This window comes from Apodemus sylvaticus, chromosome 1 (assembly GCF_947179515.1).
Source record: "Apodemus sylvaticus chromosome 1, mApoSyl1.1, whole genome shotgun sequence".
NCBI lineage: Eukaryota > Metazoa > Chordata > Mammalia > Rodentia > Muridae > Apodemus > Apodemus sylvaticus.
Window position 1 is genome coordinate 86,714,787 of NC_067472.1, and position 60,948 is coordinate 86,775,734.

General features: G+C 43.8%; 1 protein-coding gene across 1 annotated transcript; it reads left to right on the forward strand.

Annotated features, from left to right (window-relative positions):
* The first annotated feature begins 17,541 nt into the window (after window positions 1-17,541).
* On the forward strand, window positions 17,542-60,501 carry Gpr139 (G protein-coupled receptor 139). The gene is made up of 2 exons (XM_052175142.1): window positions 17,542-17,644; window positions 59,567-60,501. The coding sequence occupies exons 1-2, from the start codon at window positions 17,542-17,544 to the stop codon at window positions 60,499-60,501; spliced, it is 1,038 nt and encodes a 345-aa protein (XP_052031102.1).
* The last annotated feature ends 447 nt before the right edge of the window (window positions 60,502-60,948 follow it).

Sequence of the window (60,948 nt, forward strand, 5' to 3'; positions counted from 1 at the left end):
CTGTTCTTCCTCCAATCCCTCCCCATGCCCTCCCCATTCTCTCTCAAAAAATTCACAGATAAATAGATACATATATACGTACATACATACATACATACATACATACATACATTCTTACATACATATATACATACATACATACATACATACATACATACATACATACATAGAGATGAATGCTAATAAAATTCATATCATTGAGTCCATTTAGTGTTACTTGTCTTATGCTTTTAGGGATGACCATTTTTTATTCGGTAACCAATTAGGGAACTCATCCCTGGGGAAGACTTATTAGTCTTTAATTTCCTGTAGATCTTTTCCTAGGATGGGGCTGGGAATGATATTCATGTAGACATGTCAACTGATGTAATTGTTCAGGTCTTGTTTAAGCAGCCATATTGTTGAGGGTTCTGGATGTACCTTCCCTGTCATATCTAGATGGCACAATCTTGCAGCAGACTTCCTGGTCCTCTTGTGTAAGGGAGCCCACAGAGATGACTACTCAGACACAGTTTATGGACAATCAAAAGTCTTTATTCTAGTTACTGGGGACTACACTCATGTATTCAAAACTCAAGTGCAATGCCCTGTATTTAGAGTAAAGAGTTCTTAAAGGCAAAAACTACATTCTGGTATCTCACTTGGCAGCTGCAAGGGGAGATTTTGCGCAAGCAAGCAGTTTGACAGAAGTTAAGGTAAATTAACTGAGGGCATCTTGTATTTAGATTCCTAGAATAGAGTTGGGTAATTTTCAATGGAGCCTTCCATCCAGAGGATCAAATTGTAGTTAAACCTTAAAAAAAAATCTCAGCAAGAATATGAGACGGAGAAACCTCTGTACTGTCTTGCCAAATCACACCCTGGTCCTTATAATCTTTCTACTTCATTGTCCAGGATGTTCCCTGAGCCTTAGTTAAAGGGATCATGTTAGTAAATAAGGATAGTATTGTAGATATCAGTTAGGCTGAGCATACCAAAGTCAGTTGTTCTCTACATTTTAAATCATTGTGGTTTCTGCTATGTTCTCTGACTGCTGAAGGAAAACAAAGAAGTTTTATTGATGAGAGGTGAGCTACACTTTTCTGTGGGTATGAAAATAAACATTTACAACAAAATTGAAAATTACACTGGCTTAGGAAAGTGGCCATAATATGTTTACTTCTCATATGCATACCCACACTAGTCACAGGTAATTGGTTAGGTTTACAGTACTATGTATGATTTCTCTTTCATTAAACAAGCCTTAAGTCTAATTAGTCACCCATTAGTTACTGCCAATATTTCAGTACCACTACTGCACCTTTACAGCTATCTTGCCATGCTGGTGCATAGGCATTACATATGGTTCATAGGCATTACAGCTAGATAAGATTAGTGATTGCTTTCTTCCCTTGGAAACCTGCATAGTGCTTTGGTACTACTAAAGTTAATCCCCCAGGGAGGCTTTCAAATTAGATCCATCTCAAATCCCCTGAGCCATGTGTCCAAAGTGGATGATGTCTTCTGCAATGGGATTTATCATCGACTTCTGGGAAGCAACCTAGGACAACAGTAAGAGCCTCAATTGTTTTGGGAGACTAACAACTCAAGAAGAAACTTCCCATTTCTGGTACTGGAGTTTTTATTAGATAGTCTATGTCTTTGGGGACAAGCATTATTATCCTAAAGATCATAATTCATTTAAAATACATATATATGCACATACATTTATGTGCATTATATGTAAATTTAGAATAATGGTTCCCAGTGGTTACATCAAACATCCTTATTATCCTTCTTCCAACCCTGTCTTTAGGTACTATTCTCCCTCCACCATCCCAAATGAAATTCCATGTCCCATTTTCCCCATTTCCCCCTTCATATTATGTATAATTTTTTGTTTAATATTGTTTGGAAATTTCATACAAGATCACAAAGTGTTTCCAATACATTTTCCCTCCCACCTTCATGTGTCTTTTTTTAAAGCCCACTGAGACAACTGTGTATTGCATACATATGCATGGGTATGGATCATCTATTGGAGAATGGGCAGCTGCTCAGGGGAAGCATCCCAGAAGAGAAACAACTCTCCCCTCCCCCAGCAGCCAACAGTTGCCAAGAACCCCTCGGTTAAGGGTGCAACTTCAGTAATTCCTCCCGTGTCCATGTTTGGTCTTGTGGAAGTCCCATACATACAGACATAGCTTTGTGAGTTCATGTATTTAATAACACTGCTATTATCCAGCAAATACTGTTCTTGTTGCAGGCATCAGCTCCCTCCATCCCTTAGAGTCTTTTTGCCTCTTTTCTAATGATGGTCCCTGAGCCTTGGGCGTAGGGGTGTGATATACATGTCTCATTTAGAGTTGAACACTTTTTATTTGCTTCATGTTGACCAAATGTAAGTCTCTGTAGTAATCATCATTCACTTCAAGAAACTTCCCTTATAGATTGGTGCTCTCTTTGAAGCTCCTTATATCTGTAAATTCGAACTGGAATATCCACAGAGGGCAGGAAATTAATAAGGGGGCATGCACATAGAAGGTAATGACAAATGCAGGTGAAGTGCAGGAGAAAGCAGGAAAAATGGAACAGTGTTAAACGGGGTTAGGATAGGAGGGCAGGATAAAGGAGTGAGAATGGGGAGGGATCACTAAAACCTTTGAAAATGCTGCACAGAAACCTACTTCCATAAAAGCATCCTAAAATATATATGGTGTATTAGTTTGGGTTCTCTAGAGTCACAGAACATATGGGCAGTCTCTATATGGTTAGGGAATTTGTCGATGACTTACAGTCTATAGTCCAACTCACCAATAATGGTCAGCAGCAGCTATGGATGGAAGTCCAAGGATCTAGCAGCTGCTCAGTCCCACGAGGCAAGCAGGCAAGGAAGAGTGAGTAAATCTTCCTTCTTCCAATGTCCTTATATAGATCTCCAGCAGAGGATGTAGCTCAGATTAAAGGTGTGCGCCTCCATGCCTTTAATCCCAGATGATCTTGAACTCTATGGATATCTCCTTGTCTTAATCTTCTAGAATTCATAGCAACTATGCTTCAAGATCTCCATGACAAGATCCAGGTCAGAAACTTATATCTCTGAGCCTCCAGATTAGGATCATAGTTGAGCCTTCCAATTCTAGATTGTAGTTCATTCCAGATATAGTCAAGTTGACAACCAGGAATAGCCACTACATATGTATACATAAAGAAAAAGGCATTCAATAGACACCTGCAATGGGACGACAATGCCTTCCCCAGGTACCATATACTATGAAATAAAAGCCCAGTACTGGATGATGCTGGTCATCTCTTTTGGATGTGTTGGTCAGTAAGCTCCAGGAGACCTCCAATCATAGCAGATTATTTCCATGGCTCTTGGTTACCCTCCCAAATTTGATGATAAGACAATATTATCACTGAAGACAACACACTTGAGTCACAGAATATGGAGAAACTAGACTGATACTAGCATGAAGCTTCATCTCTGCTGGCTAACTTTTGTAGTGCTGGAAGGAGCTAAGCATGAGACTGAAGGAGAATACTTACCATCAGTCGTACTCAGATGTGGACCCTCAAGATACAATAACAACCATATTGGCAAGAGGTGTCTACTGGAGCAACAGGAGCACAAACATGAGAGTAGCAAACCACATTCTGACTGACTTAAAGCAAACTAGGACCATGTGTGATAAGAGGACAACGAGTCCCATTTTGGAAAGCCATGAAAATGAATTATAAGCAGAGAACTCAAAAATGTTACTTTATCATTTCTGTTCCAATACCTGTCTACCTTTCACATTGCATTGAAACATAGCATCCTGTTACAGGTGGACCCTAATCTGCACTTCAAAGTGAGGACAAGTGTCTCATCTGCCATTTACAAACTAAACCAGCCTGGGCAGCTGATTTTGAAAGAGTTGCACAACTGTTCTCCCTTATCCTTTAGGCATACATTCCAATACTTTCCCACAGAGGAAGCCTAGAGCTGCAGACATCTGTGCATATGCAATACATATGCAGTACTACGCTCTTTTTTGTGTTCCCTGCAGTATGGCCAAGGTACCAGAGTCAACCATGTGACTCAAGTGTGTTGTCTTCAGTGATAATTTTGCACTGCCTAGCATCCCATAGCATCCCTACTCTTGAACTTTGGGGCACCACAATACTGTAACATTCATTCTGATAACTCAGATGAGTACTGATGATGAACAGTATATACTGCCTGGATACACTGAACAATGATGAACAAAGATGACTCATATCCCAGACGGGATAGAGTGAGTTACCACCTGATCTCACCATGCTGCTCAAAATAGCATGAAATGTATAGCTTGAGGATTGTACCCTCTGAAACGTTCCATTTAGTCCTATGAGGCAGTGACTGACCATAGACAATTAAAACTAAAACGGCAGAATTATACAAAAGTAGGACTTCTATCATCACCAAGTTTGGTCCTCCAACATTCCCTCTTAAGGCAACAACAAAAGGAGAAGGGAAAGAGAATCAATTCATAACGATACCATTGAATGGGTCAAGCCCCAGGCCAAGGTGCAGACACTATCTCAGTGTTGCTCCTAATGCTGTCAGGGGATGCCAAGGAGGATATCACTTTAGGGCTCCTCAGACCCAGTGTGGAATAATATTGACTCACAGTGAGAGAACTCATCCCATTCACATCTCGGGGAAGTCTCAGGAGGGTGCTAATGTGCCTCCAAATGCCCCTCTAACATTCACCAACTCCTGCTTTCAACAAAGAATGAAAAGCTGACACTGAGAGACCTGGCAAGCTAAGGCACTTGCTGGAATTTTAATGCCTCATTTTCCCTCCTATGAGTTTTTAAATGGTTCCCTTCTTTATAGACCAAGAGAGGCCAGTTTGCATATATATGGTAAAATTTAATTTTTAGATAAAATTTTAACAGTTATTTTTCTTAATAGAGGTACTTTGCGTGAGTCTATTTAAACAGAAAGTCATCTAAGTGATATTGCAAATGACAAAACTCATGTACATGGTCCCTGGGCTTGCTGGGTTATCTTTTACCCTGATAGCACCCATTTTTTACCAAGGTCATACAGGTCTCTTAAACCCAGGTCTGTAGGACTTAGGCAGCTGAACCTACCCCACTCCACAAGGGAGACCATAATACCCTCCTTTTCAATACTCAGACCCCAGCAACATGCTGCCTTCAGATTCTTCATCTGCTGAGGCTTGGCCAGAAGTCCCCATTATCCTGCTGCTTCTTCTGCCCCACCCCACCCCCAACAGACTGGCTACAGAGAGAGGCAGAGTGACCCCATAACCCACCTTGCATTATTAACTACCCTCAGATCCCTGCTGCAGCATCCTGGAGTGTTGTTAAAGAGAAACGTCCTGTGTGCTTTCTGAGCAGGGCAGCTCATTGCTCAGCCCCTACCCAGGGCTGACTGCCTACCTGCTGGCCTCTCCCCGTATGCTGCCTTCATCTTTCTCCCGCTTGGCTGACCTGGCTCTATCTGAGCACTGATGAGTCACACCTTTTGTACATCCCAATGTTTTATCCCTGCAGGGTGGATTCTGGTAAGCCCCTCCACTCTTGGGCTTCCTAATGGTCCATGCCTCCCTCTTAGGACTATTTCTGGAGCTCTTAAAGAAAATTGAACTTTTTTTTGGCAGTTGGAGTGGTACAGTGATAGAGGAAGAGGAGAAAAAGTGGAAGAAAAAGAAAAAATGGGGATTAGGGAATATTCTTGTGATTAGCTGATGTGATTAGCACATACCCAGACTTTCTTTGAGCTTGACTAGTTGAGTAACTAGTATCAAGGTGTAAGACGTCCGATGCCATATGCACCAAGAAGAAATGATGCAATGAAATGTATTAACATTCTGTTCCCACTGCCTACAAACAGGATGCCAATAGTAAATTCCTCTCATTGCTCTTTTAAGAGTTCATTCTCAGTTATACAGTGGGTGGCCAGGACATTACACTCGGGTTTAATGTAAAAGTTAGATTTCCAAGGCCCGAGGAGAAGGCTCTGTCAGTAAAGTGCTGCCCAGTACCCATGTGAAGATGTTTGGGCATAATAACAGGTACTTGTAATCCCAGTGCTTGGGAGGCAGAGCCTGGCGGAGTCCTGGGGCTTAGTTGTCAGCCAGCTGGAATCATCAAGGTTCTGACAATCAGAGATGCTGTCTCAACAAAGAAGGTGATCCCTCCTGAGGAACAATAGCCAGAGGTTGTCATCTGGCTTCCATATGCATGCACGTGCACATGCACACGCACACGCATACACACAAACAAAAACACACAATCATTAGATTAGATAGATAGATAGATAGATAGATAGATAGATAGATAGATAGATAGATAGATAGATAGATAGGTAGGTAGGTAGGTAGGTAGGTAGCTAGGTAGGTAGGCAGGCAGACAGACAGACAGACAGACAGACAGACAGACAGATATAAGATTGACCTAAGGTGCCACTCTGATATTTTGGGTCAACTTTGACATCCTCACAGATCTTCTCTGGTCTCAGTTCCTTTCCCTTGTCTCCTGCATAAGGATAGGACTGGGTGGAATCACTTCTGGGAGTCTCACATTTCAAACACTGGGTAATCCTTGATGGTCGCTTGCTTTTTCTCCAGGCTACAGATTTTCCCATCTGTGAAATGAGCTGATGATATCAGCCCAGGCCAGTGCATGTGAGTAATAATAAGATTTAAATGTAGGGCTGAAGAGATGGCGCAGAGATGGAGAGCACTGACTGCTCTTCCGGAGGTCCTGAGTTCAATTCCCAACAACCATAGAGTAACTCACAACCATCTGTCATGGGGTCTAGTGTGTCTGAAGACAGCTCCAGTGTACTCGCATACATAAAATAAATGAATTTTAAAAGAGATTAAAGTGTAAGACTACACATGGCCATCGTTTCTTTGGAGTGAAGTTCTTTCAGCAAGAGTAACAATCCAAGGCACACCCTAATCAGGGCATACCCTCGGGTTACTGGAGCTATAAATCTGCTTTAGGGGACACATACAAAAAGGATTTTGTAATTTATTTGCATTGGAGAAATACCCTATTTATCTCTTCAAAGTCTCCTTTGGACAATGGTGTGTGTGTGTGTATGTGTGTGTGTGTATGTGTGTGTGTGTGTGTTATTTGATTGTATTTGTAACAAGAACATTTAGCACATTACCCACCCTTCTGTTTTCTAGTGCACAGTACAATGTTTTGTGTGCTCACTGCTATTGGCAGGTCTCTAGAGGCATCCCTCTTGCTTAACTGAAACTTAGTCCTCCACTATACCGTAGCTTTCTGTTACCCACTGCCTGCTTTGCTAACTACGTTAACCGTCTGCTCCCACGACTTTGCTTCAGAAAGCTTCTTCCACAGGAATCCTATAGGAAGACATTCTGGCCTTCTGTGCCCGGCTTCAGCTGCCATATTCCCCACGTTCATCACAGCCCCTGCAGATGGCAAGACTTTTTTCTTTGTCCACATTGAACTTATACATTGCACACTGTGCCACATTTTCTTTGTGCATTTATGCCATGGCACACACTAAGCTTATGTCTCCACCTTGACTATCATGAGAATGACACACTAAACTCAATGATGAGGAGACATTGGGGACTCACAGAGGACAAGGAAGCCACATCTCATGGAAAAACAGCAAGAGCCAAGACAATGAGTCCTATTGGGTGATCCCCACTCAGGTGAACCAAACAGTACAAATTCTGCCTTTCTTGTTTCACCCATTCAAGATGTTAAGCCCCAGAAGACAGTGTCTACTTGGCCAGATCTAGGACACCTACCTGTTGCCCCTGACAGTTTGAACTCTGGGATCTAGTGGCTTCAGGATGGCAGAGGCCTGCACTCGCTGTCCACTTAAGACCACACAAGGAAAGAGGTCACCTTCCCAAAGAAATTTGAACTTAAGAAAGAGAGTAAAATATTGAGCAGCCTTGAAATGCAAACTAATATTGTGCACAGACCTGTAAATGGCCTCGGTGTCCCACCCTCTGTGGGAGGTGTCCTTGTTTGCTATTCAGAGCCTTACCTGCAGACCCAGTCCCTTGGTGATGCATGCTGTTGTGGCTTGTCAAGGGCTTTCCTGTCTTTCTCCTGTTCTCTCCTATTCTCCCTTTTCTTCTTCTTCTCTTCCCTAGTTTCCATGTTTTTCTTCCATTCCCCCTTCTCATACCCTTTTCTCCCCTTCTCTCTCTCTCCCCAGAGCGAAGTAAGATTTGGTATGAAATGACTGTCTATAGAAACACCAACATCCAAGTGAGTTATACCCTCCCACGTGGCATCACACATGCATACAAAGATCCACATCTGCCTGTGCCTGTATGCACTCACTTTTATACATGTGTGCATTCATATAATACACATGCATAGAAGAACATACATATGTCTGCTCAAATACACATGAACAGTACTAAGACATGCAGATACATATGTGAATACTTATGCACGCTCATGCAATATGCACATGCACACATATATTCACACATATAAACACCAAGTGTTAATATATGCACACACACATAGATTCATACAAATTTCTCTTCCTTCTGTACTTCTTTTCCCATTCTCCACACATGCTCATACACACTCATGCATAAATACACATTGTGTATTATATATACACATCATACATGCACATATGTGTATTGTGTATACTTCATGTATGCATACACATGAAAATATATGAATATATATGAATATAATTCTGCATTGTTTGCTCATATACATTTGCAGCTATATACATGACTACATATGCAGATTCATAAATATACACATGCATATTCATGCACATTCATAAAACCTTGTACATCTACTAGACACATACATGTGCACATATATGTATATACATATATACACACATGTATTAACTTGCACCCATCCATATGCACAGATATATATACAGATATATGTACAAAGATATGCACATATATGTACCAAGATACACATGTGCACTTACATATCCATATGCACTTATACACATAGGCATCTATGTGTGCACACTTACCCAAGCATCTTTATATAGAGACACATGTGTACACACACCTATCCATTCATATATATGCACACAGACTATGTGTGTGTGCAATCTATCCATGCATATTTAATATAATATATATACATGCCCATACACACCTATCCATGCATATCTATATACATAGGTGCAGAACCGTATACACATGCACACACCCTTAGCCTTTGATTTCCCCTTCCTCTCAGGCAAAGATTTCATTTTCTTCATTTTCATTTTCATTGCAGTTGTGCTTCTTGTTCTGATGAAATGTACCCAGGTGCAGCACAGATTCATTGCCTTCCCCTGCACTGGAGTATTGGAGGCCGAGAGACATGCAATTGTGGAAGAATTCCCATCATATTCAGCGGCTGCTCCTGACCATTCTGACGGGTCAGTGACAGACAACAAAAGGCTCACTCTAAAGTCTCTGGGCATTGACAGGCCTTGGTGAGTGACTGTTACAAGGGCTGCAGAATAAATCCTCAGCAGCTCCCGAAAAGCCTTCAACAGCAAGCTTTGCTTGAGTGAAAGAAGCAGAGGCAGGAGGCACACTGTTGTCATTCTTGCTGGGAAGCAAACAGGAGCCTGCGGACAAAGTCAAACTGGAAAACACTCCGACAGAGCTAGCCAAGGTCGGCGGCGGAGGACCGAAGCATCCAGGGAAATACCAGTAGCGTTTTGACAGCCTAATAGCAGCATCGGAATTGTCTTTGCAACAACTCCAAAGGTTAAATTTCTAAAGAATTGCAAAACCAGGAGGAGATGCTGGTTTCAATTGCTTGTAATAACATCCTTGACCAAGACCTATTACGCAGCACAGTCTCCCTATATCATACGATGAGAATTGTAGAGCACACATAAAAACTGAGGGTCTTTACATGGAAAGCATGTGTACATGGGACCTGGGATCTCTCCAGTGTCTCTCCTGCGATGCACATTCGACTCCATCCGCTGCTCAGTTTTCCCGACAATACTTTTGAGATTTTCGGTCCATTCCACTCTTCACCCCTATACTGGCTGGCTTTGTGCCAACTTGACACAGGCTGGAGTTATCACAGAGAAAGGAACTTCAGATGAGGAAGTGTCTCCATGAGACAGCTGTAAGGCATTTTCTCAATTAGGAATCAAAGGGGGAGGGCTCCTTGTGGGTGGTGCCATCTCTGGGCTCCTAGTCTTAGATTATATAAGAAAGCAAGCTGACCAAGCCAGGGGAAGCAAGCCAGTAAGTAACATCCCTCCATGGCCTCTGCATCAGCTCCTGCGTTCTGACCTGCTTGAGTTCCAGTCCTGACTTCCTTTGGTGATCAACAGCCATGTGGAAGTGGAAGCTGAATAAACCCTTTCCTCCCCAACTTGCTTCCTGGTCCTGATGATTGTGCAGGAATAGAAACCCTGACTAATACAATGCCTGAGATTCAGTATGAACTAGAGATGGAGATTAATGTTTGTCTATCCTGAATACAGATGATATCTCTGTGTATATGTATACATGTATGTGTTTGTGAGGAGGCTACACATGTGTGCATGCATCTGTATATGTAGGGGTCAGAAGAAAACCTCTGGTGTCAATCCCCTACAGGTGCAGACAGTTTTGTTCTTTTGAGACCCTGAGCTCCCTGGTGTGGCTGGTCTGGCTGGTCACTAAGCCTCAGAATTCCTGCTGTTTCTACCTCCCCAGCACAACTAGATTTTTTTATGTGGGTCTGGGAGGTGTTACTCACATCTCATGCTTGCCCAATACCCTCTTTCCCTAAAGTGAGATATCCCTACAGCCCCTGGAAGTTATTTTTATGTGAAGTGAATAAAGCATGAGGGGATTGAAGAAGGGCTTAATAGGTGGAGCACGGAGAACGCCCAGAGCCAGGCTGGATGGTCTTGGGCGGTGGGTTCGTCTTACTGGTGCATTTGTCCAGAGTTAGAGAATGTATGACAGCAAGATGAACCCCAATGTCATTGTAGGTCATCAGCTGTACGAATTAATATGATTCCATGTGTTAAAGGTCTGGTCCCAGGGTGGTGCTATGGGGAGATACTTGTGGATGTTTAGGAGATGGGGACCTGTGAAAGATACTTAGGCCATTGAAGGTATCTCCTTAAAGGAAGTTATGAATTCTTCTTCCCCTCCCCCTCCTCCTCCACTTCCTCTTTCCCTCTCCTTCCCCATGCCCCTCTCCCCCCCCCCCCACTCCTCTTTCTTCCACTCTTCTTCTTCCTTGCACACTGGAGGAGTGGTTTGGCTCTACATACTCCCACCACGACTACAGTTATCACAGAAACCTAAAGTCACTTGAACCAGAATCTCCAAACTCAACCCTGTCTGTTCACAAGTTAGTTGCCCTGGGTATTTTTGTTATACTAATACAAAGCTTAGTAATACACAAGTTTATCACTAGGTAGCAGGAGGTTGATAATAAGGGAGGCCATGGTGTGTGTGAGCAGAGGATGTATGGAGATTCCGTACACTTTACTCAGTTTTGCTATGAACTTAACCCTTAGCTAGAAAACAAATTTTATTCAAGACAGTTTAACATAAAGCATGCAAAAGAGATCTAAGAGAGCACTGGCTGACTGGCATCCTACTGGCCAAATTCAGCTTGCAGCCATGAGTCCCATCCCCCTCCAGAATCTATGTCATTTCTCCTTATTTTCTTTTGGATAAATCATCTATCGTCTCTCACAGTTCTCATAGCTTGAAAAGAACCGATCCCTTGTTTTGATTCCATTGCTGGACACAGGAGCCATGCTTGAGATCCATTTTCTTGATTCCATTGAGGAACACGGGATCTGTGCTTAGCCCACTTTTGTTAACAACAGAATTTCATCTGAAGGTGGAGATTTGGGCTGAGATGAACTCCCAACCAGGCTAGAACACAGAGAGCTTTCCCTGGGAGTTTTCCTGAAATCCTCTTTGAGTTCAGTTGTTAAGCCAGCAGGGCAGACCCAGGGGTGCAAGCATCTGCCCCTTCATTCTGATGTAAGCACCTAATTCTGGGAAAGCAGAGTCTCCTGATGGAAAGAGACAAGGACCTACCAGGCTCCAGTCTGGCAGATTTCTGCCCTTCCAGTGGTGAGAATCCATGCATCTCTTACACTATTGGACTAGCTGGAGCTGTTAGAGCTCTGCTCTAGCAATCCCATCAAGAGGGTCCTGAAGAATGTGCAGTTATTTGGGAGTTGAGCAGGACTCCAAAGCTTTGTTTTATAGTAACACGGGACACACATCAATTAGACCCTGCATTAAAGAGTCATAAACAAAGCAATATGCCCTGGCCAAGTGGTGATCTGAACCTAGAAGGACAGGTAACAGACAACCTGATGGAGGCAGTGTCTGGTAAGAGATGCCATAGAGGAGAGAGTGTCTTGGTTAGGGGAAAGGTCAGAAAAGGCTTCCAGATTGAGTGAGCCTTATAGCTTTGAAAGTAAGGAGAAGCCAGAGGGTGAGTTACACTGTGGTGAGAGATGAGAGTGGAAGGGTGGGCTCCAAGTGGGCTTAGAGAGCCTCCCACCCAGGCTGATCCCACTCATCATAATCCCTCCTCTCTCTAGCCATCCATCTATCCCTCCCTCCATCTGTCAATGCATCCCCATCCATCCATCCATCCATCACCTCCTTTACTTCCTTGATAGAATGAATGTCTAAAAATACAAACCTAATAATACAATCCATTGCCCTCCTTAAAAACAGGGTAAAAATTCAACCACTCACGTGGTCAATAACACACTGCCCACTTGCCATTTGCAATAAGTTCCTTGTATCCCCCACAGCCTGGGCCTCTGCTTCCCCAGAGTCCTGGTTCCTCTCACACCAGAAACTTTGCTCCTTTCTCTACCTCTCACCCTAACCTCACATCCATTTACCACAGTAGCTCTTCTTTACCCTTCACATAGCCACTCAAATGTCACTTCAGAGAAGCCTTCCCTGAATGCCAGAACATAGAATACCTTCCACTACACTTTCTCATTTAACTTGTTCTTCATAATATTTACCCAAGGTTAACTTTCTCTCTCTCTCTCTCTCTCTCTCTCTCTCTCTCTCTCTCTCTCTCTCTCTCTCTCTCTCTGTGTGTGTGTGTGTGTGTGTGTGTGTGTGTGTGTATGTATGTATGTATGTAATGTGTATATAAGTGTGTTTTGTGTGTACATGTGTGTGGTATGTATGTGTGTATACATCTTTTATGCTCAAGTTTAAGACCCTGCAAATCAGAGATCTTTCTCACTTTCTTAAACAATTGAATGTTCAAAACCCACTACAGTGGCCAGCATACTGTAAGAACAACTGCTAAGTTGCTACAGTCCCAACCTCTCCCAGCTGTGTTCCCAACTCTAAAGTGTCAGCTGTAACTTGTGTTTGTGCTGCTGTTTCTGCTAAAGGGTTGTTCTTTAGATTTATCTCCACCTTCCAAAGGATAGAGAAATGGAGTTCGGATGGAGTTGGCCAAGGACTCTCAGAAACATGAGGGGCGGCACACTTCCTCATGAGCATGGAGGAAGGAGCAGCATCCCGGCCTCCCACTAGGCTCACCTACACTTGGGTGCTCAGATCCTGCTCTGACATCATGCCTGTATTTCTAGCTCAGTCACTTATGGATTCACCCAGGTTGTTTCTAGAATCTTCTCTGATACTGGACTGAGACTTCGAATAAAGACAAAACAGAGACTCAGGAAGGCACAGGAGGGCACAGGAGGGCTGCACTCCACAGGGACCGTTCTGCCATGTGCCTGTCCTTGTACCTGCCCAAGCTCCTCAATGCCATCAGCATAGACTCAGGTGTCAGAGTACCTTGGACTGACTCTCAGTCAGGAGGTCCTTACCAAGTTGCTGAATGTCTCTGTACCTCGGTTTTCTCGTCTGTGGAATGGAACTTAGCATTACCCTCTTCCACTGTGACCATAGGCTAACTTATCAAGCAGAAGCCTTTTAATAAACTCTCAGCATGCAGGAAGTCTGACTATGAGGCTCACATCTGCCCATCCTCAGCAAGACCAGTTACACAGGTGTATCACCTGTGTGGTCATCTGGGGCCCTGCACCAAGAAGAGTGCCACACTCCGTGTACAGCTCTGCTGTGGCCTCGTTAAACACATGATCTTTTCTGCACATGGGATGTCGCATTTTTAGCAGCGGGAAGCGACAACATACATGAAAAGTTGTGCAAAGTCTGCTGGAAGCAAGAATAGGCGGATGGATGTCCCCAGTCGTTCACATCAGCTCTTCCACGCCATTGTTCTTCACAGCCAGCCAAAGAGATCAGTTCTGGAGCAAAATTCAACCTTCGGGGGTTTGGCTTTTCCTGAGAGCACAGGGTCTCACTACATAGCCCAGGCTGACCCCCAACCCATAATTCTGCCTCAGCCTCCTCTCCAGTGCTAGGATCATAGGATCATACCACGCCCAACTCAAGCAGACTCTGCGAATTCACCATGCACTCTTCCCCCAAGACTAACGGCTCAGCTTGTTAAGAGCACTAACTGCTCTTCTGAAGGTCCTGAGTTCAAATTTCAGCAACCACATGGTGGCTCACAACCAGCCACAATGAGATCTGATGCCCTCTTCTTTTATTAAAAAATAAAATCCCAAGCCAGTCTCAACACCTTAGGCACACTCGCATGCAAACATACATTTTTGAACAGTCTGTAACTGATTAGTATCCCAAGGGGACCAGGAAGTGATGGGGAGTTCCCCCCTACTCTCTTGGGGCTACTGTCTGCCCTTCTCCCATCATTCCCCTGCTCTTTCTGCGTGGCATCTCGGGAATGATAACACTCCTGCTTTGCTTCATCCCATTTTGCAGATGGAGAAGTAAACGCGTGGGTACAGGAGGTCCTCCAGCCTCAGTTCTGACCCACCTATGCCGCAAAGATAGAGTCATGCTCTGCAGCCTCAACCACCGGGCGTTGCAGCTCTCACTCTTTCCACGTGCTTTGACTCTGCAATCTACAGGTGTTGTGTGAAGTTGCGGATGCATCCAGAACCCCCAGACCAAAGGTCTTGACCTTCCAAGGAGGGAATGGACAAGAAAAAGACAAACCAGACCCTGTATTGTAGGGTGGATGCTACTAAGCCTACAGGGAGGAAGCCAGAGGAATGCAAGATTCGGGGTGAAGAATAATTGAGATGCCGATCTTAAATAGGATTATCGATGAGAAGACAAATGAGCAAAGACAAGAGGGTGAGGAGGCAGGCCATGCAGTTTGCCAAAGCAAAAGCTCAGGGCATTAACCACTCTTCACCGCGGAGGAAGATCTCTAAAGAGGCTAGAGGCTTTGCCAAGCCGCTTATCCGCCAGCTTCTCGTCTTAATGCAGCGCCACCTGCAGGCTAATTCCGTCTATAGGTTTACAGCAATTACCCGTTGAGCTTTTACAGTGATTAGAGGTTACTTGATTTAGCTCACGGGATTTTGTTTTGTATTTTACATTTTTCCAAGAAGTGTGGTCACATTCAAAATAACCATAAGAAAGGTTTTTATGTGGCCAAGGATGTCTCTGTGTTTCCAATCCTCCTATCCTCACTTCCCAAGTACTAGGACTAAAGACTTGAACCATTAGGTCAGGTCTTGTATGCCACTGGTCCAAGGCCTCAAAAGCTTCATCTGGCCTCAAGAGAGAATTGTGAGTGCACTCCCCCAAAAGAAACGACACATGCTTAAGGTGACAAGTGTGCTCGTTACATAGATTTGGTCATTACACATTAAATACAGAGATTGATATATCACATTATACTCCAAGAACTATGCGTGGGGGGCTGTCAAACGAAAATAAAATTAAAGCAAAAGGTTAAGACAGTAAGAGAGGTCACAATAAAATTTTAATATCTAACAGAGCTTGAAATATCAGTCTGGGCTACTGGGTACTCATGGGACTCTGCAATAACCTGTCCCTTTAGAGGACTGGGTGCCTGTCTGTTCACCACAGACCCAGCTGAGGCTAAAAGATCCCTCTATAACTTTGGCTCCCCAGCCTTCCCCTCCTCCATTCACCTCCCGGGGGACGGGGGCAGGGGGCGCCTAACAGAGATGGAGACAAGACATTGGGCCCTTGCTGGAGACCCGAAGAGGCTCAGCTTCTTTAAGGGACAGATGTTAGGGGAGGAGTTTGAGAGGGTGGGCTTTTCAACATCTTCGAGCCAGTTGTATGCCCCTCGCTCGCTCGCTCGCTCGCGTTTGCTTGCTGCTGGAAAGGCTTGTCTCTGTGCTCCTGCAGTGCCTTTAAGACACAATCTTGACTTGAGCCCGGGACAGACGTCTCTCCCTGGCGGATTCTTGGGTACCCTTGAAAAATGAAGCTCTTGCCACGCTCTGCCTACCTCTCCTACAATGGGAGAGCCCCTCCACTGCCGGGATGCCACCTTCTCTGCCCATCCTCTCCTTCACACAACCTTCAAACTACTCCAGACCACCCAGCCCCCTATGTGCGTTTGTGTTCTTGTTCGAGGCTCCGCCTGAGCCTGCTGCGCCCTCGTGCATATTGATGAGGGTGTCTGCATGTTTTCACCCGCCTAGCTAGGTGTGGAAGATGAGAGCATCCGCGTGCATGAGTGTGTGAGTGCATCCGCATGGCTGGGCATTGTGTGCCTTTGTGTGCATGCGGGTGCGGGTATGTCTCAGTGGCTGCAAGACTGAATCCCAGACTGAAGGCTGTGTGTGGTGGGCTTCTCTTAGCCAGCCTACATCCCATCCAAGTTCAGGGACAGACCATCGACCTGGTGGCACTCACAAAGATATTCGCACCCTTCCTTCAGACCCACAGGCTCAGCTCCCTGATCCAGGAAAGCAAAAAACCTTTTAACATTCTCTGGGCTCCAACAGTCGCGGCGACCCCATCCCCCATACCGGGATGTAGAATCCTCTACATGAAGATGGACTCGAGGCATTGGTGGGGAGCGAGATCAAGTAGCTAGGAGAAGAGTCAGAAGAAAAACTGAGGACATGCTGGAGGGGAAAGAAGATGCTGAGGAAGAAGCAGGTCATATTCACACCACGCCCCTCCCACAGGGATTGGAAACCCAGGATAACCTGTTCTCCATCCCGGTCTTCCTCCGGGGTTCCCAAGTTAACCCGGTCCTTTCCTCCAGATACTGAAGCCAGAAAACGCAACTGGGACCAGGTTAGGCTAGTATCCCACCCAATGCCCCCCGCCCAAACCTGCAGCCCGCGGGCGCGAGTATATGTGTGTGTGCGCGCGCGCGCGTGCGAGTGAACACACACACACACACACACACACACACACACACACACACACACACACACACACACCATCCAGGAAGCTGCTGATTGGCTGAGGGGAGCGGCGTCCCAGCCAGGGTTCTGAGGCGGGAGCTGAGCGGTTCTAGGAGGGAGGTGCACACTCTGCCTCCAAGAGCCCCTCCCTCGTTCCCTGCGCCCTGCCAGAGCTGCCTATCTAGGAGGGCAGGTGCGGAGCCACCAGAGGACACCAGCCAGGAGTGGAAGCGGGTCCCGCGGTGCGGCGATCCTCCCCAGGGCTGCCTGGTCCCCAGCCGCTTGGCAGCTGCGCTGAGCCCAGCCCGGTGAGGGGCGCGCTCATGGAGCACACGCACGCCCACCTCGCTGCGAATAGCTCGGCTTGCGGCTTGGGCTTCGTGCCGGTGGTCTACTACAGCTTCTTGCTGTGCCTCGGCTTACCAGGTGAGGGGGTGTGGGGGAGAGGGAGGGAAGCCAGGAGTCCCAAGTTGCAGAACAAAGCTGTCCAGAACCTCAGGGGCCCCAGACACCTTCTTGAGAAGAGTCCTGGAGCCCCCCCCCCCTTTGAAAAAGTGCAAAGTTTAAACCTTGGTGGCCACTAAGGATGTTTCCAGATCAGGATGAAGGGACATCTTTGCGTGGCTTGTGGCTTGGCGGGGACAGTGCTTGTGTGGCTCTGGGGCATTGTGACTTGTAGGTGTGCATCCTCTCCAAAGCTCACCTCTCTCTCGGTGTGTGTGTGTGTGTGTGTGTGTGTGTGTGTGTGTGTGTGTGTGTGTGTGTGTAGGGGGTCGAATCCCTGAGGGTCCCAGAAGGACTGTGTGGGACTTGACCGCAGCTTCTGGACAGAAAGCCTAGGGAAGGCTTCTCTCCAGCTTTTACCCCACTCTGTCACCTAGGCTGAGAACACTTCTGCCTCACTCTATACTTCCCCGCCCAAGGTAATGCTACATAACACCGAGACCTTGGTCATAGCTTCTCAGGTTCAAGAGACAATGAGGTGAGCCCTTGCTCTCAGTCCTAGGGAGTGAGGTGTCTCCCCGTTGCTAAGAGTCAAGGGCTGCTCTGGGTCTGGGATGTATGGGGCAAATGTGCAGGGATGCGCACTGGCACCTCAGAGGATGGCAGTCTCCTTGCGTTTATGTCTGGTTCCTCTGGCTTTGCCTCCAGGTCAACCCCAGTCCTTCCTACCCCGACAGCTCCCAGCGCTGCAGATGAGTGGCTGGCTGGCCCCACATCTTAATGTCCTTTGGAAAGTGAAGTTGAGACTTGTAGTGAATTCCTGAAGAGAGATGAGCTACTGAGGGAGGGGGGTTGTGTGCCAGGACTATGAGGGAGAGCAGCTGGGATCAGGAAGAACAGCCCCCATGCCCCCTGGGGTGGGGCGTTGGCTTCAGTTTGGGGGTCTTTGGTTAATTCTGTCAGTCACACAATGTCATGGACATTCCTGGAGTCACCTGCAGACAGAGGGAGAGCTAGAGACAGAAAGACTCAGAAAGAGAAAAATCCCTGCTCAAGCTAGACTCTAAGCCTTATCACCTCTGCCCCCAAGAACTTGAGTGTCCTGGGATCCCAAGAAGCTGGGCTTCAGTCTTCTGGAGATCTGAGAGCCCTCTCCTCCTCAAACATTTAGGGAAACCAGAGCCCATGGAAAGATAGTCTCCAGCAGTCTCCACTCCCAGCACAGGCAAGCACAAGTTTCTTAACATGGGCTCCTGACCCCCCAAGCAGAGCTCTCTCCCTAACCTCTGCCTCCCTAGAAGAGGGACTTCACCTCTGTGCACCCTGACAGGTAGGGTGCTCCTGTAATTACCTGGAACTGAAACTGATTTCCATCCAGGTTGCACCTCCCCCTCCTGCCCTCCAAAGTCTGTCCCCAGAGCTTTCTATGGGGAAATCAGTTTTTGAGAGGCTGGTTATGTGTGATGCTTGCTGAAGTGAGGAAGAGTCAGATCCCCTCTCTTCCTCAGCACCCTCTCCTCAGATTGTAACCCCCATCCTGACCGTTCCATCTCCCCTAATGCTGTACTAGCCAATCACTCTAAGCTGAAGAGACAAGGAGGAGGGTGACCTCTAAGAGTCCAAAACAGGACATGAAGTTAGGAGAGTGGAGAATACTGTCAATGACCTCAAGTCAAAGTGTCATGGACAGTCACAGTCTAACTCCCATGGTCTTTCCCACCCATAGCTTTGGCACAGTACACCAGGCACTGTGTTTAGCACAGGGTTGGCCCAGGGCTAAGGAATTTAAGAGAGAGAAGGGTTGAGATTTGAACTTAGATGATGTGGATGTATTTCTAGACTTAGCTAAGGGTTTGGACCAACTATACTGTGTGTGCTAATACTAAGGATGTGCCAAAGGGCTCCAAAGGGTCTTCAGGGTCCTGGATTCAGAGAATTCATGAATGGATTTTCGAACAGCAGCTGAATGTAGAAAGATCAAGCTTCCTAGGAAGGGTGAGTCTTAGTCCAAGAGTATGGGCTGAAAACAGTTTTGTTAGCAATTTACAAGTCTGGTTCAAAGGCAGAGTCCTTGCCAGTCTTTTAAAGCAATGGTCCTCAACCTGTGGGAGTCGAATGTCCCTGTCACAGGAGTCATGTGTGACCATCAGAAAATGCAACCACTTGCATTATGATTCATAAAAGTAACAAAATTACAGTTATGAAACAGCAACAAAAATACTTCTGTGGTGGGGAGCATCACCACAACATGAGGAGCAGTAGTATTAAAGGGTCACGGCATTAGGAAGGTTGAGAATCACTGTCTTGAATCCACACAGGGAAGCGAGCATATCCCAGCAAATGAGAGAGCAGCTGGAGGATTAATCCAGCCTCCACCAGTCAGGTGGTGTGGTGCCTCTGAGCCTCAGTTTCCATCCATAAAGTAGACAGTATTAGAGCAGCAAAAGTGATAGCTTGGTGAAGTTGAGGAAGGGATTAAGCATGTGCCTCAGTGACTCTCACATGTACCCATTGACTCTGTGTGGCTGCAGTTAAAATTGTCATCCCATGGGTTGTCAGGAAAGGGGTCTGTTCAGCACAATCAGGGAACCAGAGAGAGTTCAGGAGGTGCCCAGGGGAGAGCACTTAGCCTGGCATGTGAGTCCTGAAAGTTCACCATGATAATCTCCTCCTTAACCCAGTGTGACCATCAGTTAGCAAGTCCTCGTCACCACCGCTGATGGAGAAAGACACGGCCATGCGGCGTGAGATGTAACAGCGGATATGGGTCTTGCTATTCTTGCTGAAAACTGAGATTCTAACTGAGTCACTATTCCCAGCAGTGAACTCACTCCCAAGTTTTCCAAATCCCCCCAGTGTTGTTAGAGATGTGAGTGGAAGTAGAGAAGTGGGTGGGCAATGGCTGGGTATTTGCCAAGAGGGATCCAGTAATTACAGGAAAGTGGCAGGTGTCTCTGGCCACATACAGGCACAAAGTTGCCAGGAGGAGCTTCTTTTGAAGCCACGTGGTCCAGCCCCCTACTTTAAGTAATAGCTGCTGTGGACCCTTGCAACAGGCTTGGCACGAGTCCAAGGAAATCCTTTAAGGAGTGTGGGCAGAGCTAACCACTCAAGGAATTCTTAGCCTGTCAGTTCCACTGTTTGCACCATCGGTAAAATGGGTTAAAAGTCAAGTGTAATTACCTCCCCAGGTAGCATCTATTAATTAAGATATTCCATGTAAAAATAGCTTTAGTCATACCTGAGGTCTCAGCTACTCACAAGACAGGGATTCCTTGAGATGGGAAGTTGAAAGGCAGCTTAGGTAGCAGAGCAAAATCTTCCCCCACAAAACATTCAGGATCCACAAGAGGCTCATTTTACTCCACAGCATATCTTTTCACCCCACAGATGCATGTGAACCCATTTTATGGCTGAGTAAACTGAGGCACCAAGAAGTGCTGCATCTGCCCTACAATCATAGTGTCAAACAGGAGATAAACGAGTTCACATTTCCTCCCTTCCCCCAGGAAGCTGTTTGATCTAACCTTGCTCCCCCACCCCATGCTAAAAAGACTTAGCAAAGAGCATCGGTGGCCCTACCCTTCACAAAGCCCCATCTGTTTCTCTCCCTCTTCCTTCTTAAGTGAGAAAAATGCTTCTTATTTTTCAAGACACAGGAGTTAAGTAGGCAAAGCTAGTGCAGATTGGCTTAGTGGAGACGAGGAAGGAGGATGCTGTGAACTGAGTGGCTGGGGAGGATGGCGAGGGGGTGATGGGTGGGCCTCCCTGACAGGAAAGGAACAGTGCAAAACTAACCGGGGCTTTGAAAGATTTGCTAATTTTTACTTTCTGAAAAATGCCCCAGATGTGAAGGAAGGCAGCGTGAGGAAGGAGACTGCAGCTTAAAATGACCCCCCCCCCCACCCTGCAGGAAGGGAGGCTTCCATGGCTACCTAGTGGGGTGATGAGCTCTGTCTCTGACTGCTGATGAGAGGAAGGCAGCCTGACACACAGTAGTTACCATGGTTGTTAACCAAAGGTAAGGATTCTGAGTGGCCCCATGACTGGCCTGAGCTCTGCAGATATAAAGTTTTCTTCAATCCACAGACAGCTTGGATTGGAGAAGGCGTAGGGAACAGGCTAAGAGTGGGAACATGAAAGCTGAACCCCCGAGAGTGGCCTGGCCTTGATGCTTACACCCTGTGTGATATGGGCAAGAGACATTAACTACTCCACACTTCCATTTCCCGGCCTTTAAAAGTAGACCGGTGATGATAATAAGACTGAGTTAAGCACTAGACATGTTTTGAGCACAGTAAACACTCCGTAAGTTACATTATCGTCATTTGAAATGTGGCAAAATTTTCCAATTGGTTTGGTGACACCAGCTTTACCCTACCATCAAAATTAGACAGATGTTATAAGAAAACAAAACTGTTAGCCAATAAATAGAAATGGTCAGTTACTCTTAACATACACTTGTAGTGAAAACTCAGCAGTCATAAAGGGAATTTCTTTAATGGTAAATGGAGTCTACAAATAACTCAGGAACTGATGACTCGGTGGTCCCCCAAGCCATCCAATCTGGGCCAGGCAGGAAGAAACACCCCTCCTCGTTCCCATCCAACATGGTACACGGAAGTTTGGGCCGCTGGAATAAGGCTAGAAAGAGAAACAAAGGAATTCAGAAATAAATAGATTCAATAATTTCTAGTTATAGAGGCACACACACACAGTTTCTTTTTTTTAATTCGATATATTTTTTATTTACATTTCAAATGATTTCTTCCCTTCTGTCCCCCCACTCCCCGAAAGTCACATAAGCCCCCTTCCCCCCCCCTGTTCTCCCACCCACCCCTTCCCACTTCCTTGTTCTGGTTTTGCCTTATATTGCTACACTGAGTCTTTCCAGAACCAGGGGCCACTCCTCTGTTCTTCTTGTACCTCATTTGATGTGTGGATTATGTTTCGGGTATTCCAGTTTTCCAGACATACACAGTTTCTAAAGAGCCCTGCATGCTGCACCTAAATCATCTTGGGTCCTGTCTGTGTCATACATACTCAGGCACAGTTGCCCACAGGACCTTTCATGTATGAGCTAGACAAGAACAGATCCAGAAATCTGGGTTCCCAGGGTCTTCTGGCAGTAACTGATTGACTATATGACCTTAAGAGGTAATTTTTTATTATATATTTTTATTTTCTATATTCTTTGTTTACATTCCAAATGGTTTCCCCTTTCCCAGTTCCCCCTCCCCATATGTCCCATAAACCTTCTTCTCTCCACCCATTCTCCAATCACCTCTCTCCTTTTGCTCTGTCCTGGTTCTCCCCTCCAATGCTGGATCAAGCCTTTCCAGGATCAGGACCTTCTCCTTACTTCTTCATGGGAGTCATTTCTTATGCTAATTGTGCCTTGGGTATTCAGAGCTTCTGGACAAATTAATATCCACTTATCAGAGATTGCATTCCATGTGTATTCTTTTGTGATTGGGTTACCTCACTTAGGATGATATTTTCCAGATCCAACCATTTGCCTAAAAATTTAATGAATTCATTGTTTTTAATTGCTGAGTAGTATTCCATTGTGTAAATATACCACATTTTCTGTATTCATTCCTCCATTGAGGGACATCTGGGTTCTTTCCAGCTTCTGGCTATTATACATAAGGCTGCTATGAACATAATGGAGCATGTGTCTTTATTGCATGCCGGGGAATCCTTTGGGTATATGCCCAGGTGAGGTATAGCAGGGTCCTCTGGAACTGTCATGTCCAGTTTTCTGAGGAACCGCCAGACTGATTTCCAAAGTAGTTGTACCATCTTACAGCCCCACCAGCAGTGGAGGAGTGTTCCTCTTTCTCCACATCTTAAGAGGTCATTTTTGACGGGGTCATCAAAGCCACAGGAGAAGCATTTTCTGCCTAATCTCTAGTTGGAGACATGACCCTTAAGTGGAATCAAACTCATGGTACAATTCTACTGGAAGCTACCCATCATGGCCTTGAGATGCGGACCAGAGCAATTGCTTTCTCGACTGCACTTTTCTGCAGTCCTGCAAGCATCACTTTGGTTCTGGTTTTCAGTGTAAAATAAATTGCATGAAAACTGGATATGGACTTGCATCCTGTGTCTATTGTTTCCTTATGTATAATACAACACCTCTCTGAGCCCAGATTCTTCCATTCTACAACAGTGGGATGGGATATCAAGGTCATTGATTAAGCAGTAGTTTCTGATATCTTATTGCCTGAATTAGAATCCTGACTCCTCCACTTAATCATCTGCTACTTTGGGCTAATGTCTCACCTTCTTCAAGCCTCAGTTTCCTCAGCCATGAGGAAGATATTAACAGTGCCCATTCCAAAGGACTATTTTGAAAATAAATTAAAATGTGAAAATCCTGAGTGTTCCATTCTTGGCATGCTTGCTCTCACTCGGAGGAAGAGTCTGATAATGTTATTAACCTTCTGGTTCTTACATTGTTGCTGGGATAATTAGAAATAAAACATACAAGGACTTCTCACAGTCCCTCACACTTGGATGGAGACCCATAAACTACTGACATTGTTTCATTATCTAATATGCCCATGTGTTCAAGCTACGTCCATGTCCTATAGACACACTTTGTACATGGGTCTTTTCCATAAATATGTTTTTCTATTCACAATAATGGTAAAACTGTGCCCTGGCAAGCCAAAGAAGAATAACCCTGCGAGTTAGCAATAAACTCCTTCATAAACCTAGGCAACCGACCTTCCTAAAAGCCTTGCCTGGCTTTCTGTGCAACTTTCAGAAACAGTACTGGTCAAAGTCAGCAAACATGAGTAAGTACCACATTTTGTTGCCTGGATAAGATATCCAGATTCATGAAAAGAAAGGGTCCCACCAGCAAACTTCCATGTGCAGCATCCAAGAGACATGGGCAAAGCCTGGAATGAAGATGCCAACCAATCTTAATCTCTGGCTCTCACATGACACCTACTGTGTGCTGGGCATTTGTCAAGGCACTTCTCATGCGTAAACTTATTTAATTCTTATGATGAGTCTTTGGTCCTGTGTGTATTACAAACCAGACTAAATGTCAGAAAGTCGTCTTCCACTCGGCTTTCTGGACAACTCAGTGTTACCAAATTGTTCCAAAACCTAGAGATCCAGATTTATGTGAAACAGCCAATTTTTTTTTTTAATGTCACATAATTTTAATTTTGCAATACTCTATGCATTGAAACAAGGACTAAAAACTATTCTTAGTTGTAGCTACTGGAGACAGATTATCAAGTATGAATAGATTGTTACTCTAATTTACATCATAAGGACCTGCTGGAGAGAAAATATGATTATGACAGTTAAAAAAAACTAACTGGTGGATGTTTGTTATGTTAGCATCAGACAAATGATCTAAACAGTCCCATAACGCCTAAAGAAGTAGGAGCAGTCATTAATAGTCTCCCAACAGAATAAAGCCCAGGACTACATGGGTATAATGCAGGGTACTATCAGACCTTTAAAGAAGACCTAATACCAATACTTTTCAAACTATTCCACAAAATAGAAACAGAAGGAACACTGTCTGATTCATTCTCTTTTTTTATGATTGTATTTTTTATAGAAAAGAGAAATAAAAACACTTTATGATAAAACTGAAAATTTACATGGAAAATATTTCAGATAACATAGAAGAGATACATAGAAAAACACTTTAAAATTGACCATTTTCATGGAAAATTAAAGAGTAAAATGGTAGACATATAAAACATTGTTTAATTAATTAAAATATGAAATAAACTTCTATCATTTTATGATAGAATTGAAGATTTACATGGAAAATATTTCTGATAAAATTGTAGAAAAAATTTAGGGGTTAAAAATTGTAAACATGTTAGAATTGAAGATTATCATGGAAAATTTTATAGGGATGTTATAATGGTAGGCATAAAAGTATTCCTAAGTAGATTGAAAGTTGAATTATAAACATTTTCTGATAAAGTTGAAGATTTACATGGAAAATATTTCTGATAAAATTTGAAGAAATATATAGAAAAACATCATAAAATTAAAGATCATCATGAAAATTGTACAGATATAGTGATAGGCACAAAGATAATTCTAAGTTGATTGAAGATGGAATTATACACATTTTCAGACAAAATTGAAGATTTAAATGGAAAATATTTCTGGTAAAATTCAAAAAATATATAGAAAAACATGTTAAAATTGACTATTTCATGGAAAATTTACATATAAAATGGTAGCTATAAAAACTATTTCTAAATTAATTGAAGGTGGAATTAGAAACATTTGTGATAGAAAAGATTTACATGAAAACATTTCTGATAAAATAGAGGAAATATATAGAAAGACATTAAAATTGAAGATTATCATGAAAAATAATGCATATAAAATGGTAGACATAAAAACATTACTAAATTAATTAAAGGGGGAATTACAAACATTTTCTGATAAAATTGAAGATTTACATGAGAAATATTTCTGCTAGTCTATGTCTTTTTATTGGGGAGTTGAGTCCATTGTTGTTAAAAGATATTAAGGAATAGTGATGGTTGCTTCCTGTTATTTTTTATGCTATTTATATGTTTGTGTGGGTATCTTCTTTTGGGTTTGTTGGAAGAAGATTACTTTCTTGCTTTTTCTAGGGTGTAGTTTCCCTCCTTGTGTTGGCATTTTCCATCTATTATCCTTTGTAGGGCTGATTTATAGATAGATATTGTGTAAATTTGGTTTTATCATGGAACATTTTGGTTTCTCCATCTATGATGATTGAGAGTTTTGCTGGGTATAGTAGCCTGGGCTGGCATTTGTGTTCTCCTAGGGTCTGTATGAGGTCTGCCCAGGATCTAGCTTTCATCATCTCTGGTGAGACATCTGGTGTGATTCTGATAGGTCTGCCTTTATAAGTTACTTGCCCTTTTCACTTACTGCTTTTAATGTTCTTTCTTTGTTTAGTGAATTTTGTGTTTTTATTATTATGTGCCGGGAGGAATTTCTGTTCTGGTCCAGTCTGTTTGAAGCTCTGAAGGCTTCTTGTATGTTCATGGGCATCTCTTTCTCTAAGCTAGGGAAGTTTTCTTCTATAATTTTGTTGAAGATATTTACTGGCCCTTTAAGTTGTAAATCTTTGCTCTCATCTATACCTATAATACTTAGGTTTGACCTTCTCATTGTGTCCTGGAGTTCCTGGATGTTTTGGGTTACCAGCTTTATACATTTTGCATTTTCTTTGACTGTTGAGTCAATGTTTTCTATGGTATCTTCAGCACCTGAGATTCTTTCTTCTATCTCTTGTATTCTGTTGTTGATGCTTGCATCTATGACTCCTGAAATCCTTCCAAGGCTTTCTATCTCCAAAGATTTCTCACTTTGTGATTTCTTTATTGTTTCTACTTCCACTTCTAGATCTTGGATGGTTTTGTTCCGTTCCTTCACTTGATTGTTTGTGCTTTCCTGTAATTCTTTGAGGGATTTTTGTGTTTCTTCTCTAAGGGCTTCTGCCTGTTGACCCATGATCTGTATTTCTTTAAGGGATTTTTGTGTTTCCACTTTAAGGGATTTTACCTGTTGACTGATGTTCTCCTGTATTTCTTTAAGGGAGCTATTTAAGTCTTTCTTGAAGCCCTCTATCAGCATCATGAGATACGATTTTAAATCCAACTCTTGCATTTCCGGTGTGTTGAGGTATCCTGGACTTGCTGTGGTGGGAGAACTGGGTTCTGATGTTGCCATGTGGCCTTGGTTTATGTTGGTAGGGGTCCTGTGCTTGCCTTTCACCATCTGGTTATCTCTGGTGCTAGTTGGTATTGTTGTCTCTGGCTGGAGTTTGTTCCTCCTGTGGGCCTGTAAGCCTGTATCCTTACTCCTCTGAGCTCAGAAGTGAAAGCACTGCTGGGAGATCATTCTCTCCTGGTGGGCTGTGGATTCTCCTGGATCCCTGGTCCCAGCTGCTCCACTAATCTTAGGCCCTATGTGCTCCTAGTTGTTCCCCTCCAGAGAGAAGGTGGAGATCTCACCTCTGCGCTCAGAAGTGAAAGCACTGCTGGGAGATCACTCTCTCCTGGCAGGCTGTGCACAGGAGGCTCTCTCTCTCTCTCTCTCTCTCTCTCTCTCTCTCTCTCTCTCTCTCAATCTCTTACACACACACACACACACACACACACACACGCACACGCACACGCACACGTACACGCACACGCGCGCGCGCGCGTACACACACACACACACCAAGATGGCAAGTGGGATTCAAGTGAAGGTGACCACAGGAAGGCCTAGACTAAATGTCAGAAAGTCGTCTTCCACTCAGCTTTCTGGCCAACAACTCAGTGTTACCAAATTGTTCCAAAATCTAGAGATCCAGATTTATGTGAAACAGCCAATGTTTTAATGTTGGCAACTAATTTCATATATATATATATATATATATATATATATATATATATATATATATATATATATATGTGTGTGTGTGTATATATATATATACACACATATATATGTGTATGTGTATGTGTATGTATATGTATATGATGTATATGATGTATATGTATATGTACGTGTACGTGTATATGTATCTATGTATCCTGTGAGACAACACTTACTGAGCCAAACCAAACACATCTATTGCTCTAGCCCCCCAGCCTGCTAACTTACAGCCTGGGAAGGGAAACCTGCAAGAATCAAGAAACAGCAGTGCGGGTCAGGGGAGGAAACAGAACAGTCCATCTCGATGGGAATAATCCAGGAGACCCAAATCAAAATGTGGCTGAAAGGAAGGCATGCCAACTCCCTGATCCAGAGACTTAGCATAAGCCAGCAGAAACTTCTCCAAGAAATACTACAAACTGCGTGTTGACAGTCCTTGGACCACAGATACATCATTTTGGGAAACAGAATAGTTCTTTGAACCTGTCATCATGGGGAATTAGGATGTGGGATACCAACCTGTATTCAAATTACAACCTCATGGTTTCATGTTAACAGGACTGTGACAAGTGACCTCCATGCTCAGCCCACAGAAGGGGCACAATGCCTTTCTATCAGGACTTATGGCATAGATATGATTAGATCTCTCAGGGCTAGCACAGGGCATAGAATCTGTCAATCCATGGCTTCTGGGTAGTTTGTGTTTGTGTTTTGTCTTCTTTGCTGAGGACAATACTCCCATTTCAAAAATGAGGAGTTGAGGCCTCTCCTGAAGATTCAGGGCCAGAATTGGCAGGGTCTTCAACAGAATTCAGCCTCCTGATTTTGGCTCCCTTTTCTTAGTCAACTGCTACTGAGGTCCAGATGTGAGTTAGTGATCAGGGTAAAGATAAATAGGCTGCAGCCAATGCACAGTGAGCACCTGGCACTGGGGTTTTGTCCAGTTTGCATCTAGAACAGTTTTTAATAGTACCCGTGTATAGCATCTGTTCCTTCTCTTAAACTTCCTGATTCCATCAAAGGAATATCTCAGCTTGGCACAGTGTGTCTTTAACACCTTCTCAGATTGTGCTAAGTCTCCTGGGCACAGCACCTTGGCTGGCAATAGCATCTGACTTAAATCTAATGCTCGTCTTATTCTGTTATCACATGTTTTCCCCAGCACTAGGAATCAAACCCATGGCCTTGCACTGGGTAAGTTCCATACCACTGAGCCACACCCAGACCACGTGTTTGTTTTTAGGGATACCTGTTCTTTACAGCAAGGAGGCTGGCTTGTGAGTCATTGCTCTATGTTGTCTGACACAGTGACGCCAGCCATGTAAGGCTATCGAGCACTTGACATTGGACGAGTGCAAGTGAGACGCTGGATTTTTTCATTTCATTTCAATTAATTTGCAATTAAAATCTGATCTTTCAGTTATTATAAAATAACTGTCTGGTTGGGACAACTCTGGTATGAATTTATTCATTCAGTTCTGTTTTGTGACCTCTAAATAGAGGTCACAAAAAAATCAGCACACACAGAGAGATGTAGTGCCAACTGCGAACTCCACATTGGATTCTGAAGACTTAGCACAAGAAAAAAAGTTCAACATCTCAATGACTCACATGAATTACGTGCATGGGGGGGGGGGAGTGGTTAATATACAGTGTTGAACTTTTGTTTCTCTTTTTTGTTGTTGTTGTGGCTTCTAAAATTTGACTGCATATATCATTCGTATTACATTTACATGACATTCTCTGTGTTTTGCTCCCTACCCTGATCCACACTGCTGTTTCCTGCTGATTCTTACAGATGTCACATCCTGGCATTGTAAGTCAGCAGGCTTCTGGGGTGCATTGTAATATAAAAGTGTAAATTTAGGAGCTGGACATGGCGGAAGCACTGGGGACGCTGAGGTGAGCAGATGATCTTGAAGTTGAGGCTAACCTGATCTACATAGAAGGATCCAAATCAGTCTGGACTACAAAATGGAGTCTCTCTCTCTCTCTCTCTCTCTCTCTCTCTCTCTCTCTCTCTCTCTCTCTCTCTCTCTCTCTCTGTGTGTGTGTGTGTGTGTGTGTGTGTGTGTTTCCCAAAAATAATACATTTAAGAAAAAAGACAAATAATCTACAGACAAAATACAAAGTAAGCAATATAATAGGTGAAACAGACTTTTAAAGGCAACAAAGATTCCAAGGCCCTGGGCATTTCAGCAGGTTGGGTCGCTGTAACAAAAGTATCACAGGCCCATGGCCTGTAGCATCACAAGTTTATTTTCCCACTATTGTTTGGAAGCTAAGTATATGAGATCATGGAACCAGCATGCCCTGGCTCCAGAGAGGGCTCTGTGCATGCTGCAGATGGTCAAGTTCTTGTCAGATGCAGAGACAAAGGGTGTGCTGGGATCCCTTTGTAAATACCACCTTCCTGACATCCTCACCTCCCAAGGGTCCTGCCTAGGATGAAGAGGCCAACTTAGAAATGTAGGAGGACAGGGACAGTCCCCACAATAGAACCAGGACTAAAGTCTGGCGAAATCTAACAAATGCACTACTCTGAATAGAAAACCTAACACCAAAAGACCAAACCAGATCTTCATCCAGACACAGTTGGACCCAGATCCCAATCCTGTGTGTTTTGGTCATTATAGTACAAGAAATTGCTTCCCACCTCAACACCTATATCACTTTCAACACCTATACCACCCCCAAGAAATGCAAAGAAGATGGAGCACAGGGTGGGCCCTCTATGGGATAAAGAAGGGAGACATCTCTATGTGAATGATCAAGTGTCTTTGCTTTCTAGATCTGGGTGGAGAGTGTCCTGTCTTCTCTTGCATAAAGGTTACAATAAGCTGACATATATTATTAAGAAGTTAAGGTTGTTTCTCCCCAGATGTGTGCTTTCCTTTTTTGACCAAGGAAAGAGAGGATGACAACTCAAAAATCATTGCCAGTTACTGGGCACTATCTGAGCTGAATGTCAAGCCCCCAAAGATTGATTCCTTTCTTTGTAGCACTGACATACCTCCAAATCCACCAAGCTACTGTGCATGATTCTGCACGCACGCACGCACATGTGTGCACGTGCACACACACACACTACAAGATAGCAGCAAACCACTCAAATGTAAACCTTCAGCTATGCAAATGCCAGGATACTATAAGAGTTTATCACTGAAGAACTTAACCCAGACCAAGAGGCCAAGAAGCTTTTCTCCAGAAGAAATATTTCAAGCTATTTCAAGTAGAATGACAGGGAGGGGAAAGGAGGAAGAATGGAGGAAAAGAAAGAGAAGAAAGGGGGAACAGAGAAGAGAGGAGAGGAGAGGAAAAAAGAGAGGGAGGGAGGAGTGGGAGGAGAAAGGATAGGGAGAGACCAAAACAAACAAGCTAGGCCAAGTCTCTGGCAGGAAGGGACAGAATAAACCAGGACAGAAGGAAGGCCAGACTGTCTAGAATGACAGTGCAGTGGGAGCAAGGAGAGAGACACAGGAAGCCAACCCACTACAAAGCCCAGGTGAATTGCTCTGAGCTGGGACAAGCCATTTTCTGAGGTCTAAACCAATGCATCCGCCAGTGGCTCTGCTCTTCCTTATTCACCAGGTGCTTGGCAGTCAGCAGAGCTGGGGGAATTGCTTTTCTGCTAGAGGCGTTTCTTATCATTTCAGCTAAGTGCAAAGCAAGCTATCAGCCCTATCATTTCAACACACATGACAGACACACAAACACACAAATGTGACACACAGAGACACATATAGGCATACACCAGGCTCGTGCATGCATACATGGATACAGCATGCAGAGACACATGGGAACTCACAGAGTCTTGTGTACATACATGCCACAGCCGAAAATATAGAATGGACTGTGACATCCCTACTTTTAGCATTCACAGCCTCACCTCCACAGTTTAGCTCCTCAGAATACTCACCACACACACACACACACACACACACACACACACTCACACACCTCTGTGCTTCTATGAAGAAATACAGAAGTTTAGCTTCCCTAAACTGTGGATTGGCACAGCACTTGGAAGTTCCAGAGAGAACAGGGCCATAAACAGGACAAGGCTGAGCATTTCCTAAATCAGTGGTTCTCAACCTTCCTGATATTTGAACCCTCTAATATAGTTCCTTGAGTTGTAGTAACCCACAACCATAAAATTATTTTAGCTACTACTTCATAACCATAATTTTGATGCTGTTATAAATTGTAATGTAAATATCTGGTATGCAAGGTATCTGATGTACAATCCCTGAGAAAGGGTCTTTTGATCCCCAAAAGGGTCTTAACTCAACCCACTGGTTGAGAACCATTGCTAAAGGAATCCAAGGTCCAGATTCCTGCCCCTCACAGAATATACTCCCATATCTTTCTTCCATGTTCAGAACCTTTCCCATACCAGACATGCTCTATATGTTAGGAATAGCAAAGAATGCCAGGAGGTCCTTTCACTTCTCCATACTACTTAAGAGACAAATGACAAGCCAGTAAGCAAATGCATAAACAAAACCACTTGAGGTACTGATGTGCACGTTGGAAATTATGTCACAGGGAAAGGTGGCAGGGAGCTACACAATATAGACCAGGAAACAGCGATGTTTGAGCAAAGTCTGAATAGCAAGAAGGCACTAGCTGCAGAAAACACCAGGAGAGTATATGACAGGCAGAAGGAACAGACATGGTGGAATCCCAGTGATAAGGAATGAGCCAGCACCAAGGACCAGTAGCTAGATCACACTAAGCAAGAAAAAATGGTCAGAGCCGAGAGCATATGCTGTCTTGTAAAGGTGTTTTGCACAACAAGGAATCTCCATTGATTGTGCTGATTGACAGTAGTAAAAGAAAGACTTAAAAGGGGGAGTGGACCATTGCAGTAAAAGAGTCCTCAAGGGCACAGCCAGGAGAGAGGGACCTGTGCACAGCATGCACAGTGCAGCCATTGGGACTCAGCAGGAGTGAGGATCAGAGATCATATCATGTCCAACCTCACATATCCAAAATCTGCCCCATTCATCATCAGTTGCAGATTCCAGGGAAGACGGAGACAGCCAGGAGTGATAGGCACGTCAATAATGTTCTCACACCCCAAGGTCATTTCTACCCGACTCTTGGAAGCTATGGATAGGTTCCCATGGAACAAGGGAGAACTGACATCTTGACTGTGACCATGGAGAAGTCCTACTTATGATCAAACTGTGGGTGGCAAGGATCATAAGCAGAGAGAAGACAGAGTCTACTCTGAGATATCACCTGACAGAGGTGAACAGGATGGAGAAGGTCACCTTCAGCATTATCATTTGATAAACGAGTGGGATGAAGTTCTGGCCAGCCAGACAGAGGGATATTGTCACCATGACTGCATTCAGCTCTGATGATATGAAGTCTGGCAAGGAATTTCTACTGCAAAACTGAGGCTGAAATTCCAAGAACATCTTGTATGAACAGATGTAGCTCAAGAAAGGGCAAGATTGGTTGCTTCTGAGATCTTCTCAGCATAGACCTGGTCACAGAAGGTTGTCCTTTGAGATAATATATTTTTTTCTGAGCACTAAATACCCTCCTCAAAATGTTAGTCAGATGCATGATCGTTCTCTCTCTCTCTTCAACTACCCTCACTTCCTTTCTTAAAGACATTTGAACCAGTCCCACTCCCCACTATCCATCAGGAACCAGAGGATACATTCTGAAATGTAGGAAATGTCTACTTTAGCTTCCACTGATAGCAACACCTTACTTTAAGTAACACTTGGAGACTGAGCATAGCAATCCACAGTTCTAAATGCAAGTTCTAACTGCATTTAGGAGATAGAAGATCATGTGCTCAGGGCCAAGACAATAGGACTGTACAACAGGACACGGTCTCCAAAATTATCTGTGTTTCTCCCTGACTATCAGCTCCCCATCTGGGCTATTCAGGCTCCATCACGAAGAACTGAGTTCTCTCTTAGTTGGGGAGGAAAACAAGGGATGGAAGACAATGTGAGCATGGTATGTGCTCTTTGCCCTTAAAAAACTCACACTTATAAAAAACTCTTTTGCTTATAAGACAAAATGGCAAATCTAAAATCATAACAATGGGTGACTTGTTTTACAACAGGGGTGGAGTTCTGGAGAAGTAAGGTGTTTAAGTAAAATAAGAGGGGTTTGCCTTTGCCTTAGAGTGTCAAAAAGATGCCAAATTATATCTACACAATGGAGAACTATTCAGCCATTAGAAACAATGAATTCATGAAATTCTTAGGCAAATGGATGGAGCTAGAGAACATCATACTAAGTGAGGTAACCCAGACTCAAAAGGTGAATCATGGTATGCACTCACTAATAAGTGGATATTAACCTAGAAAACTGGAATACCCAAAACATAATCCACACATCAAATGAGGTACAAGAAGAAAGGAGGAGTGGCCCCTGGTTCTGGAAAGACTCAGTGAAGCAGTATTCGGCAAAACCAGAACGGGGAAGTGGGAAGGGGTGGGTGGGAGGACAGGGGAAGAGAAGGGGGCTTACGGGACTTTTGGGGAGTGGGGGGCTAGAAAAGGGGAAATCATTTGAAATGTAAATAAATTATATCGAATAAAAAAATTTAAAAAAAATAAAAGAAAAAAAAAGATGCCAAATTAGATGAGAAGTCCTTGACAGTAGTCACAGCTTGCACTCTAATTTCCTCTGATGAGTTGGAAAGTATTGGATGCATGCATGGATGGATGGATGCATGCATGCATGGATGGATGGATGGATGGATGCATGGATGGATGCATGGATGAATGGATGGATGGAGATAGGTGGATATACAGATGAGTTTATGAGTGGACAGGTGGGTGAGTAGGTAGACAGATGGAAAGAGAAATAGGTAATTGCCTTTCAAATTTTAGAAATGCAATTTCCATACCAGCCTCTAAAAAACTGGAGACATTGCAACTGTATCTTCCTTAGATCATCAGCAGCAGAGCATTTACTGAGTGCTTAATATCCGCTAGGCATTTTGCTCCATGCCTCCTCACTTAACATTCACAGCTGTACCTGAGAGCCTGGCACTTCCATCATGTCTACTTAGCAGATAAGGAAACAGATTGCAAAAGAAAGTGACCTTCCCAAGGTCACCCAGCCAACAGGCAACAGAGCTGAGGTGAGATGAGTCTGCCCATCACTGTTCATGTTCTGTGCTTGCCCATGAGCTGCTGCAGATGTTGGCATTCAGGGCACGGGACAAGACAAATGCTGTGTCTACTGACCTCTGTCTTGGTTCACCCTCCCATCCTGCTCTTTGCAGACATTCTAAGGAACTATGTCTTTCTTTTTGACTAAGGACTCTACTAATGTTTCCTTTGCCCTCTCCCTAAGCAGATGGTTTAATTACTTGAAATCATTTTTTTTTTTAACCAAGGACATACAGGTGAATTTCCTCTCTACTCCATACTAAGTTACAAAATTGAAATTGAGTTGCTTTTTTTTCATAAGCCAGCATATTGTAATCAAACAATTCTCCTAAAAATACCTTTCCTCGTCCAGATCCTTCCAAAGTTTCCCTTGTCACCCATAGAGGGGTTTAGTCAGGCAAGACTCAGAATTCTAAATCTAGTCCATGTGCAGAATGTCCATTGGTCACCTAATCCATGGCAGATTGCTATTCCTAATGTTTATAGAGTTATCAATAAGAATCACTAGCATTAATATAGTGCTGACCAATATGCAGAGTAAATTAAAACTTACAAAGAACTCATTCATTATGAAACAGAAGCTCGGTGGAGTTAAGTGGCTTCCCTGAGCTACTTCTAGAAGGAAGAGTTAAAACTGCAGCTGTATGCCAGGACATCAAAGCCAGAGCTGTACCATCCATGCAAGCCCACCCTGTGAATCCTATGGGGTTTTCCACTGTGAATTCTCTTTCTCTTGTGAATTCTCTACTAGCTACTGGTGCCACAGAGGCAGATAGAGCTGGCCTTCTGCTCTTGGAAAAGGAACAGTCTAGTTGAAGAGATGAAACTAAGTATGCTATGGGCCAAAGATATGCCTTGGCAGCACCAGTTGTGGGTTGGTGGCAGTGCTGGCAAGAGGGTGGGAAGAGGCAGAGGTGTTCTCTCTATTCTCTGGATCCCAACCTCTTATCTTCTGGGATCCACCATGCCCTGTGTGTGCTGACCACAAATGTGTTCATCATCACATACAGGCCAAGCAGCTCTCTTGTGAGATTTATAGCTAAGCAATGACAATTGACCTTTGTCCTTACTTGAAGATATGTCCTGTCCAGTAGGCAAAAATGTAAACTGACAAGCTATTAGTATGCCATAGGGAACATTCCATATTTATTTTATGTTTTTACAACATCCTTTGTGTGTGGCATTGATTCTTTATTTATTTATTTATTTTGAGTCAAGGTTTCTCTGTGTGGCTCTGGCTGTCCTGGAACTCACTCTGTAGACCAGGCTGGCCTCGAACTCAGAAATCCACCTACCTCTGCCTCCCAAGTGCTGGGATTACAGGTGTGCACTACCACGCCTGGCTGGCATTGATTCTTACCATAAAGTAGAGTGGTTCACTTTAGAGAAAAGTCCCAGGATGAGATCACAGCCCCAAAGAGTGGCACCTCCTATATTCATTGCTCTCCACATCCCTACACAGCAGTGGCGACAGCTGAAACACAACAAGATAGCTGGAATTTTACCAGCAGAAACTAAGCTAACTCATTTGCTGCAATCAGGACTCGGCTGGCCAGCATTTGCATCACTGTCACAGAAGAGCTCTCAGAAGCAAGTGACAGAAAAGTTCATTTTGGCTCCTGGTTTCAGAGAGCTCAACTTTCACAGTGGGATCAGAGCATGGTAGAGCAGAACTGTTCGCATCATGGTGGCCAAGAAGCAGAGGAAATGCTAGGGCCCTCTGTCTTTCTTTGCCCTGCCTTTGCCTTATCCAGGTCCACAACTCATTAGGATGGTGCCACCTACATTCAGAGTCTTCTCTTCATCAGTCTCTTCCAGAATCACATTAAGCAGAAGCCTATCTCAGTTCCTAAGTGATTCTACATCCTGTCATATGCCAATTAAGATTAATCATCACAATAACTAATGCTAACTGAGTGCCTACTCTACAGTGGGCTCCATCTTAAGTACCTTACATGAATTACTGGTCCCGTCCTTCTAAATCCATGAAATAGACACTTCTTTTTAAGATTTCATTATTTTTATTCCTACGTGTATGAGTTTTTACCTACATGTATGTAAGTATACCAAATGTGTACAGGGTGTCCTATGGAGGCCAGAAGAGGGTGTCAGATCTCCTGGGACTGGAGTTACAGGTGGTTGTAAGCCACCATGTGGATACTGGAAACAGAACCCAGGTCCTTTGCAAAACCAACAAGTGCTTTTTGCCACGTAGCCATCTCTCCAGCCCTAATGTAGTAACTATGAATAATACAGAAGCACAAAGCTGGCTGTCAATGGTTCAAGGTCACACTAATACTGTGGCAAAGTCATGCTTCCAACTACTCACCAGATGCTGGAGCCTTGGTTCTTCTTTACAGCAGAATGTCAAGGGGTACACGTTAATATTTTTTCCAGAAAACCAGATTTTGGTTTCAACATCACCCAAATAGGTGTTTCGTTAAAGTCATAGCACCTCTCTTCAGGCATAGATACAGGACTTTGAGACTTCATCCTTGGCCATGCAGAAGTATCTACACCAACCTGGAAGAAATGTTTTTCCTAATAGATATGACAATGAGAGTGGTATTTACTGTCTTCATGGGTGGGTAGGATTGGAAGCACACTTTTCACTATGGTAAGAGCCAGGAACTAATAGTAGAGATGTGTGTGACATTGTGAGACTTTGGCCACAAGCCAAATTCTTTGAGGACCCAGGAGACAAAATACAACCAAGATAGGAAGAAAGCACTGTCTCTATACCTGCCCAAAACTGTAGCTGCCCTCTGGTAGATAGCAAGGCTGTGTGCATGGAATCCTCCCGGCATAGTTTCTGATCAGTCATGGCTGATGTATTTAGCCTTTGGTCCTCTTTTCTTCATTCCTCGTATAACTTTTCAGTTGATCCTTCTGTGTTTTGAAGACTATAACTATCTTTTCTGCAATTAATAATGGTAAATATAATTATAATTATAGTGGCTTTATCCTCTTATTTTGGTCCCACCTATGACTCTAGTTAGCATGCAAATTTGGATTCTTTATTAGAAACATTAGTATATATCAGATAAATTAGTTTTACCTATAGTATTTTTACCTATCATATTTTGTTAGAATGAAGGAAATGATTAAGTTTTTCACCAAACACAGACTGAACAGCTTTGAGGACAGCAGACCCTACACAGAGTAAAGATGCCCCTATAACAACTAGTATGGAATTTGGGTATAAGACTCAGATGCTACGTTCTGAAAGAATATTTGTCACCAAATACTGTTGTGCATAGCATACCAGGCTACAGACTGAGCACATGTCCCTGAACAGGACAAAAGGACACAGCCACCCTTGTGAGAGCTCCAGTATCAGGACCGCAAAGAAAAGAGACAGCCATATATGAGTAAAAGTATTTTGGTATATGAGTAAAGTATATGAGTAAAGAATTAACTGGATGTGGTCTTACGGGCAGGCAGCAAAACATTACTCCAGGATGCTAAACCTGGCTGTGAAATCAATAATAACCAGGAAACTGGCTGAATTTTTATTAGCTTCTAAAATCTATTATAATCTATTTATCTGAGAATGGGAAGAGATGAGAGCAATGGAATTAGAGTTTTTCATGTATGAATGCTTTTGAGAATGCGGATTCAAGAGAAATTAGCAGCTATTTTAATTTTCTACTATCTCGCTCCCCATACCAAATCAGGCTACCTCCAAAATATCTCGTGATAATTAACATTTGCCTGACGCTTCTCCGGTTTGCAAAGCCGCTTCACGGGCATTATCTCTGACAGTCCCCAAAACAACCTTGGAAGTTTGCAAAGCAATTTCACTGAGGTTATCACACTGGGCTCTCGAGTTCTCATCCTCCATTCCCCTGCGGTCCACACAGCAGCCATGCCTGTCCTCTTACAGCTCTGCAAACACAGCATGTGTTCACACTTCTGTGACTCTGCACTTGTGACTCCACCACTGGAAAAGAAACCCTCTCTTTTCTAGTTTGACCAGAGTGCCTTCATTCATTTTGGGGAATCAGAAAGCAGGGAAAGGTCAGCACCCCCTCTAAAACTGTGAATAGCTGATCTTGTTAGGAGAAGAGGAGAAGAGAGGAGGCTGCCCAGTAGAAATGAGAGCAAAATTTCTGACTTGCAGATCATATGGGTGTAAAGTTACAGTGCTTCCTTAAAGAATCGTGGCAACTGACATAGTATGATTGGGGAAGACATGGGTTCAAATTTAGACGGCTACTTAGTAAGAAGTGACTTTGGAGCAGTCACTAAACCTAAGCCCAATGCTCTCCATTACAGGAAGGATCTAATAGACCCCACCTTCTGAGTGAGGGGCACAACAGTGGTCACTGACTGCGAAACTCTGTCCAATAATTCTAGCTTGTCCTAAGAGACTGCTAAACGGAAGCTACTCTGATGATCGTGACCACGTCCTTTGTGGCAGGGAAGGTCATAAAATCATTTATTGCGGCAGTCTTCATTTTTAAAGCTCCTGAAGTGATTATTTACTGTTTCTCTTATTTCCACGGAGGGGACAAGTCCTTTTCCCACAGACAATTAGTATCCTGTCTTGCGTGTGGCATTTTCACTCAGAGTTTAAAATGACAGTTTGCTTCATCATAGGCAAGGTTATTGCAAGGCTGCGGAACATCAGGCTGTCCTTGATGGTGGGTGAACCAGCTGATTCATGAAGGACAGGCAAGAGTCACCCAGGTGATAGACAGGAGAAGGACCATAGGAAGAGAACAGTGTGCGGGCAAAGACCAAGGCTGGAGGCAGTGTGTCGTGCTTGGACAGTTTTGTTTCTCCATAGAGTGGACAAGAGTAGTGAGTAAAACCAGAATTCTTGAACAGAGGCCAAATTCCAGCCCTGCCTGCCATCTATGTCCAAAACTTCAAAAACCCCTTTCCACACAGAATCTGTTTGCAGTCCCATTTTTCAGAGGAAAAAAAAAAAACAGACAGAAATTTCATTAACTTTTCCAAGGTCACTATCTTAAACCAGTTTGTGTTGCTATAACAAAGTATCTGAGGCTGGGTGATATATAAATTAAAGATGTTTTTCTTCCCTCATAACCCTGTTGGCTGCAAAATTCAAATATCACCAGCCATGTCAACATCTGGCTAGGGTGTCCTGGCTGTGTCATAATGTAACAGCAAGCACTGATGCAGAGAGCATGCAGTCCGAAGAGAGAAGCCAGGTGATTGAGAAGAAATGCAGCCATAGAGTCTGGGTTTGCTCTATGAAGCCCACTCTCAAAGGAACTAACTCCTGTGAGACCCAAATCAGTCTCCCCAGAATAGGCTAGTGAAATATCTCAGTACATAAAACACTTGCCACTAAAGCTGAAGGCATGAAATCAGTCCCTGGAACCCACATGATGGTGACAGGAGTGACAGAAGGCACAGAGGTGGGTTTTCAGAAGCTCACAAACTAAACCCATTTCCATATAATTATGCCTTCTTGAACTACATGCCATTCAGTTGCGGGCTTAGGCTGGAACATACTTTAAACACACACACACACACACACACACACACACACACACACACACACTTTCTCCAACAATAGAAAATTGAAATCAGTCCCTGGGACCCACATGATGGTGAGTGGATCTCACACCAGATGACATGCATGCCATGGCACACTCAGACACACATGCACACACACACACACACACAGAGAGAGAGAGAGAGAGAGAGAGAGAGAGAGAGAGAGAGAGAGAATAAGTAAATGTTTAAAAGAAAAAGAACAGTTATGAGTTAACCACCAACCACCAAACCCCACCTCTTAAAAGTCCCATAAGCTTTTAATAGCACTTGGGGAAACCAATCTCCTAGGACAACCAGCCTTATCTAAGCCATGCAAATTAGAACTGAACCTATCATGCACACCATCATGGCTGAGATGGGAAAATATAGCTTCTTCCCTCTGTGGCACCCAGGCTGGGTCCTGAAGCCAGAGAGAAACAAACTGCTCCAGAGTTACAAGGAAGCCATCTGCTGCCTGTTCATCTCATCTCTGGAAGGTCCAAAGCTGGACCATTATCCCAGGGCACAGAGGTGGGTTTTTAGAAACTCCTAAGATAAACCCGTTTCCATATAATTATACCTCCTTGACCTACATGCCATCCAGTTGTGAGCTTAGACTGGAACATACTTTAAACACACACACACACTCACACACACTTTCCAATTTCTCCAACAATAGAAAATTGCTTCCCAAGGCTCCCAGGTAATTAGCCATTGTCCTCTGGGTATGACCTGTTCCCTGCCTGTCCACATCTCCAGCACAGACAGCACCACTTCGACCCTACATCTGAACACAGGTTCCCCTTTGGAACAGAACATCCTGGGAAGGGCAGCCTTGGAGGTATGTGCCTGGGCTATGTGTACTGGGGAATTTTCTTATGTTCTTGAACATCAAGATCCTTCTGCTAAGCCAAAATGGTGGGCAGGGAAGCATGCACTGCATGAGAAGAGGTTACTTCTCATCAACCCAGTCTCTCTTGTCACATCACGTGGATGGGGAGGCTCCAGTGGCTGACCATATTTACCAGCTTTGTTGATATTCATGGCAGAACTTCTATTACACACACATACACACACACACACACACACACACACACACACACCTCATTACACTTCAGAGATGCCTATGGTTTGCCTCAAATAATAAGATTTATACTTAGTAAAGCCCCTTAATGCTCAAAACTTTTTGTGACTCCTCATTGCCTTAAGACAAAGCACCTCCAACAGGACTGCAAGGCCACTGATGTGATAGACTATTTCTACTTCTTACCCAGCAACCCCTCCTCTCCTTCCCATTCTCTCTGAGGAAAGTGGAAAGATGGCATTGATAAGGGGGCCTAATGAGGACAACTTGCGCTGGAAGGCAAACCTACATGGAAGTGTGGGTCAGTGTGACCTTTCCTTCTGGTTTTCTTCTTTTTGTAATGTATTGATTTTGTGTGTGTGAGAGTGCAGGTGTGTAAGTGAGTGCACATGGAAGTTGGAGAACAACGTTTTTGTGTCTCAACATTCTTGTCCCTTGCACCTTGTGGCAGAGTCTTTCCATTGATTCCATTGTTGCACTCTTAGACCAGTGGCCTATGAGCTTCCATGGAATGCTCCTGTCTTTTCCTTCCATCTTGCTGTAGGAGTGCTGGGATTACAGGTTCTCACCACCACACCCAGCTTTTTACATGGGTTCTGTGTGCTGAACCAGAATCCTCGGGATTGTGGGCTAGCTAGAACTTTCCCAGCTGAGCCATCTCCCTTGTCTTTCCTGTGTGGTTTTCAAATGAAGCCTAAATCTTAACATAGGCATGAAATAGATAACTTGAAGACGTGGCAGTTTATTTAGTTGGCCCCTTCTCTTCATGGCTGCACACATGACACTTCCTCCAGGTAGCCTTCCTTTCACAGTCCTTGGGTCAGCTGTATTTTCTCTCCTGAATTGGTTTCACCACACTCTGTCTTCTGCCACTGTGCCACACATTTCTGAGTATCTATATGGCTTTCTACCCAACTAAGAGTCTCAGGCCTACTAAAGCATGTGTAGCCCCCAGTGAAGGGCATGAAAGCTGAACAGAACCAGCATCTATGTTGGAAGGTAGAGCAGGGAGGCTAGTCAGAGTAATCTAGAGAAGACACAAGCTCTCCCTTAGCCAAATGAATAACCAAAACCTCTTCTAAGCACTTAGGTTGTATAGAATCACTTCATTTACACAGCCAACCTGAAAGGCAGATGTTGTCATCCCCATTTTACAGATGAAGGACACTGAGGTGCAACTCATTGGAAAAACCTAGCCAGAATCCCAGAAGGAAAGATCAGCAAACAAGACATAACTTGTTGGCTTCAGAATCAATGATCTTAGTGTTCCCGCTTCTAGCAAGTTCAGTGAACCATGAAGGAGACTCTCATGACCAGCATGGAAATGAAGCATATCTTTGAGAATCTTACATTCCAGACGTGTGATGCCTGTGCATGTGTTAAATTTACCCATCTTCTTCACTAGTCTGGTGGGAAGATGTTATTTTTCTTTCCATAGAAAACGAAAGTTAAGTATCACACTGATGGGTGGAAGTGGGAAGTTTGATCTACTCTCCACCAGCCACTGTTGTAGGTAATGAGAAAGAATTTCTAAAAGTGTACCTAGAGAAATGGGTTCACAGAGAAGAAAGCAGACACAGTGTATATAGTTTAATGGCATGGAAGTTACAGCAAGTGGATAAATGCTCTACAAAGAGCCTCAATGAATCCATCTGCCCATCTACCCACTCATCTATCCACCCATCCATCTGACCATCTGACCACTCAGTCATCCATCCATCCATCTGCCCATCAATCCTCACATTCACCATACATCTGTCCATCTGACCACTCATCCATCCATCCACCCATCCCTTCATCTGCCCATCCTTCCACTCTTCCATCCATACATCTGCCCATCCATCAACTCATTCATCTATACATCTGCCCACCATACATCCATACATCCATCTGCCTATCTTCCATTTATGGACCCATATATGTACCCATCCTTCCTCCATCTGTGACCCATCCACACCTTATTCTCCATCCATCAATCAGCCTATTCTTCATCCTTCCAACCATCCTCCACCCACCCACACATCCATCACTCTTTTAATCTACAAATAAGGTAAGAGGGTTTATAATTTTTCCCAACCGTTTGTTCAGCCTTGTGTATTCAGAAAAAAGAGATATAGCTATAGCCTCTGCCTTCCAGAAGCTTAAAGTAAAAGGTGACAAAGATCTTAAATAAACTCATCAAAGACATGTTGTATTTGCTATCTAACCAACAAGGAGCTGTGGTCCGCCACTTAGAGCTCTGGAAAGCATTTAGAAATAAAGCCTGACAGGTAAAATATTAGAGGCAGAGAAGACATCCCAGACAGTGCTTCAACAGTATGGAAGAGCTTGGTGCTCTGAAGTGTATGCACTGAAACAGAAGTGAGAAGAGACAGAGGGGAGCTGACACATGGGAAGAGACCTGCTGGTCATGCAAGGATGACTGAGGCCTATGGAGCATAGAATCAGACACTTGCACCAAACTGCAGGTTCTTACACATACTTGTATGAATATAGTGTATGTGTGTGTGTGTGTGTGTGTGTGTGTGTGTGTGTGTGTGTGTGTGCTGCTTCTAAGTCTTTCTCAACACATTGGAAGATGTGACCACAGTTGACTGATATTCCAAGTGAAACCACACAGCAACTATACTTTGTAAAGAGGATAGGGGTTGTATTGTTCCCTGGGAGTTTTATGCCCTCCTCACACAAGCACACTCCTCGGCCAACTTGGTGCTCTATAGAAGCTCTAACACAGAGCTACTGAAGGGAGCAGGGATTTTGAAACAAGCCTTCCTGTTGCCTTGGGCTGCTTCTGTTTATATGTTCTGAGTACCTTGAGCCTGGATCCTACACTCTGAGAGCCAGACCCACACTTGGGTATGTTGTTGGGCATGCAAAGCTTATATTGAGTTAAACTGGATGCATTGGATTAGAAGAGTATGGCCTCAAACAAAATTAATTTCCAATTAATTGCCAGCACATTTGATTGTGTCATCCAATTTATTTCCACAGGAACCCCTTAGAAATCTTCCAGTGTATTCACAAAATTCCAGTGTATGGAGAGGCCCTCTGTGTGTCTGTGTAGAGTACTCACTGAGCAACAAACACTAAGACATTGGTGTTACATTAACAATTATTGGCAAACTGGACCTGATGACTCTACTCTAAGCCTGTTTGCCTATGTAATAGCAGTGTATATACTTTGTGGTCCCAGGCACTGCTGTAGGCACTGTCCCAATACTGTAATTCATGAGATCTTTACAACAGTTTGTGAGTTCCATGAAAATGTTGGTTCTAAGATGAGTTAACTAATGCACAAAGAAGTTAGAGCCATTGCCACCATTCACACAGCCAGAAAGTAGCAGATGTATGTTCAGCATCCCATATCTATTTGTTACTTGTGTCCATTTTGGATGATGACAGGAGCCCTTGATCTACCTTCTTGATCATAAAAATGGGGTCCTTGTGGTCAGCTCTTGCAGTGTCTGAAACAGGAGAGCTATCCCAGTACGTTCATACCAGCTCATGGCTCCCACCTAATGTCTCATGTGATTGAGGATGCTAGATACAAATCTAACACTAGGAAACAGCTGGGAGTTTGAAGCCATGTTGATCACTGAAGTTTGCATACAGCCTTAGCTATTAGGTAGTGAGCTGTCTTTATGAAGTAGCCCCTAATAGCAATAGCCTTAAGACTAGAAAAACAGCTTGAGTCAATGACTAAAGAACTGTAGTTTTGCTGTATTTCACTCTTTCCTATTTATGATGTTTCTCACCATCACATGACCATGCCTTTGCTTAGGCTGTTCTGGGACTTTTAACTCTACTTTGCATGGTCTCGTCCTTTATGCCTCTAAGAAGCCTTCACTGGACCCTGACCATGGACTAGTAAGTGGCTGCATCTCTTGAGCCACACTTGCTGCACTACCAGTGTCCTTTCTGCCTTCAGTGCATGAACAGCAGAAGACATGGGTTTAGCATGTGCCCTTGAATGAAAGAAACAAGTTCAGGGAAAGATGTGACTTACCCAGGGCCACAGAGCTGTGGGAAAAGAAGAATGTAGTCCTACATGTCAGATAGGATATGAGCTCCCTGTGACCAGGGAGTTCTGTATGTCTGCCCATCACTGCATCTTTGTCTCTGGGAGTGTCTGCTGCATAATAGGCAGCTTAGGAAAGGTTTGTTGAATGGATATGTGAATACCAACATTGTTTATTGCTTCTTTTGTCCTTGCCATGGGAGAACAAGGCAGGGTCACAGAAAATGATGGCTTTATGTTGGCCACATTTTATATGCACAATTGATAAGCTATTTGCCCACTGCTAAAAATACGTACCGCTGGCAATCATTGGATGGATAATGCTTAGCTCAAGACGTTTAATCAAACAGCGACAACCCAAGCAGAGCCACAATTAGCCTCTGACACCCCAGTGAACTCCAGATGAACAGCCCGGAAGCCTCTGACTTCCTGTTAGTCCCCTGGATCCCAGCGACCATCACCCTGGGTCTGCAAAACAGCAAAAGAATAAATGATCAGCCTCTGCCCAAGGCAGACACCAGCTGGAGCAGATGGGTAGGACAGGCAGGAAGAGAACACATGAGATGAATGCCATGGAGAGCAACCAGTGGGGAACATCCCTGGGTAGCGGAAGAGGCAATGGGGTCATCTCAGTCATGTGCACTGGAGTCCAAGAAAACCATTTGATCCAGAAATTCCTTTATAATCTCCTTCTTCTAGTCCCAGGGGTCCCCGAAGTCCATATGGCTCCTCTGAAGGACATTCTTTTCTTCTCTTGACTTTCTCATGCCACACATTTTTGCTGATATACATAATTGTCCATTCTGCCAAGCTGATAAAAAAGAAGCATATGAACAAGTTGGTATCAAATAGACTTTAGAGTCTTATAACCTGTGCTCCAGTCTGGGATCAGGCATATTCTTGTTTATTAACAAGTTACCCCTCAGAGCCTCAGTAATTCCATCTCTAAATCAGAGATAATTATAAATCCACCTCACTGTATGAGGGTTAAATTCAATATATATTAAAACTTCAGAAGGTGAGATGCATACAAGAGATACCCAATAAAGAGAAGCCTTCTGGGTGCTGGGATATGCACCTCTCTACTCCAGGTTACACCCTCAGACCTTGGCAACTATTATTTTAAATGTCCCTTTGTTGCTCTGTCTTAAATGTACAGCTCTTGTAGGCTTCATGCCAGATGATGAGAAAGCTCATTGGGGCACTGGATATGATCATGTTCCTCTTCCAAACCTTGGCATTTTTCATCTATAAGTGGATGAAAATCTTACCCACTTCATTAGTATGAACTAAGTGCTATATGCAAATGGCCCTCAACATGTAGTAGTGTTACATTCTGATAGATCTGTGAAGCTCACAGTAAGTTGAAACTATGGGAAGTTGGTAATGAATTAATTTATCCAATCCACAGAGTATCCTCTTATCAGCACAACACACCACAGACTCTTGGTTGTGTTTCTTTACAATGCCAAGACTGAGAGATGCATTTGCTGTTAGCACCCAGCATTTAGAGACAGGGTTATATTTCAAATCACTAGACCATAACAGAATCCAAATTCAGACCTTACAGTATGGCTTCCACTGAATGCATAATCACCTCTGTGCTTTTATACTAAAGTGTTCATTCTGAACACTTCTTCCCCATCTAATGATACTATCTAGGAAGGTTCTGGAAACTTCAGGAGTTGGCCTCTAGCTACATGAAGGTCAGTGTAAGCAGCTTCTGATGAGTGCATTATTGCTGCCTACTTCTTGCCTTGCTCTGATTCCTGGCCTGCCATGTTTGCCCATCATGACGGACTGAACCCTCTGAAGCTGGGAGCCAAAACAAGTCATTCCTCCTTTCACTTCCTTGGTATAGGTATTTGGGTACCAAGATGAGAAAAATTATTACAATAGGATATTATAACGTTAGACAGTGTGTAATACTACAGTCGTTATGTGTGAAGAAGTGAGTTCAGTGTCTGGTATTTAGTAAGCACTCGGTAGCTGTTAGCTGTTTTGAGTTATTCACATCTCCTACCTCATGGTCTCTTTGGGAAATGCTGTTCATTCTTTTCCCCTGTGGACCAGTGACATCCATACTCACCCTCCTTAGTTGTGAGCTATGATACTACATTGACGGTTAGCACTCCCTTACTGACTGGCTTTAATTATAGATATGGAACTTGAGGACCTGATAAGAAACAGAGGTCCTGGGCACCTAGAGACACATCAGAATCCAGCCTAGTGAAGAGGTATCTCCTATGGCACTCCAGAAATCTAAAAACACTGGTATTGACTGAACTTGACACTTGAGCCAGATGGTTCATTCCAGAGTTATCTATCCTGCCCCATAGATCAGAGGAGTCTCAATAAAGACGGCCAGTGCCTCATGGGATTTCCCACCATTCAATGTTTCTCCTTAGAAAACTCAATTGTGACAGTTATTTGTGACAAGCATGATTGCTGGTTAAATACTTTTTTGAGCCTGGCTCTAGCCAAGAGCTTTATATGTGCAGATGGCTTTAATCTTCACAGTAGACTTTTAAACCAGTAGTCATCCTTGCTCTTATCCACTGAGAGGGTATGTGAATCTTGTGTTTTGACCAAGAATGTCAGCTAGAAAAATGAGGATTTGGGGATCCATGAGATGGACCCCATACCTGACACTGCTAAAGGGGTCAAGGATCTGATCCTAGTTAGCTCATAAGCTCTACGGGAGAACCCAATACTATTATTCTGATAAGTAGACATAGTGTTAAAATGTCCCATATTGTCTTACCACTGTACCCATAAGTCAGAGCCTCTGTCATCTCTCCTAAGAGAAGCTTCCCTTGCAGTAGACGGGAAGCAACATAGAGACCTTTAATTGGTCATATCCAGAGAATAAGAAACTGAAGTACTCCATTCTAAATGATACATCACCACACACACACACACACACACACTAACACATGTTCACACAAGGCTCACAAATCTTGGCAAAGGGGGAGAAGAAAGATTGTTAAAAATCAAATGTGGTGGATACCATCAAGGAAACGGTATTTTCCTTGATACAGAACTGGGCAGGTGCACACAGGAACTCACAGAGATTGTGAAGGCACACACATAAGCCCTCAGCAAGCTCAAGCCAGACAAAAATCTCAGCATGGAGATCCCACTAGAAGCTGAGGAGCTATTGGCATTTGAAAGCTGAGGGAAAGTCCATTTTCTTTAATACTACGATACCTGGTAGGCTGATCACATGTCAGGTAAGGCTCCACTCCCAGGACTAACTAGACTTGATGGTAGAAATAAAAATAAATAGATCTCAAAGTTGGATGGGAAGGTAGAGAGAAAGTAATTAAGGGAAAAGATAAGAGTGAGAGAATGAATATGTTCAAAATATATTATATAAAGTTCTTAGATAATTGATTAAAATGTTGACTTTTAACAACTGAGGATTTAGGAAACCTACTAGGCACTCCAGAATCCAAAAGTATATCTCTCATTGTGAGTGTCATTCTGGTAACTCTCCACTCAGTGATTGCTGTAGTGCCACCTGCCTGCCCAAGACTGGTTCCTGTAAAGCCTTGCCCCATCTGTCTTTCTGACAGACTCCCAGAGCTGAGCAGTACAGCTGCATCCATCACTCTGTTCAGAACTTGACCCAGAATGGCACTATCAAGTGTTTGCAGAATGCTTCTTCATTCTGCCAGCCATGATGTCTCAGCCAGGTGGCATCTTCTCTCTGAAAATCAGTTTTCTCATTTGTTTTCAGAGACCAGGTCCTGTGTTCCACCTGCATTGTCATCTCCCTAGAGTTTCCCATGTATCATGACTCTTCTTAAATAAGAGTTTGCTTTATAAGCAAATGCTTACCACTGCTCTAAGTGGGAAATAATATTCCTATGATACCCTCTAAGCTATTTCACTTAACTGCATGGTGTGATTTTTGTCAAGTTCTTTATAATAAGATTTTAGTAAATTTACAAACAAATTAACTATGTTTATAACTCCCTAAGTAAGAAGGATCATCAGTAAATCCCATACAAAGCCACCAATGCAGAATAGTTCCTCATTAGAAGGTAACCACAAGAAAATTAACTTCTGCACTAAGTATAATTTGGAAAGTTTGGGGGATGTTGGCTGCCTTGAATGTGTCTTTATGATCAAGATCTAACGTTGCCATGGTTACCCAAGGATGTTACCCATGGTCAAAAAGCCAAAACCAATTCTGATGTCAAGAGAAGGTCAATTGATTGGCAGGACAGACTCTAGCCTGCAGCATGGATGCTGATTCACTGTTCCACTGCCCTGAGTCAACCTTTCCTGGGACAGCAGCCATCTTTGTTCTTGCCAGTCTAGTCTACACAAGAAACTACTACTTTGTTAATTTCTAGAGGCAAGTCCAGAGAGGCCGCACAGACCTGATACTCAAGATCCCACAGGCAAAATCCACAGCATCTGTACCACCTTGGTAGACCAATTCATCCTTGTCCCACCAAACCAAGCTGTAATTTAAAGAATACTTCCAATATGGTGGCAAGGCAGCTGCCATTAACAAAAGATTTCACATAAAACTTTTTATATGTAAAAGTAGAAACAAAGGAATGCAAACACTGGTTTGGAGAGAGTTAAAATGTTATGACTATACAAGGGCCTCACACCCACATGGAAAAGAACATAGTAAATAAATAGATAAGAAAATGCAAAAAAAATTTGAAGTTATCAAGATAATAACCTCCAAAAACCTCCAAATACCACATCTGCAGATGCCCACAAACAAGTCGTGCATGCTTCTCATATGTCCTTCTCTTCTACCCACCACGCACCCCAACCCCACCAAAAGCCAGAGTCCATCAGGGAGGAGGGTGGCAACACCCACCACTCAGTTCCATCTGCTCTCCTCACCAGAGCCAAGCAAGGTTACGGCCTGTCCAGGAGGCTGCATAATTGCCCTTCCTGACAGCCCAGTCTTGAGAATCCTGAGGAATAGGCAACCACACCACCAGACTAGCTCAGAATGCCAGGGGCCAGCCCCGTGTGGGAACTGACACCTCTCATCAGAGGGATAGACAACTGGGAAGTGAGCGCTGTCTCTCTGGAAATTCACAAGGATGTAATTTAGGATGCAGAGAGACAGGATTTACGAAAGGTTAGACCAGGAATGTAATTAGCCCAGATAAGCATTTCTCTCTCTCTCTCTCTCTCTCTCTCTCTCTCTCTCTCTCTCTCTCTCTCTCTCTCTCTCTCTCTCTCTCATTCTCCCTTCCTCCCTCCCTGTCTCTCTCTCATTCTCCCTTCCTGCCTCTCTCTCATTCTCCCTCTCCCTCCCTGCTCTCTCTCTAATTTTTGAGAGCTGAATGGGTGAGACAATGCCTTCAGTGTCCTGCTCTTCATAGAATCACTGTTGTTATCAAAATGTTCTTCTTGGTGTCTAACCTAGTCCTTTTGTAACTACAGCTTCATCTCTTCTTCTTCTTCTTCTTCTTCTTCTTCTTCTTCTTCTTCTTCTTCTTCTTCTTCTTCTTCTTCTTCTTCTTCTTCTTCTTCTTTACAAAGTCTCTGCCTGTAGGAGAGAAGTGAAAGGAAACAAAACACAGGACAAGAGGGAAGAAAAGTATTATTCTTTAAGCCATTTCTATTTAGTGTGGTTCACCTTGTAGAAATACACAAAGAGCTTAATGAAGCGACATGCTGTTCTCCCCTGGGCAATAATGATACCAAACACTATCCAACAGCAGAAAGATGCTTCAAAGGTCTTACAGACATGGAGAAAAATAAAATCTAGGATCTAACTGAAAATATCTTAGCTGAGCAGTGATATTCCTCTTAATCCCATCTTGTGGCGCTAATCATTATTACTTAATTATGTTATTATCATGGTGTAAACATCCTGGAGACACTAGCAAACACCTGTTCTGATTATCTATTGCAGCATTATAAAACCTCCATGACATAGAAGCTGAATGCTAGGATTTGTGGTTCTGTGGTGATGTGCCCATGGTTCATGGACAGATGAAGATCTGTGAGATAGGTCTCACTTTGGGCTTGCATCCAAGAAGCATGTGGGGCTGCAATACTGAGCTCTCTGGGCCTAAGAACTAAAGACAGAGACTCATCAACTGAAGACCACTGATGCTAGGAGCTTAACTGAACCTCTCACTCTGAGTCCCCACACATGGCCTCTCCATGCGATGTGGAAATCATAGAATAAAAAATGAGCTTCCAGAAGGAGTCATGGTCCCAAAGTAGGTGTTTAAAAGGTACCTTATGACATAACATCAACAGTCACACAAAGCCTTCCTATCACTATAACAGGCCAATCACAGGACCAGATCAAGGCAAAGGGTCTGTAGAGGCATGGACACCAGGGGATGTGGTTTATTGGGAACTATCAGAGAGACTAGCTATCACATTATTGGCATGATGAAATGTTGTCAGACTTTAACTTCTGACTTAGTTAGGGTTTTAGTGCTGTGAACAGATACCATGACCATGGCAACTCTTATAAAGGGCATTTAATTGGGACTTGCTTACAGGTTCAGGGGTTCAGTCCATTATCATTATGGTGGCAAGTATAGCAGCATCCAGGCAGGCATGGCGCAGGAGTAACTAAGAGTTCTACCTCTTGTTCTGAAGGAAGCTGCTAGGAGAAGACTGACTCCCATTTGTTTAGGAGTGGGGTCTCATTGCCCACCCTCACAGTGACACACATTCTCCAAGAAGGTCATACCTATTCCAACAAGGCCACACTTCCTAATTGTGCCTCTCTCTGGGCCAAGTATATTCAAACCACCACAATTACCTCATTTGTTTTTAATTGTGTGTGTCTGTATTGTGGTTGCTCATTGTATAAAAATATACATGGCTAGGAATTCATGGAAGTTAGACAGGTTATCTGGTGTCTTTCTGGATCTCTCTCTATGCTATCCCCTATCTACTTGGCACTCTGTGTTTTAGTTAGATTATTAGTTAGCAAGCCTTAGCAATCTTGTCTCCCCACCACCACCACCACCACCACCACCACTCACCATGTTGTAGTTAAAGACACATGCAGGCCCAGCTGAGTTTTAACATGGGGGCTGGGGACCAGAATTCAGGTCTCTATGCTTGAACAACAAGTGCTCTTAGTCACTGGGTCATCTCCTCAGCCCTACCTGACCATAATGTATTGATTAAATATATAAATTCAGGCACCAAAGGTCTAATACTGTCTCCTGGCTTCCCACCCTTTAGCTGTGTGTCTGCAACAACTTAACCTCTCTGAGTCTCAAAACTCTCAAATCATACTAATGCCCTTGAGTGGAAAATAAGATCAAGGGAGATGTTGTGAAGTGCCCAGGACATAGCAAATATTGAATAAATGCTAGTTATTATTATGCCCTGGGATAATTAAGTCATGGAAAAATTAACTGTTAAAAAATAAAAATTGGGAAAAGCAGCAGAACTAGGAGTAAAGAGTCAGAGCTCTGCCCAGCTGGCTGTCCCTTCTAAGAAACCCACAGGAACTCCATAATCATCTGTCACAGACACCAAAACGATCTCTGAAAGACCTTGGCCTTTTATCCACAGCTAGTAGACCAGCCAGTTGTCAGGATGGTTTGATAACCAGAGCTATGCTGTTCTTTCTCCAGCTCTTGCCCAGTCTGAGGACTACAAATGGTGGGTACAGGGAATGAATTCTCCCAGGAATATGAGAGTTGCTCTGGGGTTCCAGAGCATAGGCTTTCTGTTCCCTCAGAGCTTCAGTCTGTCCATCTGCGCCAGAACAGCATAGATCCATGATCCAGTTGGCTTTAAAGAAAAGCTGTGAAATGCGATTTCAGGCAGTGGTGATCTGGGCTTCTCAGTTCATGCACCCCTTGCAAAGGTGCCCCGACTCTGTCAACACCACTTTCCCTTTGTGGAAAAATGTGTGACAGTGGGAAAGATGGATGGTTTTCATAAGGGAAGTTAGAGCGACATCAAGTCCTGAGAGTTGAGGTTTCTACCTTCCTACTTCTTTTCTGGAAAATCAATATACCTTTCCCTCCAGCTCCCCCAAGCTCACCCTCCAGGTCTCCTAAGTGTCCCCGTTATTAGCCTGGGATTGGGGCAACCTCTCTGCTCACACAAAAGAAATGAGAAACTCTGTCTACAGATTAGTTTCTCAAGAGAGGCAATTACTAGAAACTTCAGGAAATGTCAAGTATGAATACCTGGCAATTTTGTTGGCTTTGATAGCTTGCTTGACTTAAAGCACTCGTTACATGGGGCTGGAATATTTTTGCAGCATTTCACCTTGGAGAATTTTTAGCACCATGCTTGAAACTGGGTTCAGCTGGGGAGGAAAAGATGGGGACAGAGTCATTCTAGAGAGCATACTCAGAGCATCTGCTGGGAACACCCTGGAATTTACCCATCTCTGACTACTGATAGTTATAGAGGCCACAGGCAGAGAAAAATGGAGGCACTGCTCAGTGAATGAAGAGAGGCTGTAAGGAATGGCCTTTCTACATTTGAGTCACTGGCTGAAAATCCTATCCTATGGCCAAATCTAAACAAAATGGGGACCAAGGAGATGGCCCAGTGTATAAGAGCATTTACTCTGCAAGCACAAGTGCCTGAGTTCATATCTCCAGCACACATATAAAAAGAAATAGAGAGCATAGCTATAGTGCCTATAACTATAGCACTCTGGGGAAGACAGACAAATCCCAAGATCTCTGTCCAACCAGTCTAGCTGAAATGAAAAGCTTCTGGCTCTGTGAGAGACTTTATCTCAAAGCAATAGGGCAGAGCCTGACAGCAGAAGACATGGCATGCCCTGCCTTGGCTTCTCCATGGTGCTTATGCAGACATGCACCCACACACTTACATCCATCCCCCACATGCACCAAACCATACACACAAAGGCAAAGAAAGTGGAGAGAGGGAGGGAGAATCAGAGGGAGGGAGGGAGAGAGATGGAAGGGGGGAGGGAGGGAAAGATGGAGGGAGAGATGGAGGGAGGGAGAGGGAAAAGAAGGAAGAGTTTAATGTGGGGTACAGTCAAAAAGAGCTAGAATCTTACTGCTGTCTTCGCTTGCTTGGTATCTTTGGACAACTGGTCCAAACGTCCAAGCCTCAGTTTCCTCATTTGTAAAATGGCAGGCTATGCTCAATTTTTTTTGTTCTCTTCCATTATCTAGTTCATTCCCAAACCTTCGTACAGGCTGTTCTCACTGCCCAGAATCGCTTTCCATCATGGTGGACACTTTCTTCTCATCTTGACTGAGCTCAAATGTCACTTTTGCCTTCATGGTGCATGGTATCATGATCTGGGATTTCCTTGTGCATTGCTATGTGTTGGTTTGTGTATTCATTCATTTATTTATTTACTCATTTATTTTGTCTTTTTCTTTCATCCTATCATCTTCATGACAGAAAGAAATGTCTCCTTTTTCACTAATTCCCATGTCTTCAGCACTTTGTGCAATGTCTATCTTTGAACAAATAAATGAATGAATGAATCAAGACTGAATGAATGAATGACAATGGTCACACTCACCAAGCACTTAGCAGTGCTGGGTACTGTTCTCCTTGTGAAAACTGAATTGTTTAATAGTTCTTCCATCTGAAATCAACCTCATGAAGTGGATGCTCTTGTTAGCCTCATTTTATAAAGAAGGAAAATGAAGTACAAAGCAATTGAATAAATTTGCCCCAAATCTATGACCCAGTGAGTAACAGAGCTAGGGTAGAACCCAGAGAAGTCCTGCTCCAGTCCCCACATGCTTGGCTACTGAGTGTCCAATATCATTAGTGCAATAAGGGCCTACAGACTGATTTCCAAGAAGTTCTAACTGTGTGAGATTAAGTCAGAGCAAGCAAGGAACAGAAGGCAGCCCTTTGATCCACACACCCTTACTGAGTCTTTGCCTTCAACTCTATGCCTGCTCACAGCCTCCCTATGCCCACTGTGTGCATTCTCATTAACCTCTTCAGTATGCAGGCTATTACTTCTCTAAGTGGAGACCCTGACTGCCTGCAATGCCAATTTGTGCCCACCTTCAGCCCATGCATGGGTCATTGCCTGCAAATATAGAAGCTAAATACTTAGTGGAAGGATTTTCAGATGAATAAAACATTTTGAAATGCTCTTGAAAAGAACACAACAAAGCTGTTTAATAAAAGAGAGCTATTAAGTGCAAAAATGCTTACAGAGCAAGCACAAATCAATAGACGTGTTCTTTGCCTTAATAAGCCCAATGCCTCATGTGTTCTCAACACTGGACCTTTGCACATGCTGTTTCTGTTATTGAAATGCCTTCTCCTTCCACGAGTTTTTCTCAGAAAGGTGTTTTCTGGTCACTCCTCCCAGCCACTCCTTCCTAGCACACACCTGATTTATGCATTTCTTCTGCAGTTCTTTGGCCAATGTATTTCTCTACCAGTAAATTCTAAGTCTGATTAAGGCAAAATAGACAACATCTGTCCCACTTACCAACTCTTCATTGTACACAACTCACAGGTTCTTAAAAATGCTGCTGAAAAAAATAATAGTAAATACATAAAATTTTAAAAGTTACTGAGCGCAGAAACGTTTGGGATATCAGGCTTATAAATACGAACCGTGTTTTAAAGGGCAATGCTTTCTGAGGTACGATCTTCACGGAGTATATGCTCACTACTGTTCTCTGTCAGGTACAATGAGCCGGTCACCATCCTCTCAGAATAAATATTATTAAATGATAATCTACAGCATGAACCTTGATCCTGGGCTTGAAGCCTGGCTATTATGACCAGCACTCTGCTATATCCAAGCACTTCCGGTAAGAGCAAGAATGACACAGGCTTAAACAGAATAATAGTTGGCACTGCCAGCTACTGAGAGGATGTGGAACAGCTGAGATGGACTCTGCATGTTCAACAGTTGGGGATGCAAATTAGTAAACCCAGTTTACAGTTAGTTCCCATTATCTAATATAGAAGATGTACACTGTTGGCTCATGTATTTCAACACTTGATCCCCAGCCAGTCAGAAGCATGGAAGGTTGAGAAATCCTTAGGAGGTAGAGCCTTGCTCCAGGGCCTGAGTCTTGAGCCAGGTCCTGATGCCTGAGGGGTGTGCTTTACATTCCACTGTGTCTCTGCTTCCCTGCATCAGATACCATGTCATCTGCCACCTTACGAGCTCACTGTGGCTTAAACTGTGAGCTAAAAGGAACCATTCCTCAGGTAGGTTGTTTCTTGTCTGGCATCTGGCCACTGCAAGACTAACTACAGCTATGTATCCTAAAACATAGATGCCTTTCTGTGTGTGCTACTCAGTAAAATTTCACATAGACATCTTCTCAAAGAGAGTCATAATGAGATGTGAACTGGCATACTCATAATGGGAAAACCCTAAAATTAAAGTGCTGCAGGGGGGGGGAGAAGGAGACTAAAGAATAAACTATATGTAATATAGGAACTGTACTAAGTTGATACAAACCCATGAAGTTGTCAGAACTCCAAGCATTGACATAGCTAGGCCTCAAAAACACAGTGCTGAATAACAATAGGAAAGAACAGGATGGACTCAAATCCTGACTGTGGGGGAGCGACAGCAGCAGCCATCACCCAGGGCAGACTCTGCTTACCCTAGAGAGAGAAAGAGAGGAGGGGAAAGGGTGGTTTTGGAGCTGTGTCAAGACTGCCTTCACCTCTGCCTACACTGCCATCCCTTTATACGAAGTAATGAACCAAATATAAGAAAATGTTCAAATGCCCTTAGTTTCAGGACAAGTGCACCAGGCTGTGTGGGTGCGCTTGTTGAAAGAGGGTTCTCTATGTGAACTACTTCATGGGTTGTGGTGTGTTTGGCTGTGGGATCTTGCCATGCAGCCATGGCCAGCCTCGAGCTCCTTGCCAATCCTCTTGCTTTAGCATCCCACATGCTGCGGTTATGGCAATGCACCATGACTTCAGGCTCCGGTGATGTTTTAAATGGCTACTGAGAAATGAGAAATGGGAGGAGGAGAGGAAACAAAGGAATGAGAGCAAGACAAGGGATGGGAAGGGAGGAGGAAGGGGAGGAGAAGGAGGGGAGACAAAAAGGAAGAGGGAGAGAGAGGAGGGAGGGGAGAGGAAAGGGGAGAAAAAGGGAGAGGGAGGGGGAGGCAAGAGGGAGGGAGAGGAGGAGAGTGACAGGGACAGGGAGAGAGGGGGGAGGGAGGGAGGGAGGGAGATTCTGGCTTTGTTCCTAGACCTCTGACAAAGGACATAAGCTCTCATCGACCCTCATTTGCAAAGCAAGACTGACAGTGTCCAGAGTTGATCATAAAGAATGAATGAGAATCAGTTTTATCTAAATAATTTTTAAACTTCATCCATGCAGTTGTTGCTTTTGAATTATTCCCTAAGGCCTTTCTAAATGCATCTTATTCAGGGAAATTCATATTGATAAAAATGATCAGAGATTGTGTGTGTGTGTGTGTGTGTGAGAGAGAGAGAGAGAGAGAGAGAGAGAGAGAGAGAGAGAAGGCACACATGTGCGTTCATGTATTTTAAACACCCATCTCCCATCTAACCCTAGAGCAAAAATATTTTGCTATTACTTGAACAAAAATCATGTACCTGTGTGATGTATGGGTGTATATACATAACAATTATCTATTGACTGTGATTATCCTAAGGAAAAAGAATGGGATGCCTAGAAAATGGAAGTAGAAGGGAAATGTCTATGTCTTTGTGGTTGTTTTTCAGTATGCACAATGTATGCTGATCACTTACTCCAAGAATCAATATGATTCACTTTAAAATTAATGTGAAGGTCATCCTTAAATGCACTTAAAAGGAGGTCCTAGAATCTAAGTTCCATAAAGGTTATTAAAAGGTCATGCTGCTGAAGATGTAGCCAAGTGAGAGTGCGTGTGTCAATATGTAAAAACCCTGGATTCTATCCCCAACACATAACAAGGAAAGGGTTCAGCTAAAGTGCCTGGAGGCGAGTTTCCCACCCCTCCGCTCCCCCACTGCACCCACTTGTCTTGTTGCTGTTATAAATTGTCTAGTGGGGGAAGGCAACTGAAGGGACAGAGGGTTTATTTGGGGACCACACTTTTAGGGTACAACTTATCATGGAGGGAAAGTCAGAGCAGAGGAGCATGAAGCTGCTGGTCATCTGACACCTCGGTTAGGAAGTAAAGAGCGATGGAGACTTATGCTCAGCTGGCTTTTTCCTTTGTATTCATCCAGGACTCCAGTCCAAGGAACAGTGACACCCATGCTTAGACTGGGTCTTTCCATCTCAACTAATCCTTTATAGGTAGCTCAGAGGCTTGTGCCTGAGTGATTCTAGATCACCCAGCTGATAATCAGCATTAACCTTCACTCCCATATTTCCACAGTCAGTCAGACGGGCATTTGGGATGAAGGATTCATTTCAGGCATACAGCACTGAATCTCCTGAGCTGCTTCTTTTGTAGGATAATATCAGCATCACCTTTAACAGTTGCGTGAGGCACCAATAAACTACAACCTAAACATTCAGGGATCCAGCCTCACATTTATGGTAGGATACTGTGAGCATCACTTCTAATGGTTGCATGAAGCACACATAAGCTATAATCGGATCATGTCCAGCTGCTTGATTTGTGTGATTTGTGGTGCTGAGTGTCCCCCAGAAATGCCCATGTGTTCCTTTGACATCTATTGGTGTGCCCTAGAAACCTCAAGCCCAAGGCCTCATTGGTAACCAACAGTCGTCTTTGCCTTGAGGATAATCTTGATTATCTTCTCTCCACAGCAAATATCCTGACAGTCATTATCCTCTCTCAACTGGTAGCCAGAAGGCAAAAGTCCTCCTACAACTATCTTCTGGCGCTCGCTGCTGCTGACATCTTGGTCCTTTTTTTCATTGTCTTTGTGGATTTCTTGTTAGAAGATTTCATTTTGACCATGCAGATGCCTCCGATCCCTGACAAGATCATAGAAGTGCTAGAGTTCTCCTCTATCCACACTTCTATTTGGATTACGGTCCCCTTAACAGTTGACAGGTATATTGCCGTCTGTCACCCACTCAAATACCACACAGTTTCCTACCCAGCCAGGACCCGGAAAGTCATTCTGAGTGTTTACATCACCTGCTTCCTGACCAGTATCCCCTACTACTGGTGGCCTAACATCTGGACCGAAGACTACATCAGCACCTCCATGCATCACGTCCTTGTCTGGATCCACTGCTTCACCGTGTACCTGGTGCCCTGTTCCATCTTCTTCATCTTGAACTCCATCATTGTGTACAAGCTTAGGAGAAAGAGCAATTTCCGCCTCCGTGGGTATTCCACAGGGAAGACCACTGCCATCTTGTTTACCATTACCTCTATCTTTGCCACCCTCTGGGCCCCCCGCATCATCATGATTCTCTACCACCTTTACGGAGCACCCATCCAGAACCCTTGGCTGGGCCACATCATGTTGGATGTTGCCAACATGCTGGCCCTTCTGAACACAGCCATCAACTTCTTCCTCTACTGCTTTATCAGCAAGCGCTTCCGTACCATGGCAGCTGCCACACTCAAGGCCTTGTTCAAGTGCCAGAAGCAGCCCGTACAGTTCTACACCAACCATAACTTTTCCATAACAAGTAGTCCCTGGATCTCACCAGCAAACTCACACTGCATCAAGATGCTGGTGTACCAGTATGACAAACACGGAAAGCCTATAAAAGTATCCCCGTGACCCCACAGGGCTGGCACTTGTGCCTCTGTGTAATCTGTTTCCAGATGAGAGGGTATCCCATCCTCTGGCTGAACAGCTCTCCTTAAGAGTGCTAACCTGATTTCCAGTCTCCACAGACTGAGCAGCTCTCAGACTGGCAGATGAGAAGAAATGGAAGAGAAGAAAGGAGAGCATGAATCTTGGTGTTTAGGGATTCTCTTTTCTTTATGCACTTATTTTCACAAAATCACACTGACAGCCAAAGTTCCTGCTGGCTTGAAGACGCCATTGGCACTTAAAAATGCCATCATATTGTGACACGGTAGAGAAGTAGTTAGTGCTGGTACCATCCCGAGCCACTAGGAACCAACCACTCATGTGTGTGGTCCACCAAGCCACTGCGGTATGTAGCTGAGCCACACTCTCCTTCCAAGAGTTGAGGTCATCCATCATTTCCCTGTGCCATTG

Excerpts from the sequence above, each read along its gene's own strand:
- Gpr139 (XM_052175142.1), top strand. The coding sequence starts at position 17,542 with ATGGAGCACACGCACGCCCACCTCGCTGCGAATAGCTCGGCTTGCGGC. Across the intron at positions 17,645-59,566 it reads GCTGTGCCTCGGCTTACCAG|CAAATATCCTGACAGTCATT; the intron begins GTGAGGGGGTGT and ends TTCTCTCCACAG.